Here is a 72089-nt window from a genome sequence, read left to right on the forward strand (position 1 = left end):
ATAAACCATTCTGATAAAATAATGGAAGATATTAGTTTTAAATAGTAAAATAATTATTCTAGAAAAGCATATCTACAAAAAATGGAAAGGGCATATAAACTATCACAAAGGTTGGATGTGGTTGGACAGATGAGAAGGAAGAGAGAACCTGTTTATCTAGAAACTAGGAGTCTTGCAAAAATGAACTAGAGAAAGAAACCTTCAACCATCGTCTTCTCCGTATCCCCAGGCTGAGCTTCAGTTGTGCAGCCCCTGCACTATCTTTCCATGGCTTTTACCCTTGAACCCAATCCTGCAAGCTCCATTTCCACACCTGCAGTGATAGTCCAGGATATGCAGCTAGGACACCAGTTTTGACAGTTGACAAAATACCACATGCCATCTTCTTCCCCGACTCTCCCAGTCCTTGCAATGGTCACTCAGCTCCAGTACTGACCCAATATGAGGCAGGTAAAATCTCACATATCATACACAATCAGTAAGAGGTTCACATGCCCAGGTTACATAACAATATGTAAGACCGAGGCAAATTTCCTCAAAACCTAGTAATCTTATAAAAATGTTTTCCACTGAGAATTACCTGGGTAAAACAAGACCACTGAATTTAAAAGAATAATCAATATCTCATCAGTAAATTTAGAAAGTTTAAAGAAGGCATGAACCAATAGCTCAAAAAAACTTAAAGATCCAATTGTTTTTCTTTTAAATTTTATATATATATATATATATATATATATATATATATATATATATATATATTTTTTTTTTTTGGTTTTTCGAGACAGGGTTTCTCTGTGTAGCTTTGTGCCTTTTCCTGGAACTCACTTGGTAACCCAGGCTGGCCTCGAACTCACAGAGATCTGCCTGGCTCTGCCTCCCAAGTGCTGGGATTAAAGGTGTGCACCACTACTGCCCGGCTAAATTTTATAATTTAATTTAATTTTACATATCAGCCATGGATTTCCTTGTTCTCCCCCCTCCCACTGCCCCCTTGCCTTCCCCCCAGCCCACCCCACATTCCCATCTCCTCCAGGGCAAAGACTCCCCTGGGGATTGAGTTCAACCTGGTAGATTCAGTCCAGGCAGGTCCAGTCCCCTCCTCCCAGGCTGAGCCAAGTGTCCCTGTATAAGCCCCAGGTTCCAAACAGCCAGCTCATACACTGAGGACAAGTCCTGGTCCCACTCTCTGGATGCCTCTCAAACAGATCAAGCTAATCAACTGTCACACTTACCCAGAGGGCCTGATCCAGTTGGGGGCCATTTGTTTCCATTTGTTTGGCTATTTGTCCCTGTGCTTTTTCCAATCTTGGTCTCAACAATTCTCACTCATACAAACCCTCCTCTTTCTCGCCAATTGGACTCCTGGAGCTCCACCCGGGGGCTGGCCTTGGATCTGTGCATCCGGTTCCCTCAGTCATTGGATGAGGTTTCTAGCACGATAATTAGGGTGTTTGGCCATCCTATCACCAGAGTAGGTCAGTTTGAGCTTTCTCTCGACCATTGCCAGCAGTCTACTGTAGAGGTATCTTTGTGGATTTCTGTGGACCTCTCTAGCACTTTGCTTCTTCCTATTCTCATGTGGTCTTCATTTATCATGGTCTCTTATTCCTTGTTCTCCCTCTCTGTTCTTGATCCAGCTGGGATCTCCCGCTCCCCTAATCTCTCTTTCCCTCGACCCTTGCCCTTCATTACTCCCACTCACGTCCAGGTTGTTCATGTAGCTCTCATACATTTCTCTGTCATTGGGCGATCCCTGTGTTTTTCTTGGGGTCCTGTTTTCTAGGTAGCCTCCCTGGAGTTGTGAGTAGCAGTCTAGTCATCTTTGTTTTATATCTAGTATCCTCCTATGAGTGAGTACATACCATGTTTGTCTTTTTGAGTCTAGTGAGAAAGAGGAGGGATTGTATGAGTGAGAACTGTTGAGACCATGATTGGAAAAGCACAGGGGCAAATAGCCAAACTATTGGAAACACATGAACTATGAACCAATAGCTAAGGAGTTCCCAACTAGATCAGGCCCTCTGGATAAGTGAGACAGTTGATTAACTTGAACGGTTTGGAGGCCCCCAGGCAATGGGACCAGGACCTGTCCTTAGTGCATAAGCTGGCTGTTTAGAACCTGGGGCCTATGCAGGGACACTTTGCTCAGCCTAATCAAAGGGAGGAGGGGACCGGACCTGCCTGGATTGAATCTACCAGGTTGAACTCAATCCCCAGGGGAGTCCTTGTCCTGAAGGAGATGGAAATGGGGGATGAGCTGGGGGGAGGGCAGGGGGCTGGAGGAGGGAGGACAGGGGAATCTGTGGCTGATATGTAAAATTAAATTAAATTATAAAATAAATTAAAAAAACTTAAAGATACTAGCAATAAATTTCCTAATGATGTCAAGAAAAATGCAAATATATAGCACAGTGAGAAAAACTAAGAGAATGAAGGATTTGAAAAAAATGTGTTAAGTAAAAAAAATCGATGAAGAGAAGTCAAAGTGAAAAGAAAATTGATACATGTAATAATTGAACATTAAAAACTCAGGTAACATGCAGAATGGATCAAATACACTTGAAGACAAAGTGTTGGAATTAGACCACAGTAGTAAAGAAACACGAAAAAAATGGTCTTATAATATATGAAAGGAATATGCAAGAACTGTGGGACACCATAAAAGATCAAATCTTTGAATTTTAGGCACTGTTGTAGAAGAAGAATCCCAGTTCCAAGGCAAGGACCACATTTTTAACAGGATTAGAGACAAAAACTTTCCCAAATTAAAAAAAAAAAAAAAAAAGACATACCCACACTTATGCGATGAACGCAAATTACATATGATGAGAAAAGAAACTCCCGTTGGTGTATCACAGCTAAACTACTATATGCACAGAAAAAAATAATAATAAGGTGTTGAAAGCTGCAAAAAAAGTCACAGTCACATATAAAGGAAAATCTGTCTAAATAAAAGCCGAAAAGAGATTTTATAAGTCAGAAGAGATGGTAGCCATGTATACAAAGTTCTGAAAGAATATGAATGTCTATCTAGACTGTTTTGCCCAGGAAAACTATGTGTCATAGTTTAAGGAGAGAGAAAAGCTCTCTATGATGAAAATAGTCCAAAAGAATTCATGCACACAAAACCCGCCCTACAGGGAACACTGGAAAGGGTTTTCAATTACAAGGTTCAAAGTATGAATTACATGCTAGTGTATAAATTATACAACTTAATATGAACAAATAGAATGCCTGACAAAATGTACTCACTCAGAGAAAAAGTAGGAAAAATGTCATTTAGAGCTACTTTAAGTTTAAATTGAAAGCGGAACTTTCAGAGAAATTTACTCCATCATCGGCAGCAACTCCAGGGACATGCATAGTAAACTGTCAAAATGCTCAAGTTTTAGTTTTCTAATTATATTTTAATAACTGTGCGAAAGAAAACTTATTGTGTTTGCAATATAATGCATTTTTAAATATTGCCCAAATCTTGTCATTTGCCAGTGCATGCCAGCTGTGTGCTTGCATAGATCAAAAGGATGTTTTTTCAAGTTTAAAGCTCACAGAGTCCTCTATACTCTGTAAGGGGAGATACATATTGCAGTGACAAGTTTCATTCTGTCAGGCATTTACTTTGCTAAATTATGTTAATATTTCTGAAACTTTCTTGTGGTCAAAGATATAATTTCCCATCAGAAAGGTTAAACAAATTAGAAGAATCCATTAACAGTAGAAAATTCAAAATTAATAGAGTTTCAAATTTCCTCTACATTGTTTATCATTTAATCCTGGCATTCTAGAACTTAGTGTAACAATTTTTTCCTTGGTTTTGTTTTGGAGGCAGCATTCTTCTATGTAGGCCTGGCTGTCCTGGAACTTATTATATAAACTAGTTTGGCCTCCAAGTCACAATGATCTGTCTGTCTCTGCTGCAGTGTACTCAGAGCAGAGGCACGTGCCATCACATCCAACTTAATCAGGTTTTAAATCAACAAAAAAGTATGTTTTATTAAAATAGTAATGATTGAAAGTTGTTTCTATGTGATCTAAACAATCCACCTATTTTTCTTATTGTTGAGCAAATAACATTTTGTAGAGCTCATTTAGCCTTTTTACTATTAGGTATATAGGATTTGAATATTGTGCATATACATTTTCCCTGTTAGATTTTTTTTCTGTTTTCATTTTTTTTAGTTTATAATGTGGTTACATCATTGTTCCATTCTACTTGTTCCTTTCAAAGCTTTCCACATGAGTCTTTGCTTAATTGTTTCATATATATGTGTGTGTGAGTGTGTGTGTGTCTGTGTGTGTGTGTGTGTGTGTGTGTGTGTGTGTACATCTATACTTTCCTAGATACATGACTACAACCTGCTCAATCTCTGTAATGTTATTCTGTAATGTTACTGGATTACTCAGCAACCTCAGTGGTTTTTTTCCCAGTTTCAAAATTTCTTCAATGTGGTAAATATAAACTAAAGTTTGCCTAGTAAATAAAAATGTTTTGTGTTTTATTTGAAAATATCCACCAATGACGCATCTCTTTTGCCTTATTTGTGTGGTCATAGAAACAGAGGTACTGAGGGTACTTCTTTATACAGGCTTAAAATTTATTGAGTATATGAGTACCATACTTAGAAAAGTCCAAGACTACATTGAGAATCTGTGCTGGAATACAGCTCTTACATATTTTTACCTTTATCAGGGTGGACTAAGTGAGTGAGGCAAATATTGTAAGCATTTATTAAAACAAAAACACAGTTAATGCATATTTTAATATCTCGGTTCCTGTTCTCATTCATATTACCATATGAATAATACATACACCAAGTAGTTGCATGTCAATAAATCTATACCACATGCTGTTCACTTATAAAACTTTAGATTTACACATCACTGGCTCTGGCTTTTAATATGTAATAAAGATATCTTGGTGAGCAAGACATTTTGTTTCTTAACTTTATAGTTTCATAAAAAAATTTTCATGCAATATTTTTTATTTCTTTGATTTTTGAGATTATAATTTAGTTACAACCTTTCTTCTTCCCTTTTCTTCCCATATAAGCCTGTCACAATCCTGCAAACTCAGGGCTTCCTTTTTTACTAGCTGTCATTACATGCATATATGTATATTTATACACATATATAACCTGGTTAGTCCAAATAATGGTACTTGTATGTATGTGTATGAATGTGGCAAATCATTAATTGGGGTGTTTTTCTTTGAGGACAACCAGCTCCCAGCTCATACAATATATTCCAACCACAGTTTCCCGTCCAACATGTTCTCTCAAATACTCTTCAATTCCCCACCATTCAAGCTTTGTATACATAAATACATATATAAAACAAACAGGCCAATGGCAAAACAAACAGCTTTTGGATGCATTAGGAATGTATCAAGTTATGTTAACAGATATGTTTTCTATTGTGTTGGTGTAACATAGAAGTTTATTCATTTTATGATATTGGAGAATGTGACATTTTCTCATCATTTTATTAGTACTCAACATATTTCTCCTGGGGCTAACTGGGAAGAGAATTTCAAAACTGCATTTTTAAGCCACATTCTGATCAGGAATTTAACAACCTGAGTTTCAGGAAATAATTCAGGAGTTCACTATATTCTTATGTTATCCACCTGTCAAACCTACAAATAATATTTTGAAGTTTTATTATAATCACTTCTAAGTTTAATAGTTAAAGACCTTAATTTTGCTTTTAGCCAACCCACTACAAAAATAAGACCAATGACTTTTCTAAGAATTGTCACTAAACACATTAACATCAGTGATGATATATTGATAACAAGTTTCATATTTGTATGTTTATTGACTTATACAGCATTTTTCTGAACAAGGAAAGAATATATTCAGAATAATGTAAAAAGATATTCATTTGAAAATGTATGAAAATGGTGTATAAAAGGATAATGTTGTTACCAAAAACTAACCCTTTCAGAATATATTGATATATATGAAAACCATACATATTGAAAAAAAATTGTCTAGTTTCAAAGCTTACTTTTAGCAGGAACGGTTGCTTTAATAATACCAGAAATGATAATTATTCAATATTCAACAATAAGTACTTACTTTCAGTCTACTTGACACACTTAAGGAACTATATCATACATAAAAAGGATTGTTAAAAGAATATTTTCAACAAAGTATGAAAAAGTTTTACTTGTAAAAGTCTCTGAAATTTCAATGGAACAATAAAGCTGCCAGCGAAAGTAAATAAAAAATTTACAGAGCAAGTACAGTTTGGGGAATGGAAGTGAAGAAATTACATACAGAATTCCAGACAGAAGACAACGCTTAAGAGACATGGAGGAGAATCAGCTAACTACAAGTTTGGGACTATTTGGAACTTATGGAGCATAGGGCACTTCATCATTGAGAGAATCTGGGGGAAGAAATCACGTTTTGAAGAGAAAATTAAAATAAAGTCAGAGTTAAGAATATTAACTTAGAAGGGATAACAAAAGCCTTTTTCATCTCATTCATAAAGGATTTAGGGCTATATGAGACATTGAAGAATTACATTATGTAGGTAAAACATGTTTCAGTGCCAAAATATCCAGAAATTAAATAACTTTAGCAGAATATTGCTTTAATAGCTATGTAGAAAAGGAATATGGCACACTCCACTATTATTTTCCTATTTTAACCTATTTTAACCATTGCCATCTCACGTCTGTGTACCTGTGAGTAAGAAGAGCCTATTTCATTTTAATTATTGTCGTATTCCATAGTTTACTTTTGGACCACTGTGTGTCTCAGATTTCTATGCTTTGATACATGATGTAGTATATTTCTTAGAACATATAAATGTTCCTGAGGGGGATATTTTATTTTAGTAAACATATAGCTAGAGAGTTTCTCTCCAGCACCTGCCCAGCCCCAGCAGTCCTGTAGCCCACTTATAAAATAAACACACAGACTCTTATATCATTTAAACTGTTTGACCTAATGTCTCAGGCTTCAAGCTATCTAGTGCTTACATCTTAAATTAACCCATTTCTATAAATCTATACCTTGCCACATGGCTCGTGGCTTACCAGAATCTTACATGTTGGTACTCATAGCAGAAGTCTGGCAGTGGTAGCACATGTCCTTAATCCTGATCACATGACAGGCAGAAGATCTCTGTGTGTTCAAGGATACAGCCAGCATGGAGACACATGCCTTTAATCTCAATACCAATCATAGAGACCTGGAGATCTGTATAGACAGGTAGTGATGAGGAGGTCATGTGGTTGGGTTTACAACCAATGAGAAGGCAGAACAGAAAGTCAATAAAAAGACAGACACACAGTAAGTGGGTTTCTTTCTCCGGGGAAGGACAGCAGCAGCATTTGGTAAGAAGGTGGTCTTGGTCTCAGCTCTTAGCTACTGCTCTCTGACCTCTGGGGCTTTTAACTCTGCATTTGGCTCTGTGTTTCTTATTTAATAAAACAGTTCAGAATTACATCTACGTAAACATTCATTGCTGGCACAAACTTAGAAGCACTGTGTTTTATTTCTCATATAGCATGTACTCATCAAATCAATTAGAATTTTTATCTCATCATTCCCACGCTGACATCTCTTTCTCTCCCTCTCTTTTTTTTTATGAACATATTTAATTAACTCAAAAAAATGTTTGCCTCCTGCTTATGCTTTGCCTATCCTGCTGGGCTAGCAAGCCAATTCTATGACACAAAGAAGGACAGTTCCACCAGAAATAATGAGATGGGTCCAAAATAGAACAGAAATTCAGTCATTTTAAGAGATCTTGCTAAATTGCATTTCTCATAATTGAGTCCTATGATTAATTGTCCAAAAGCACATTCACAGTATTGACTTAAGTGACACATCTTACTTTTTCACAGAAAAAAAAAACAAAAACCTCTCCTTATAGTGGAAGCTAGAATTACTGTGGATAAATCTATCTATACTAAAACATAGGAGTTATACACTTAGTATAACTATAAATAAGAGTTATCTATTACCCAAAATTTTAACATTTTTATTTTTTCTGAGCAGTTATTTAAATGTAGCATATATCTGCAGTGTTTACATTCACTTAAGGATGTACAAAGTTTGAACATGAATGAAATATAATAATAAACATATTAAAAGATACTTAATATCTCATGCCGTTTAATAATTATAAACCAACATATTAGGTTGTTATGTACACATTATAATATGTACAATTCAAGGTACTGATGACACTATCTACTGATTAGAATCTGGAACAACAAAACAACTTTTTCATTGCTGGAAGAATTTAAGAAAATTCTGAACATTTCTTAAAAAACAAACACATTCCCTCATATGACCTAGTGGTTATGTTCCTTGGTATCTATCCAATTGTGTTAGAACTATGTGTCCGTACATAAGCATACATTATAATAGCTACTGTTTTTCTTAATTATTGAGACTTGAAGGCAGGCAATAACATCTTTATCAGGAAAATGGATAAGCCAATAATGATACATCCAAAAAATAGAATACTACTAGTAAGAAAAACATTAAGTACTAATTTGCTTTCAGGAGACATGGAAATTGTTTAAAAATGCATATTGATATGTGAAAGAAGCCAATTTAAAACAGTTGCAGGATGCATGAGTCAAATTTATGACAGTCTTAAAAGGACAATCGACATAGTAAAATTATCAGTAGCTGTTGCCTAATTTATAATAATATATCCATAATATATATGCATATATATAGTATATACTAATATATATCCATCCTTAATAACATATACTATTATATTCATTATATATATATATTTTTCAATTTTTTAAAAAATAAATTTAATTTTTTAATTAAATTTTTAAAATTCAAATGGTGAAACTGTATAAAAGTCTAAAATTCTGTTTAGGTATAAGTCTCTTATTATATTAGTTTAAGATAAGAAATAGACCTGTCTCGAAAAACCAAAAAAAAAAAAAGATAAGAAGTAGAGCTGCTAAAAAGAAGAAATGCAGTTCTAATTTTATTGTTTAGCTTCATATATCTACTTTCTTATGGAAGGTATCCTTTATTACAAAGCACCATAGGTATGCAAAGTCTAGAAGGTAAGTCTCAGTCAATCAGGTGCACAAACCTAGACCTCAGAATTTAGATTATTTAGTAAAAAAAAATATTGAAATTGGTTGATATCAGTAATAATAACAAAGTACAATGATAAAAGAAGCTCTGATGCTTTTCTTGTTATACTTTCTGGTGGAAACTTCTTAAGTTTCATTTTTGTTTAGTTTCCTAGCTTAAACTTCTAATCTTAAGTCCATGATTTTATGCTCCAATGTCCATCCAACATACTCAACTTTTATTTAAATAGCTAAGGCTATTTCTGCTGTGTGAAATGAAGAATGCTAATGCACTTTGTTTTTATTACATATGCTCATCACAATTTTAATGATTTTTTTTATTCTCTTAGAAGAAAAAGAAGACCCAGAACATAAAATTGTAAGAGAAACAATTCTGGCCAACTCTTTTTAATTCAATAGTAAACAGATTTGTCACTAAGACTTATCTTTTGAACTTGTAGCCCATTCTAGTTTAAAGTCTTCTTTGTTATAGGCTAATGTTTATGTCCTATCTACTAAGTCCATTTGCCAAAGATCTAACTTTAAATGTAATGCTATTGAGGAAGAAATAAAGGTAAGATAAAGTCATGAAGCAAAGGTCTCATTAGGGAACTTTATAAGAAGAGACAAAAAAGCATTTTTTCCTGTTTATGTTGAATTGTCTATGAGAACATACACTGAGGAGAAAGTTTTATGAAAGCTGGGATGAGTGCTCTCATCAAATCCCAATTCCACTTGTATTAGTCAGGGTTCTCTAGAGGAATAGGACTGATAGAATGACTGTGTAGTGTGTCTTACTACTGTGGCCCAGCTAGTCCACCAAAGGCTGTCTACAAATGATAGGTCCAAGAATTCAGTAGTTGTTCAGTCCATGAGACTCAATGTCTGAACTGTTGTTCAGTATATGCCAGAGTAACTTAGAAATGTGCTCTAAAATTTATGAAGGAATGGACTTCCTACTGAGTGCAAGCTAACAGGAAAAGAGAGGGCAATTTTCTTTATCCATGTCTTTTATATAGCCAGGCAGCAAAAGGTGTGGCCCAGATTAAAGGGTGATCTTCCCATTTCAAAAGACTTGGCGTATAGGTGGACTTTCACTCTTCAAAGGTCCTGATTAGAAGTGGGTCTTCTTACTGCAAATAATTTAATTAAGAAAAAAAATCTCTCAAAGGTGTATCCAGCCATTTGGGATTTATCTAATTCCAGATACAGTCAAATTGACAACCAAAAAACCATCACAATTCCACCTTTTGTTAACCTGACACATGATCATATAGCCTTCTATCATGCTTAATTTCCAAATGTAAAGAATAACCAGGTCATAATTATTCCTCACATTAACTATAACTATCCCATGTATAATAGCAAATCTATTACATATTTAGCTAGGTCACAATTATACCTAACAAGATATAACTATCCCTCATACAGCCACAAATTCATTGTAAATTTAGACTAAGTAGCACTGTCCCTTGAGGAACATTCTTTTAGTATCTCAAACTTAAATATCACAATCTCTGATATTCTCTTAATTAATATTGCATTACATTAAAAAGAAATTGTTGACAGAAAACACAAATATCTCTACAAACACATTCTTTTTTTTTTTTTTTTTGGTTTTTCGAGACAGGGTTTCTCTGTGTAGCTTTGCGCCTTTCCTGGAACTCACTTGGTAGCACAGGCTGGCCTCGAACTCACAGAGATCCGCCTGGCTCTGCCTCCCGAGTGCTGGGATTAAAGGTGTACGCCACCACGGCCCGGCCAAACACATTCTTAACAACATGAAACAGAAACAATGAAGTCAGTTGTAATCCTCATTTGTTTTCGCAACTGGTCACATAGCCTTGGAGACTTTAGTTAGTATTTACAGCTATCTTCCTCTACTACTCTTTTCTGTGTTTCCTTTACACTTAAAAACCACATCAGCAGGTCTTGGCACTTTTCTTGGAAGAATGACCCATACATTCTTTCCTGAAGGGTCTGTGACCTTTGTCATCTTATCTGAATTTGGTTGTTATAGTTTCCCGTTGAGTTTTATCACAGGATATGACAGCATGATGAGACACCCTAAAGGATCTCCTGTACTCCAGACATAATCTTTCTTACCTCAGTTATGGAGAAGGAAATTGATTTCCTCTTTATAATATGGATCAATCATCCCTCTTAGCATTGTTATTCCTTTATAAGCCTGTTGGTGTAAGAGCACCAGAAGTCTAAAGTGATCAGAGTGAAGTCTGAGCTTCTAGTTCAGTGGAATGTTTGTTGTGATACCTGACAGAATTCCTCCCTCCTTTGGCAATAAAACTTCTAGACCAGAAGAACATAAAGTCATGGGAACAGAAGCAGTTTTTTTCCTAGAGGGACATTGTGGGTGATAGTGATTGCAACCATTTTGGTTTCCACTTCTTTATTCCCGGACTTGTGGATATTGGCTATGGGAGAAACCATATCACATATTGGACACTCATTCAAAGCACACACTACCTTCTGGAAAACTCTGCCACAGTCCTCCAGGCTGCTGCTGCATAATTGGAATTGATAGTGTGTGTTCAAAAGGGCATTCCATTTTCCTTTCAGGCCAGTTGCTTCAGGATGGTGTGGAGCATGATAAGTCTATTAGTAGATTCCATATTTTTGGACCTACTATCATATCTCTCTGGTTGTGAAGTGAATTCATTGTCAAATAAATGCTGAGTGGAAGGCCATGATGGTGGATAAGACATTCTCTAAGTCCATGGATGGTAGTTCTGGCAGAAGAATGAAATTACATTAAGAATAGGCATAAACCCTCATATCAAGGTTGGACAAGGCAATCTAATAGGAGGAAAATGGTCCCATGAGCAGACAAAATAATCAGAGACACACCCGAGGCCTTCTCTTAGGAGTCTTACATCAAGCTACACTACCAAACATATATGCAGAGAACCTAGCAAAGTCCTATGCAAGATCTGTGATGCCACTGTCTTCAGTCTCTGTGATCCCCTCTGAGTCCTTCATAGTTGACTCTGTGGACCATGTTTTTGTGGTATCCTTGACTTCTTTGCCTTCTACCATCCTTCCTCTCTGTCTTCCCCAGGATTCTCTAATTCCTGTCTAATCTTTGGGTGTGAATCTCCACAAGTACTCCAATAAGTTTTTGAATGAAACCTCTCTGATGACAGTTGTGCTAGGCACCAATACATGAGTATAGCAGAATATCATTAAGAATCTTTTCACTGACTTTTTTGGTTATATCCTAGGTCTCTGAGTCATCCAGTTTTTGGTTCCTGGCCATCCAGACAGTGGTTGGAATGCACTCCCTTTTGTGGAGTGGGCCTCAGGTTGAACCAGTAATTGTTTGGCTATTCCCACAAGTTCTATCCTAACACTACCCAGCATATCTTGAAGTCAGGATAAGTTGGAGCTAGAAGATTTTGTGGCTGGGTTGGTGTCCCAGTTCCACCATCGGAAGTCTTGCCTTTTTACAAAAGATCATTAGTTCAGGCTCCATATCCCCTGTTACCAGTAGTCTTCTCAAGGTTCACCTTCATATATTCCAGGGAGTTTCCACTGAACTAGGTTTCCTCTTCACCCCCAAATGGTAGCCTAATTCTAAGCATCTCTCTTAATACTTTATTTACGTGCATCTGTAGCCAATCAGTTTTGTCACACGTTCATGGCTGTCTTTCACTGTATTCTGAAATGCTAAAAGTTGCTTATTTTTATAAGAGAGCCCCTCCTTTAACTTTGGCAATTTATCCAGAGATGTTAGGAACAACTAACCAGCATCATCATTTTCCAACAAATAGTCAAAACTTTTATATACAGAGTCACCTATAACATTATCTCTCACAATTGGTGAATGAGGACAACTGCTACTACCTGGGACGAAGGGTTTACTACTGCTTGTTCAGAGAAGAATTGACAAGACCATCATGTTATAAGAAAATATCAGCAAAGGTCAGTTTGGAAAAGTTTGGCAAGACAAATGGTGGGAAGAAATTGCTGTGAAGATATTCTCTTCCAGGGAAAAACATTAATGGTTTCGAGAGACAGACATTTATCAGACTGTGACTCCTCCAAACCACAGAGGAGGTAACAAAAAACAAAACAAAACAAAACAAAACAAAAATCTGCAGGGAACCAGGACCACGCCTGACAGTGACTTTGAAATCTTCAAAACGATGACAGGACTCCACAATGATGATTCCACAATGACTATGGTAAAGCCATTAAGCTGATTAACACCACCAAAAGATCAACTTTGGACTACAAACTGCTCAGGACAATTGTGAGATGGCCAGCTGAGATGACCCAGCCTGACAGGCTACTTGAACAAGGACTTGACACAAGCCCTGTACTTTCTCATTATGCAGAGACTAGACAAATGATACAGGACTTGACAATTAACCCAAAAATTTTCTTTTCAGGATTCCTTAAAGATGTCTTTGCCCCTAGAAATTGGGAAGTAATTTTAAGAAAATGACGCCCATATTCCCAAGAGGTAGGATGGGAGGTTTTTGGTTGTTTAATGAGTTTTTGATATTGTCATTGTTTATGATGGTTGGCTACATGTTGTTAATTGTTAATGGTCAGGAAAAATGCTGAACAAGGAGATTAGATTCAGAGTGTTTGTTTAAAAAAAAAGATAAAGAAATAATAGGATAAATGGGTAGATCACTGAATCTACACTAAAAAGAAAAAGGGAAAGATATAAAAATGACAAAAGGTAGATTACTGAATCTGTTATGAAAAGAAAAATAGAGAATATGGATGTAAGATAAAAAAAATTGAGTCTACTTTTAAAAAGGAACTACTTGTTTTAAATAGGATAAATAATGAAAATTTTTTGTCTGAGTTTATCAAATGTTACTGGACTGGACATTGTTATATATATATATATATATATATATATATATATATATATATATATATATATATATATATAGGAATTTCTTGTCTGAATCTGTCAAATGTTAACGGACTAGACATCGTTAATGTAATCTTGACTGTATATTATATTTACTTATTGGATATAATTTTTCTTGTATTAGTTATAAGCTTTTTTTAATTTTAGACAAAAAGAGAGGAAATGTGGTGGTATTGTGTTCTCCAAAATATATGTACCCCAATAAACTTATCTGGGGTCAGAGAACAGAAAAGCCACTAGATACTTAGGATAGGCAGTGGTAGCACAAGTCTTTAATCCTAGCATTCCAGAGGCAGAAATCCATCTGTTCAAGGATACAGCCAAGCATGGTGACTCACGCCTTTAATCCCAGAAAGAGAGCCTTTAATCCCAGGGAATGGTGGTAGAAAGCAGAAAGGTATATAAGGTGTGAGGACCAGAAACTAGAACCATTTGGCTGGTTAAGCATTTGGCTGGTTAAGCTTTTAGGTTTTGAGCAGCACAGTTTAGCTGAGAGCAATACGGATATGAGGACACAGAGGCTTCCAGTCTGAGGAAACAAGATCAGCTGAGAAGTTGGGCAGGTGAGGTTAGCTGTGGCTTGTTCTGTCTCTCTCTGCTCTTCCAGTGTTCACCCCAATACTTGGCTCTGGGTTTGCTTTTATTAATAAGACTCTTTAAGATTCCTGCTACAGACAACCAAATCCATTTGTCTGCTTAAATTTGTAAAATAGTTCACACCTTAAGTTTTCAGAACTCTCTAATGTAGATGAATTTCTAAACAGTCTTATTAATAGAAAACATAGAGTCAGGTATAGGGGTGAAAACCTGAGAGAGATAAGAGGGATAGGAACAGCCACATGCTAACCTCACCTCACCAACTCTGCAGCTTTCAAAAGCAAGATACTTCCTGTCTACCCACACTTATATGCCTTTCTGTTCTGCCATCTGATTTGCTCTCTCTGTCCACCTACATCATTTCCTCTTTCTGCCCAACTCTGTCACTTCCTGTCTGTCTTTACAGACCTCCAGACCTCCGTGGTTAACTAGTGTTGGAATTTAAGATATGTGCCACCACACCTGACTCTGTTCCCATTGTGGCCTTGAACTCACATAGATCCAGATAGATCCCTCCCTCCCAAGTGATAGGATTAAAGGCTTGTGTTAACATTGCATGTCTTTCGTGTTTACTTACATTGGCTGGTTTTTTCTTCTGGTCTCCAGGCAAACTTTACTTATTAGAGCACAAATAAAATATCACCACACTCTAAGGTCCCAGGACAATGTTTTAGTAACTGGAAAAGCTTCAGGTCTTGGCAACTTAGAAAAGGAGATATTTAAGAATTCATGTTTGTACTTCTGTTGCTTTAGATACTTCTGGTACCAAAGAGTGTATTAGTCAGCATTCTCTAGAGGAACACAGCTTATAGAATGTAAACATATATGATGTAAAAGTGGGGATTCATTAGAATGGCTTATAAGCAGTGTCCAGCTAGTCCAACCATAGCTGTCTACAAATGGAAGGTGCAAGAATTTCAGTAGCTATTCAATCCACAAAGCTGGTGTCTTGGGTGTTCTTCAGTATATGCCAGAATGCTGAAGAAATAGGCTCTAATGTCAGTGAAGAAATTGATTTATAATGAAAGATTAAGAGAAATCAGGGAAACAGAGAGTGAGATTTCTTCTTCTGTGTCCTTTACATTGGCTACTAGCAGAAGGTATGGCCCAGATTAAAAATGGATCCTCCCTCTGGAAAAAAATCTGGATTAAAGCTGTATCTTCTCACCTTAAAGATCTAAAGTAGAAGTTAATCTTCTGACTTCCAATTATTTAATTAATAAAAAAATCCTCCACAAATATGCTTTGGTCTTTGGTTTTAGTTAATTGCAAATGCAGTCAAGTTGACAATGAAGAATCTATCTTACCCCTGATACCCTCTCTCCATAATGCCCTTGCCCCTTAGGATAATAAACTTGAGTCTTTTGGTAGTTTGTTATGTCAACCCAAGCAGATTAATGTAACTTAAATTAAGAAAACAACATTAATAAATATGTACATGTTTTATGGAGTCAATAAAGATCATCACCTAACATATCATTCATCAAAGAAAATCAAAAGTTTTCTCATCATAAAAAGAGAGTCAGGGAAACAGGGATCTATAAAGAGTACTACTCATTAACCTTTTTATATTATATACAAGTCTGAAACCTTTACCATTTTGCAGTAAACATATCTTTATTGCATAACTGTCAATGTCTTCACTGATATAAAATGTCTCTGGATCCTTGATGTAATTAAAGTGTTAGGTACAAGGGTGGAAGAGACAAACCAGACAGGCATTCCTGTGTGTACATGATATTAATGCTTATATATGAATACAATTTAGTAAAAGAAATTTATGTTTAGAGAATACCATGTCCCATGCAGAAAATAAAGGAGTCAGAAATGGACAAACTCTGGCTTTATGGTATATATCCTGCTAGCATGCACAATATAGTTTTCCACTTAAAAGTTCATATTATAGTGATGAACATTGAAAATTCTCAAAAATAAGAAAAACAAAGTCAAATACTTTATGCTAATATACAGACATTTCTGCTTTTTTACTAGTAAAATATCTTCATGTAAATTCACATTTCAAAGACAGTGATTGGGACTTGTGAGATGGTTCCATGAGGAAAGCACTTTCCTCCATTGTCTGAGTATGCTTTACTGTGTAAAACATAAATGGAAAAGAAAGCAAGCTAGTGCATGAATTCAGTACAAAATGTTTGAAAAACGTAAATAAAAACAAACAGAATGTTGGATACCTAGATGGGAAGAGAGACAAAGTGACCAATGTAATTTAAATGTTATAAACTAGGAAGTATTCAGATGAAGAGATAAAGACATCCTATATATAGTAGTAAAGTTAACAATATTGCACTATGTATTAAAAGTTTGCTAAAGGAATAGGCTATTGTTACTATAACCCCATCAAATTTCATGACCCATATGGAGTAACAATGAGAAGTGTAAAATTTACTTATATGTTGTAATTATATGATTATGTATATTTGCTCCCAAAAATGTCATGTTGTATTATAAAATAAATTTTAAAAAATTTATAGAGAAAAAGGTATCTATTATCTCTTAGAAAAAAAGGACATAATTGAAACTTTAATTTTTTTCTATTTTTTAATAAAAATCATTTAATTATTATGAGATTATAAGTGAAAATATCACAGAGCTAAGTTAAGATAGTGGTCTTCTTAACCAATGACTTCTCCACTATGAGATAGATGCCATGAGAGTGAGCATACCTCTGACATTGCCAGGAGTGCCAGGACTCAGAAGCATGATAGCCCAGAGCCCTAGGAAGACCCAAACACAATTGATAAAGATAATGTTAACATATTGATACCGGATGATATTCTACCATACTCATATGTTAGTGACTACCACAGTTGTCATCAGAGAGTCTTCATCCTGTAACTGATGTATTGCAGTCTTTAGAGTACCAGCTCCAAAACTGCATCCAAGGTTTGCAAAAAAAAAGGTTCATGATGTTAACGAGAACTAATTTCAGGAGTAAGGAAAGAACATACATGTTCTGATGGTAACTTTCTTTATTACTCCATTTTGAAAATAATTTCTCTGCTCTTTGTTTTCACAAAGTTATATATCTCCCACAGAAAGCTTTATACAATATAAAGTTACATTTTGAGGGTAGCATTATATTTCTTGAGTAAACAGTAAGAAGCAGAGTCATTCTGAAAACACACATGAAATCTCAGGGTTTCTCTCAGACTTCAAATGTTGTGCTAACAACTGGGCAGCCAGTGCTTCTGGGAGTGAGTAACCATGGCAATACTCAGCTGTCAGCCAATCTCCCTGGTGAGCAGGCTGTAAACAGAAGATGGGAGCCACATAGCACCAAGTTTTTCAGCACCTCCCAACAGAAAGTGATGTTGAAGGTGTGCCAAACCTAAAAATATATTCTCCCATCCTTCATGCAAACCCAGATTACAAGGAAGGAAATTTGTAACTCTTTATTTAAGGGTACTGTTAGATTATCCTTGGAACCCCTGGCTAATTGTGAAAGCTTTTTGTACAGGTTTAGCTGGAAGTAAAGATGTTTCTCTCTGGACTTGGTTAATTGATGAATTGCTATTCAGTCAACTGTATAAATTCAGGACCTGAACAATAAACAGTTAGTTTTCTGAATCTTGAATCTTGTAGCATAAAACTGAGATCAAGAGTTCATTGCAGAGTCAATTGCTGACAGAATTTGTACAGGGAATTGTTTTTAATGTTATCAGCCAGACTTTTGCAAGCAAAGAACTGGCAGTAAGCTGCTTTATGCCTGACCTTGGTTTGACAATTAGACACCTGATATTTGTCCTTGTGCGAGTAATTTGCAGGGGCAACTCTTCTACTTTGAATTTTCTCTGAGGTTTTTAAGTCAGCTAATTGTATGTAATCATCTTGAAGCTGTGGAATAAAGGCCTGGCTATGGAAGTATATTTTATTCACCCAAATTACACAGTGTAAGAAGAAATAATCTCTCTGTCAATCTACAGACATAATTATGCCCAATAAGTGAAAAACACACAAGGGCTTTAGAAAGAATTCCATAGCTGTTTTAAGGAAGAATTGTGGTAGCACACAAGAAAATTACAGACAGAAGCAAAACAGCATTCAGACTCCATGGCCCCATAAGCCCTGCTTGATGAGGTTCCTCCATCAGAAAGTTATTCATACAATGAGTTGACCTTATGAATATCAGTTGTCACCTGCTGTATATTCTTATGGCCTCTGGCACTAAGGGAAGCAGGAATAGAGAACCAAAGCTAGGGTGAGCTCAGGGAATCCTACTGAAGAGGCGACGAAAAAGTGTAAGAGCTTTAGAGGTCACAATCATCACAAGAAAACCCACAGAAACAACCAAGTCTAATAGAAGCTCACAGACTCTGAACCAACAACTAGGGACCCTGCAAGGGACCAATCAAGGCCCTTTACATATATGTGACAATTGGATAGCTTAATCTACTTGTGGGACTCCTACCAGTGGGAGCAGGGGCTGCCCCTACATCTCTGGCTGACTTTTGGGAACCTAATACTCATACTGGTTTGCTTGCCCTAGCCTCAATCCAAGTGGAGGTATTTAGTCATATTGCAACTTGACATGCCATGCTTTGTTGATAGCCATGGGAGTCCTGCCCCTTTCTGAACAGAAACAGAAATAGAGTGGATTGAGGTGGAGGTTGTGGGAAGAGTGTTAAAGGAGAGAAGAAAGGGAAACAGTTGTCAGGATGTGAAATAAGTAAATAAGTTTAATTAAAAAAATATATATAGCCACTGAAATAGCCACTGAAACACAGATGCTCAGTCTCAAAATACTTTAATGAACTTCTGTTCAATTAGAATGTCTATTCTCAAGCTGTGAGAATTCCTTAGGATGTTGAACTCCACTGTTAATTACATTTTATACATGTATCTGCCATACATACATATATATATATATATATATATGTATGTATATATATATGACAGAGTTGAAACCCAAAAAACATCTCAATTTATACTCATGATTCATGTGTCCTTATGCCTGTGTTCTATTTTAATGCCTATTTTTGTGTTAAATGACTGTTTTAAGGTTTTTATTGTCGTCAAGTGAGACTATGACTGTGGCAACTCTTATAAATGAACACATTTAATTGGAGTGGATCATTTACAATTTCAGAGGTTCAGTATAGCTGAAGTTTTCTCTAGTCCTGCCCAGCCCCATAGATCCTGCTGCCACTTATAAACAGTTATATAAAGAAATAGTTTTAAAAAATAAAGTCTGGCTATTTGTGCCTGTGCTTTTTCCAACCTTGGTCTCAACAATTCTCGCTCATACAATCCCTCCTCTTTCTCGCCAATTGGACTCCCAGAGCTCCACCTGGGGCCTGGCCATGGATCTCTGCATCAGGTTCCCTCAGTCATTTGATGAGGTTTCTAGCATGAAAATTGGGGTGTTTGGCCATCCTATCACCAGAGTAGGTCATTTTGGGCTGTCTTTCGACCATTGCCAATAGTTTATTGTGGAGGTATCCTTGTGAAATTTGTGAACCTCTCTAGCACTTTGCTTCTTCCTATTATCATTTGGTCTCCATTTACCATGGTCTCTTATTCCTTGTTCTCCCTCTCTGTTCTTGATCCAGCTGGGATCTCCTGCTCCCCCAAGCTCTCTTTACCTCAACCCTTGCCCTTCATTACCCCTACTCACGTCCATGTTGTCTATGTAGATCTCATTATTTCTCTATCATTGGGTGATCTCTGTGTCTTTCCTGGGGTCCTGCTCTCTAGGTAGCCTCCCTGGAGTTGTGAGTAGCAGTCCAGTCATCCCTGCTTTACATCTAGTATCCTCCTATGAGTGAGTACATACCATGTTTGTCTTTCTGAGTCTGGGTTACCTCACTCAGGATGATTTTTTTCTAGATCCATCTATTTGCCTCCAAACCTCATGATGTCATTGTTTTTCTCTGCTGCATATGAACTATGAATCAATGGCTGAGGAGCCCCCGACTGGATCACGCCCTCTGGATAAGTGAAACAGTTGATTAGCTTGATCTGTTTGGGAGGCATCCAGGCAGTGGGATCGGGACCTGTCCTCAGTGCATGTGCTGGCTGTTTGGAACCTGGGGCTTATACAGTTACACTTGGCTCAGCCTAGGAAGAGGAGACTGTATCTGCCTGGACTGAATCTACCAAGTTGAACTCAATCCTCAGGGAAGTCTTTGCCATGGAGAAGATGGGAATGGGGGAGTGGGCTGGGGGAAAGGTGGGGGGGGGAGGACAAGGGAATCTGTGGCTGATATGTGAAATTAAATTATAAAATAAAATTTTTTAAAAGTCTATAAAGTGAAAGTAAAGGTAAAAAATAAGCCATGTAAAGGTGGATATTACACAGAGAATCTGGGTTGTGTTGTCTTTGGGCAGCAAGCTGGCATCTCTCTGCCTCTCCTGTGGCAGAGAGCATTATCTATTGCTTGAATTTCTGCCTGCCTCTAAGCTGCCTTGCCATAGGCCAATGTAGCTTTATCTATCAACCAATCAGGACAACACATATTCACAGCATACAGAATATCCCACAGCAATTCAGTCTATTATCATCATAACAGGGTAAATGGCTGCATGCAGGCAGATGTGATGCTGGACTAGTAGCTAAGAGTCCTTGCAGGCAACAGGTATCCTGAGCATAGGAAACCTCAAAGTCCACCCCCACAGTGACACAATGACCAAGGTCATACTCACTCCAACAAAAACACACCTCCTAATAGTACCACTCCCTATGAGATTATGGAGGCCAATTGCATTCAAACTACCACAATGACACATACCAAGAAGGTACAATCTTACTGTATTCTGAATTGCAATTTAATTTTACAGAAGTAATTGATTGGATATGTTATGAATGGATTTAATAAAGATACTTTTTAAATTATTCAATAATTTTTAATCCAATTTTAAATACTGTATTACTACTATTTAATAATAATCTAGGTATTTCTGTGTTAACATTAATCATAGGTCATAATTTTTAAAGAGTTGATTTCTTATTCTTTATAATATTGCAAACTTTTTAGGCAGTAAAAAGTAGGATGAATGAAAAAGTAAACACATTTTTTTCCCTCAAATTACATTTGGTTCTATCCTAGGTCATCCAGCCTCTGAGTTCTGGCATTCCAGGTGGTATCAAGGGTGACCTCACTCTGTGCACAGGGCTGGACCAGTCATGGGCCAGTCCCCCAATATCTGTATCACCCTTACACCAGCACATCCAGTAGGCCAGACAGACTGTATGTTGAAGGTTATGTGGGCTGGGCCTGGGTTTGTTTCCCAATCCCTCCACTGGTAGTCTTGTCTGGTCACAGGAGGTTGCCGATTCAGACTACATATCCCCTTTTGCTAGGAGTCTTAGCAGGGGTCATCCCTGTAGAAACAAATGCAACCATAGAAAAAAATAAAAATAATGATGCTTAAAGATATTCTGCCATACTCATGGATTGGTACCCAGCCCAATAGTCATCAGAAAGACTTCATCCAGCAACTGGTGAAAACAGATGCAGAGTTCCACAGCCAAACATTATGTTGAGCTCAAATAATTGTACTGAAGAGAAGAAGGAAGGATTGTAGGAGCCAGAGGAGTCAAGGATATCATAAGAAACCCACATAATCAATGAACCTAAGCTCATAGGAGCTCACAGAGACTGAACTGGCAACCAGGGATACTACATGGGACATACTCTGCATATATGTGAGAGTTATATAACTTAGTCTTCTTGTGAGACTTCAAACATTAAGTGCATGGGCTGTCTCTGACTCTTTTGCTGGTTTTGAAACCATATTCTAGGCAGGTTGTCCTGCCTAGACTTAATGCAAGGCAAGGTGTTTAGTATTAAAACAACTTGGCTGGCCATGTTTGCTTTGTTGATATGAATGGGAGGCCTGTCCTATGGCCTTCATTGAATGGAAATGAAACACAAGCAGATGGTAGGGTGGGTGGAGAGGGGATGTGTGGGGACGGGCTAGCAGGAAAAGAAAGAGGGGAAAGTCAGGTAGGGATGTAAAATAAATAAGTTAATTAATTAATTAGAAAATAGAAATAAAGGAAATGTGTAAATAGAATTTTTAATAGTATAGTACTATGAAGATTCAAAGAACACCATAATACTGTTAACAAAATTCATTCAATAGCTATTATTAATTTTTTGAATCTTTATCAAAATTCAAAAAAGCTTGGAAATGAATCATTTGTTATTTTTGCATTTTGGCTTATTTAGCATTATTTTCAATTTCTTTTTGCCAAGTGTTCTTTTTGACTGACTTCTCCTGGAATATTCTTGAACTTAAATTATAATTTTAACTGTTCTCATTTATTTGCCTTGCTTTTTTTTCCTTCTATAACTCTCAAGGACATACAGTATCTTGGAAAGAAAAATATTGTGCTTCTTTAACTTTTAGACTTTCAACACAAGACTTTTTTTTATTTAGCTTAACATTTTCCTCTACAGTTTTTATACAGATGATAGGTTATTTTTATGTCAGTTATTAAGCAAATAATGTCTAGTAAGCAATTTCCTAATGGTTCATGGGGAAATTTTCTCTGGTAAGAGATTTTGGTAAAGTACTAAAAATGTTAAATCAAGATTTTTAACATGTATTTGAAACAGGTTGGCACAAAAACTATAATTATGATTATTTTATTGCATAAAGATCTATAATTTCTGTTTATTCTTGTCAAAAAATTGAAGTAATACTAATTCTGGACAAAACCTTTAAAGACTAAATTTAAAATATTTAGTTGGCTTGTCTAATTTTTTTTTGAATAGAACAAGTTGAATGCTTGCTGTACTGTTGAGTTTTAGTCAGTCCCTAGTTCTGCTTTACATTTATCTCAATTATCTTTCCAGATTGACAAGCAAACTTCATAAACTTTAGCAATGGTAAAGTGATTCATATAATTTTCATACATATATATAATATACATATTTATTTAATAGTAATCAAAATAATAAGGATACATCAGTAAATATAAAATTTTGATGAATATGTCATGCTTAACTATTTTTATCTTCTTTGTATCTGAATAAAATTGGTATTGTAACACTTCTTTGACAAACATTGTTTGATATATGAGAATTAGTAAAAACATACACATAAACAAAAACCCTTTCCTAAACTTTCACTTTCAAGAACATCATTTACTTCAAAGAAAAGTCTGGTCCATTTATTAACATTAACACTTATAATACATGTAAGACCTCTTTAAGAAAAATTTTCCCCTAATTAAAATTTTCTTGATTCAACAACAGAAAGCTGGTGATGAAAATTGCAACTTGCTCACATATGTTGCAAAGAGAACAGAGGTTGAGGTTAAAACACCAACATACAAGGCACTATAGAATATAAATAAAGGAGGTTGGATTTGGGTATGAGATAAAGAAGCTAGAAAGATGATAAGAGAGAAGGTAGTGAGACAGTAAATACAAGACAGCTGGCCCTCAAAATACTTGGGGGAATATGTAAGACACTATTGTCTTTAGTTACATTTGTATTTCTAATACAACTAATTGAAATAGACTAGGTTGTCAATGATGTCTTCTTCATCCAGTGACTGATGGAAGCAGATGCAGAGATCCACAGCCAAAGCAACAGGCTGAGCTCCGAGAGTCTAGTCAATGAGAGGGAAGAGGGTTAATATGAGCAAGGCAGGGTCATGATCATGATGGAGAAAACTACAGAGACAACTGAATGAAGCTCTTTGGAACTCACAGATTTCACAGCTGTGGAGCCTGCAAGGGACCAGACTAGACCCCCTGCATATAGGAGACAGTTGTGTAGCTGGGTCTGATTGAGGGGCCCCTGGCAGTGTGATCAGTATCTATCCCTGGTGCATGAGCTGACTTTCTGAATTCCATTACTGTGGTGATATTTTATTTGTATGTTAATAAATAAAGCTTGCCTGGAGATCAGGGGGAAAAGGCCAGCCATTTTTAGTAAACATAAAGTCAGGCAGCACACGCCCTTAATCTCTTAGTAGGCAGTATCTCTGTGTGTTCAAGGCCACACTAGGAAACAGAGCCAAGTTTTTTGACAATCACCTTTAATCCCAGTACCAACCATAGAGACCTGGAGGTCTGTACAGACAGACAGAAAGTGACAGAGCTGTATAGAAAGAGGAAATGAGATAGCTGGGCTAACACAGCCAATGAGAGGTTAGAACAGCAAGGCAATAAAGCCTGGGTAGACAGGAAGTAACTCGCATTTGGAAGCTTCAGAGTTGGTGAGGTAAGGTTGACTGGTAACTTTCCCTGTTTCCCTAATCTAAGGCTTTCACCCCTATATTTGGCTCCGTGTTTTTTATTTAATAAGACTATTTAGAAATTTGTCTACACATTTCCTATGATTGGACACCTTGCTCATCCTTGATGCAAGGGGAAGGTACATGAATGTACCAGGCTTTGCTGTACCCTCATGGAAGGACTTACCCTTTTAGAGGAGGGGATGGGTGGTGAGTCAGGGTGGGAAGGTGCAGGGGGGCGTGGTGGGGAGTGGGAGGAGGGATGAGAGAGGGATCAGTGCATGGTATATAAAATGAATATTTTTTTCTAAATAAAAAAAGAAGTTTTGACCAAAAGTATCACTTCAAACAACCCCAAAAACTAAATATGAAGTAACCAAGAAAGAAGGAAAAGCAATAGCAACTTAAAGGTTAAGATAGAGTTAACTCTCTACCATAGCTGATCATGTAAATGTGAGAACAAATAGAACATGGCCTAATTAACAACAAAGGCTTGCCTGACATTTTAGAGTTTAATAATGCTGATCAAATAATTAACTCTAGCAATGAAAGTCAGTGACTAACCCATCCAGAGTCAGTGAGAGGCATAGAGCAGGACTTCAACCACCCCTACCTAGGTGAACTTTTCTTAAACAGTACATCAAAATCTCTCCAGTCGAGCCAGTGTTATACAAATACAGTGTGTACAACATACGTTGAATTGGAACATGACAGTCTTGAGAACTGACCGATTTCTTGATTTCTTAGCTGTTATCTCAGTCTTCATTCACCCTCTGCCCTAGTCCTAAAAAAAACCCAAGCAAAGGAGTAGATTTTCCCTGTATGGGAAACAACCTACCACTAACCAGCAGTTTTCCTTACTTTTCTTCTATTTCTTACTCTTATGTAATAATTTTTAATAAAGTCTGCTTTTGCTTTGTGTACTCACACAAGTCTATACACAGCTAATTTTCTCCTGTCTAATGCAATGCATCAGAGTCACTGCCCCATGCCCATAGTCATGAATGTTGTGTATTTGGTCTGTGTGTAATTCACACCAGGGCTACAAAAAGTCTGCAAGCCCTCAGAATATCTTGAAGCAGACTAATATATCTCTACATACTATGTCTGTCATTCATGCTTCTACATGTTAACCAGATCCCAGTTGGTTGATAGACAACAACTGCACAATTTGCTGAATTACTTTCAAATGTATATTTACCCCAATTTTGTTTCTTTGCCAGCAATATGCACCATGATTAGTGATCACTCTTGTTCTACATGGTGATCCTAAACTGTTTTGTTTGAAATGTATTAATGATTAATTGCATAAATACATGGTTTCATAGGAGTTTACTTTTGAAGTGGAATTTTACAATGAATAAACACACTGACCAAAAAAATAGCTTTCTTAAGCATGTGAAACTTCTCAAGTCATTGAAACCCATATAATTTTTATGAAGAAATTTCTTACTGGAGTTTTCACCTGAATATTTTTTGCAATAAAATTACCTATGGATGTAGGTACCTGACTTTTTTAAAGCAAATGTCTGTCAAACTTATAGGAATGTGTTTCCTCAGAATTAATTCTAAATAAACTAATTCTGAGCCTTGGATTATGCCCTTCATGGCTCTCAAAGTGTTGGTGATTTTCCTGTTCTGAAGTTTAGGCAATGACTTAGAACTATTGACTACCAACCTAGGTCGTTTGTCTATAATCATGTCTCATATTTCATCATTCTTTCTGGCTCTGCCTCTTGAGCATTTGCCTTCAGCACTGCATCACAACAGTCATTTGTTGGGAAAATTCTTGCTCATCTTCCAGATATTTCTTTCTTCAAATGGCATTCCAGATCCTTCAAAATTCCTAACTTATTTCTCTTATGAGTTCTCAGGATCTGAGTGTAGCCCTATCATCTCAAATCGCAGGTTGCATTTTCACATTCCACTCATCTCTGTGTTTTATATCTTGGTTCATCAATTCCATGAACTCAATGACAACTAACTTTTACAATTCCGTTCTCAATAACTAAGAGTGGTCCTTGCAGAATGCATTCCAGACTTGCCATGAATAGTTGCTCATATAATGAAGAGATATATGCCTGCCTCTTAAAGTATTAAAAACTTTGGAACATTAAACATTTAGGTATAATGAGATTAAAATGTTTAAATGTGAAAAACATAAATTATCTTGTCAAGCCTTGAACAGTTCACTTGCTATGTGCTCCATTAACAATTGTACAACTGTTCTTTTAAGTGACCACTAAATGTAAATCTGTATAAAAATAAACAAACATTTACATATATTAAATCTGGGTAAAAGCAAAATGACATAAAAATTAAAATCTTTTGAAATTTTTGTTATGATTTTGAGAAATTTTAGCACTTTTAAATAAAGAAAATTTTAACTTGTAAAAATTTATGATATTTTACTAGCTAGTGTTTAATATGACTTCTTCTTTTGCAAAATTTATCTAAGATGTCTTAGTATTTCACAGCACCTAATACAAAATTTAACATATTGTGTGTCCTTGTTTCTATCCTTTATGTTTCCAAAATATCTTTCTGGTCATCAAAATGACTGTAAGCAACTAGTGTAAATTAATAGCTTATAACCTAAATCAGATTCTTATTGTCTACTACTTTTATTATTCAGTACTTTGGCAAAGTTTTATGTAGCTCTAGAGTTCCTTGAATTGGTTATGTAGCTGGGTATGACCTGATCCTCCTACCTCTCCACCAAAATGTTGGTACTGTGGACATATGCTAATACACCCACTTTTTATCTGATCCTGTGAATCAAACCCAGGACTTAGTACATGTTAGGTAAATATTCTAGCACTGAGTTGTGTCCCCATTCTGTGTTCACTTTAAGTACACATTTTCTTTTATTTAGAAAGATAGAAACAACTTCAAATATTTTGCTCCTTTCTATTACCTTCTATCTTCTGGTAGACCTATAATGATTATTACAAAACTATCCCTTCAAGAAACATAACAAACTGACCATTTTTCTTATGAGCTCATATTCTGAATGTATAACTCCATAGAATTTATATTTTTCTCACCTTACCACTTTCTCTTTTATTTTTTGTATTATTTGTAGTAGTATTGTGTGTATGTGTGGGTGAGTGTACATGCTGTATTTGTGTCTGAAAAACAGTTTCTTAGAACTTAAAGTTAGAATCTTACAGTATTATTATTAAAATTTTATTTTCAGTTGTTTAAATGAAACTTATCAACAATATTAAGAAAAATATTTAAATAAACCGTACAGTAGAATTTTATAATTTTCTTCTGACTATGAAAGAGTGTTCTTTTAACCCCAGCTCTCAGGAGAAAATGTAAGACAAATCTCTGTGAGCTTGAGGCCAGCATTGTATAAAATAAGTTCCTGGACATCTGGACCTTTCCTCCAAAAGGAAAAAAAAAATGATGTGGGAAGAAAAGAATTATAGAAAAAAATTATAACTGTTCGTATGGTACATTAAGCTTTCTCTTCTTCAAATGATGTTGAAAATTAGGAATGAAGTTTTAGGAGGTTGGCATAAAAACAAAGATGTGCCGGGCGGTGATGGCGCACGCCTTTAATCCCAGCACTCGGAAGGCAGAGCCAGGCGGATCTCTGTGATTTCGAGGCCAGCCTGGGCTACCAAGTGAGTTCCAGGAGAGGCGCAAAGCTACACAGAGAAACCCTGTCTCAAAAAACCAAAAAAAAAAAATGTAAATAAATTAAAAACTTTTATTTTCAAAGCTTAAAAGAATGTTCATAATTATTATTAAGAAAGTAATTTTATCTTTATAACTAAAAATGTTTATAATTATTATTGATTAAGAAGAGTAATTTAAGAATTCCAGAGACTTATGTATCTTAGGCAGGCTTTTAACTCATTATGCTATGAAACAGGGACTTATGTATCCTAGGCAAGCTTTTAACTCATTATGCTATGAAATATCATCTAGAAATTCTGTTTTTCCTGATTTACTGTTGGTGCTGAGATTACAGCCATGGTTACCATGGATAGTATTATGATTGAACTACGGTCCTTCTGCAGGCTAGATAAATATTCTACAAATATCTGCTGTATCTCTAACCTAAGTATGTCATATTTTTAATATTTCTACTCCACAAATTTCAAATTCTGTCTTTTATTCTGTAATTATTAAATAATGGTAGTACATAATCCACAAAAACAGGCTCCTTAATGTCAAATAACATTATGAAATTAATTTTGCTTTAATTTAATTATTTTTTATTCATTTCTTACTTATATTTGTGCAAGGGGATTTGTGTTACTCAGGTTGGGCATAAACTATACTCAAGCGGTCTACTTCAGTTTTCCCTGATGCTGGAAATATAACTGTTTTCCTTGAAGTCAAAATTAATTTTAAGATTATAATACATCTTAATTTATAGAGAAGAATATCTTCACAAAATTTAGGAAAGATTATAAATAAACACTCCTAGTAAAATCAGCAAAAACAAAAGAGAATGCACACATAGCTCTTGACATGCATGGGCTTTAACAAGAAATGAAAAAAGAAAGAAAATGAAGGAAAAATTGCTCACGTTTCGAAGGAGCAGATTTATAGTGAGTACAGTCTGTAATACTTCTCTCTGGTAATTTAAGACTTCGAAGACGTGGATTGGCTAAATCAGGTTTGGGACTTGAATCAGTTTGCACAGGTGTTATGGAGAGCTTGACTCTGCCTTCTGCCTGTTTCATACTTCAATCTCTCCCCCATTCTCTGTGATTTGTAGATGTATTCACTAGGACGGGGCTCTACTACTTTGCATTTGGATTGTTTGTAGTTTTCTGGAGCGGTTTCTCTCTGTTGCAAACAGGAGGGTTTTTGTTTGTTTGTTTGTTTGTTTGTTTGTTTGTTTTATGAGGGTGAGGACTATACTTACCTGTGGTTATAAGGATACATGTTTACACATTGTTCTTAGGAATTATGCTGGGTTAGTTAATTAGAGGCTGTAGGTTCTCCTCCCATAACCATGGCTTCATAAGTCATGGATAGTTGCCTAGGTTTCCAGTACCAGGCACTATTTCCCTTTGGTTGAGTGAGTCTAAAATACAATTTAGAAAACAGTTGGTTAACACCAACATATATGTGCTATTATTGCATGCCTGTGGCTATTGTACCAGACTGGTCATTGATGTGTTTCACAGCTGGGTGGGGCTGGTGACTGCCTCCTCCTTTTAAAGCTTGCATGGTAACTGCTTTTACCTTGGAAGCTAGCCCTCAGGAAGGGAATATGTATACAGATACCAGTCTTGAGTCCCAGCTATGCTCACAGACAGGTAAACTGAAATCTTGTAGGCAGAATTCTCCTGACAGTCAAATAAATTAGTAAGTAGTATAGATATCACAATTGAGGAACCCATGGTTGAAGATTTGTTAAGTGAGTAGTATAGTTGGGTGTGGGAATCCAAGTGCTCATCAAAATTCTTTCCTGATTTCTTTTGTCAAGTTAAATATCCTAAGATGAAATTTCTTCATTTATAGAATTCATACAATTTATTTTGTTTTACTTAGAATTATACGATACAATGTAGAAATTAACAAAACAATGTCTGACAATAGGCTGCCATTCTTATTAGCTGTAATTGCCATTATTGTTTAAGAACTTTGTAAGATTTCATGTATACTATTTAAAAATATTTTTTTCTATTATTACCTGTTACTCTCTTTTATTTAAATACATTTCCTTCAGTGTGTGTCTGTGTGTCTGTGTGTCACCATTGTATGTATGTGGAGGTTAGAGGACAACTTTGTGGATTTACTGCTGTCCTACCAAACTGTTTCTGGGGATCAAGCTCAGGTCATCAGGTTTTGTGGTAGGTGCCTTAACTTGCTCAGAAATTGGCTGGTCGTACTTTTGTTGTTGCTATTTTGTTAAGAAATAAACCTAGGATCTCTTAAATACTAAAAAAGTCCTTTTTGTTAAATTGTGAGATACATTCACAGCCCATAAGCTATTTCTTCCATGAATTTTAAGCCCATTTTATTTAAACACTAAAAAACCAGATTATTCCAACAATTGTATTCTAATAAAGGAACCAAAGCTATGTTTGTCACAAATGTTTCTCACTGAAATTCCATAGGTAAGGGTAGTAAATATTTAATAGCATAGAATCAGAATGACAAATCTTCATGTAAACATTAGAAAAAATTGAAATTGAGCAATTATTAGTCTCCTTTCCTTAGATTTCCACAATTGCTCACATAAAATGAAAATTTAGCAATGTGGCAATTATTTTCGCCAAGGTAATTTGCACATATAAATGACTGAGTAAGATGATAACAGCAATATAAGTCAATTAGACTACAAAGGAGAAACTTAGTGTTTTAATTATGTTCTTTGCTTTCCTATTTAATATGTGTCTTCTTTCCTTCAACATAATTTTTGATTTTCAAATAATAAATTGAAAGAGAAGTTGAGCTGGTGCCTAGCTAGGATCCCCCCCCCCCCCTTACTGATTTCATGGCACTAGAAAACACTCTGCATGCTACGAAAGGAGAAATGTAAACACAAACCTAGCTACAAAAGCTGCAGTTTACAATGGTGACCTGCCCGCAAAATCTGCAAGTGCAATAGTGGCTTAAACATTGTGGGACTAGCCATCAGTATATGATTGAATTTAAGGCCCCCTCCATGAGATGGATCCCATACCAATGCCTCTTGGGTGGCCAAGAACCTGAGACTAGATAGGCCAGAGACCTAGGTGAAAACCAAGTAGTACTGTTCTGTTAGTGCAATGTAACCATGAAATGAGGCCTCATGACGTACTGCTATAGTCATAGATCACTGTCTTGCTCAGCCATCATCAGAGACACTTCTTCCTGTAGTCATAGGACCAAATACAGAGACCCACAGCTGGAAAATGTTCAGAGGATAAGAGACCTTGGAGTACACAGTCCTAGAAGGGAACTCTTCGTTAAATCCTTCCTATCAGAGCTTAGGGAACACTAAGGAAAATGAGGTAGAAACATTATAAGAGTCTGAGGGCACGAAGGGCCCCAAGAAAACAAGGTGCTTTAAAAACACGGCAGGTCCGAGGCACATATAAACTTTGATACTGAGGCAGCACTCAGGAGGCTGAGCTGGTCTCAGTATGGGGTCCAGTGCTGAGAGGGAAAGTCAGTGGAAGCTCTGATCCCTAAGCCAGAAGGTATCGCCAGTTTATAACCGTTAAAAAGGAAAACTTAGTTTTCTCCAACTGAGTATCTCTGGGCATAGAAATAACTCTTAAGGTCAGGCCCCCTGCCAACACAAAATAAACACTATAGCATTTTTGAGTGTTCTTTGCCTCATAAGGTTTAGTCAGGTTCTCTTTTTTTTTTTTTAACCTTTCAGTTCTTGTGAAGATGTATTTACATATTTTGGCTACTGGTTTGTGGTTTTTATTGTTGTTGGGTTTGTGTGTGTGTGTGTGTGTGTGTGTGTGTGGTGTGTGTGTGTGTGTCGGTGGGAAAGTGTGGGAAAGTGTGTCACTGTATCTATATGTGTTTCTTGAGCTTCTCCTTTGGCTGTTTTTCTTCTGTTTTTTTTTTTTTTCTTTCTGTTTTTGTTTGTTTGTTTATCTTATCTGTTGGAAGGCCTAGCTGGTCAGAGGTTGCAGTCTGTCATGGGCTGGCAGCTTTTTCCAAACTTAGATTACATAGAGACTTCCTCCTCAGTGAAAGTTCCTGTTCTCTATTATGCCCTTATCTGGAGAATGTACCTAGGCCAAGAAGACTGACCTTATCTGAAAGTTGTCTGGAAGCCTGGATGCCTGATTTATCTTTATCATGACCCTTGGTGTAGTTCCCTGCTAGAAGCCTTCCCTTCTGCACATATGGCAACTAAGACCTGTACTAAGAGCTTTGATATAGGACCCTACTGCCACTAACCCAGACTTATGATAGGAACATGTCACTTAATGCAGATTAGAACTTGTCTGACTTTCCAACCCTATATATCCCCTGTACGATGGAATAAAACTGAGCTGATTCACCAAAGTCATTTCCTGGAAGGCTGCCTCATCACATTCACAGTCATCCAAACCTTGTTCCCATTTCTGCTCCCTCCACCCTCATGGACCACTACACCAATGATCCCAAGGAAGAAGGAGGGCAACACTTATTTTATTATTATTATTTTTAGGTGCCTGTTTGTATGCTAACATGAAGATAAAGAAAGAGGGTGATTCAAGTGTGCGGGTTTTGGTCAGGTAGATTTAGGAGGAGTTAGGGAAAGAAATGGAAGAGATCTACATGAACAGCCTGGACATGAGTGGGGGTAATGAAGGGCGAGGGTCAAGGGAAAGAGAGCTTGGGGGAGTGGGAGATCCCAGCTGGATCAACAACAGAGAGGGAGAACAAGGAATAGGAGACCATGGCAAATGAAGACCACATGAGAATAGGAAGAAGCAAAGTGCTAGAGAGGCCCACAGAAATCACCAAAGATACTCCCACAACAGACTGCTGGCAATGTTCTAGAGACAGCCCGAACTGACCTACTCTGGTGATGGGATGGCCAAACATCCTAATTGTCACGCTAGAAACCCCATCTAATGACTGAGGGATCTGGATGCAGAGATCCATGGCTAGGTCCCGGGTGGAGCTCTGCGAGTCCAATTAGTGAGAAAGAGGAGGGTTTACATGAGCGAGAATTGTTGAGACCAAGGTTGGATAAAGCACAGGGACAAATAGCCAAACGAATGGAAACACATGAACTATGAACCAATGGCTGAGGGGTCACCAACTGGATCAGGCCCTCTGAATGGGTGAGACAATTGGCTTGATCTGTTTGGGAGGCATCCAGGCAGTGGGACCAGGTCCTGTGCTCATTGCATGAGTTGGCTGTTTGAAACCTGGGGCCTATGCAGGGTTGCTTGGCTCGGCCTGGGAGGAGGGGACTGGATCTGCCTGGACTGAGTCTACCAGGTTGATCTCAGTCCGCAGGGGAGGCTTTGCCCTGTAGGAGGTGGGAATGGGGGGGGGGGGGGCTGGGGGGAAGGTGAGGGGGACAGGAGGGGGGAGAACAAGGGAATCCATGGCTGATATGTAGAACTGAATTGTATTGCAAATAAAAAAAAAAGAAAATAATAGAGGTAGATTCTTTAATTCTATGAGAAGGACAACTTACATGGAGCCTAAGTAATAAGCCGTGATCACCATGGTCCTAGCAGTCCTTGTCCATGCAGTCTTAGAAAGAAGACAGTGAAAGGGAGTGAAGCAGAGAAGGAATAACAGGAAAATGTCAAGTTTATTAGAAAATACTGGCTTGAGAAAGATACATTTTGGCTACAAACTGGTTACAGATAAAATGGTAGAATAAAGTCAGTTTTCATATTTTTTAAAAAAAGAATATATTGCCTGAAAAAAACATATTATATACTAAAAGAAAAAAAAAATAAATTTTTGTGATGGTACAAGTCTATTATAAACCTGGTTACTTGGAAGGATGAAGCAGAAAGTCCACAAATATGAGGCCTGCCTGGGCTTCAGAAGGAGTTCATAATAAAGTTGTAGAATTTGTGATACTATGTTTCAGAAATAAAAGAATGCAAGTACAAAGGGGTTTGGGAACACAGCTCAGTGGTATAGCATTTACCAACTACCTGCAAGCCTCCTCAAGACTGAATTTGTTATTTGATACCTCCTTTGTTCAAAAAATGTAAGAGGTTAGGTAAGACATTAAACTTCAATAGGAAGGTCTTGCTGAATGAATACATTAGTTACAACAGAAAACTGGAAGTCGAGAAGAGGAAAGGAACCTGGGGGAACTTTTGTGATAACAATTAATAGTGTAATCGATATTGATGTTAGCCTCACCTCGACTGACTTGAGAGACTATTGTTTTTCTGAACAGATTTTAAGAAATAGAGATTACTTCTGTGGGAAGATTTTAAAAGATGAGCTAACATTGACATGAATAATTTAATAATTTCTCCAACAGTGACAAAATTAAAGTCTATAAAAGAAACTACATAATAATTTAAAGATTCTGCATCAATGTGAAGTATATTTCACAATACAACTATTGTGACCAAATTAGGTAAAACTGGGTATAAAATACTGGTTTTGAGCATTCTCCATAGAAACCTGTGCCCTCTTGTCAACCATATGAATATATAGAATATTTGAATGTGATCTTATTTTTAAAAAATCTCTAAAATACAATTTTCAAATGTCAGGAGGAAATCAACCAGGATATTCTAGAAGTGTCTTAAGACCAGTGCTTATTCTAGGATCAGACAGGAAGAGCTACAGAAAAGGAGAAGTATAGTAATGATTGTAGTTATCTATCTGCTTTGGAATATAAACACAACTGGAGAGTGGGGCCAGAGGCAGGGTCAGTATCCTGAACAGAGATTTTCCTCTATCTTTCATATTTTTTTTCTAAACTGATTGGAACACCAGAAACTTAGAGTTAATAACCTAGAATCAGCTCCTTAATACAAATATCACAGATGTTGTTACACCCTTAGTCCCTACTAGAGGTATAGTATCTATTATGTTAGTATTTATATAGGTAACGCTACTGAATACTGTTTCAATTAAGACATTCAAAATAAAATATATTTTTTCAATTTAAAAATAAATGAGTAAACTCAGAAATTAGTGTTAATGCATGAGTACAATTTATCAGCTGGGAGATGGAATCAGGTGGACTAGGACTTCAAAGTCATCCTCAGTTGCTCCCTTAGGGTTTTTGTTGCTCTGAAGAGAAACCATGACCACAGCAACTCTTTTTAAAGGAAAAACCTTTAATTGGGTGGCTTACACTTTCAGAGGTTTAGATCATTATATCGTCTTGATAGGACATGCCAATGTGCAGGCAGACATGGTACTGGAGCTGAGAACCCTATATCTTGACCATCAGGCAACTGGAAGTGAGCTGTGTCACTGGGTGTAACTTAAACATATATGAGACCTCAAAGCCCACCTACACAGGGACACACTTCCTCCAAGGCCATACCTACTCCAACAAAGCCACACCTCCTAATAGTGACATGCCCTATGAGTATATGAGGGCCAATTACATTCAGCTATTACAGTTACATAATATAAATATAATAAGGTATAATATAGCCCGACAAGCATGAGATTGTCTCAATACAATAAGATTAACCTAAACTTTTAAACATAGTGTCTTTATTAGTATAATACAGTCATTATTACTGTATTATTACACTTATGTGTAACCTACTTCAAGAAGTTTTTGTCATAAACAAGTAAACTTGATGCTCTTCATGTGTTTATAATTTATGTTTAGATATACATGTATGCTACTCATTACAATAATGCCTTATCACTTTTTAGTCATTTTTTTTTCTTTTTTAAGAGACACTGATCTAAATCCCATAGATACCTCAAAGATTAAAACAGATAAGAAAAAACATGAAAAATTGTTAAATAAATTTAAGAAATACTAATTGATTCAGAACATCAAAAAATTAGCTAGAAATTTTGCTGAAAACTATTTGTAGATTGAGCATATAACAGAAAAAATAGCTTGTGATAAAATAGTTTAATACTTATTTAATTGATTATATAGTATCAATTAGAGGAATTAGGCTTGCTTGTCCATATTGTGATAGATTTCAGGCTTTCAGATTATTCATTCAAAACTGTCCTTGAAAATAATACTAACCTATTGTGTAAAAGTAAATGCATTGTGCTATCAACAATATATTGGTGTACCTAGAAAAATGTTTATTCTGGTGATTTTAAACAAGGCTTTCAATTTGTGTAGAGAGTAGAAAATTTTCCCAGTGCTTGTAAGCATTACAAATTTACTGTTTTATTTTATCCAGCCCTAATGCTTTTCATTATCTCCTTAGTTGATAGAATCCATTTTCAAAACCAATAATCTCTTGAAATCTACTGAGCCACAAATTACTCATTAGGGGAAATTTTCAAAGATCATTACTTTTCCCATAGATTTTCACTCTTGGTCTCCTACATTCTCTCTTACAATTCTCCTTATAATAAGGGAAGGTAGTGACAGAATGGTTCCCGTGAAGTACAATCTAGGAGTCTGGATACCTTTAGGAACACCCTACTGCATTAAGAACCAACATCACATCATGTTTAATACTGTGTCTGCAGATTTAATAAATCCTCATTAAAGAAAGAATTAGATCTTAATTATATTCTTTTGATAATTTCTGAATTGCTTCATGATTTCATCATATTTTTGGAATATGTATATTTATATTTAATGACTTACCTTAAGAGGTTAGTAACAATTTTATCAGAGAATGATTTAAAACCATTAAGTTACATAATATTGTATATAAGAATATTGACATATAAAATAAAAAGTTTTTTTTTTTAGTTGTAGTAAGATGAATGCCTGATTTTGTAAAAAGAAAATTACTTTACTGATACATCCAATTCAGGGAAATATCTCTTCCTCCAAAACTTAATAACATTCTGTTTTATGAAGAACCCAGTAATGCTGCAAATCTAGAAAAAGTTATATACATATTCTAATATTTTGTGTATAAAATGATTAAACATGGAACAAAATTTGAAGAACTTGTCACATACATATTTACATATTTATCAAAATATTACATATCTTCTAATTTATGTTTTTGTTTACTTTTCAATTATATAAATAGAGTTTATAAACATAAAACTGTGAGATCTTGGTTTCACTTTTGTCTAACAAGCAATTATTAGTCCTCTTATTGTGAGCTAGGCGCTCAGCTTAATCTTTTTAAATTTTTGTTTATAAAATAACTTTGACCACAGTGCCTGGCAATTAGGTATTTTAAAGGATGTTTGACTTTCTCATGTTTTGAGCAGTCTCTACATTATGAGTTTAAAATTGTTGCATTGTCCACTACCAAAATGATGCCAGTAATAATTGCTTAACTTCCCTGGCTTTTAAATTAAACAATACACAAGCTGGTGACCCAGGCTCTGGCACATAGATGCATGGTACCAGTGAAAATTCAGGGGCTGCAGCAAAGAAAGGAAGGTGCATCAGTGTGTTTCATGAAATTGTAGAAAAAACAGGGAAGCAATGAACTCCATTACCAGAAACAGCTTGGGAAATGATTGTAGGAGGTGCTGAGGTTAGCTAGTATACACCAGCAACATGTTCTCATCATTAAAATAAGGTTGGGGGCACTTTCTTACTGCTTAGCATCTGGCTAGTGTTCAGCCTTGATAATGATTCTCTGAGCTGCCTAATAACTTCTTAATAAATTCCCTTTCTGCTTAACCCAGCAAGAGTTGTTTGAAATGCTTACAGATAAAAACACTCTGATGCAGAAAAGTGGTTACCAAATGTTAAAAAACATTTTTTACACAGTAAATTATTCATAAGTTTTACTCAGTAAACTGAATCTTACATTAGAGGGGCCCAAATTTGTGTCTGCCTGAATTCTTATGACTCTGTGATACAGATCACTTATCTCATTGATTTTTAAATACGGTGCTATCATTTGTCTTAGATTCTACCAAAGCAAAAAGATAGATAATTTTATCTATTCCAGTGAAGGATAAGGAAATTATCCAAACATCTTTGTACAATCACAGATAGAAAAGATAACACCATCAGAGCAATTCTGAGTTTTAATAAATTCATGTAAGAGACCGTGGATCAGTTATATAGATTATGACGGCTTTTAATCTGTAGCTTTAGTTTCTTTTAAAATATTAAAACACCATTTAACTCTACCCTTGAAATAACTGCATTTTAACTATTTCATGTCATGCTTTGTCACATTAATAACGCAGCCTGTTTGCATACTGCATTCCTACATAGTCTTGTTTCTAATTAATTCGGCCATATAATCCCATAAAACGAACACTAAAAAGACATAAAAAATAATTGACCTCCCTAAGGCAACTTTCTTGGCTGTGTGGGAGGATATAGATTCATTAAAGTACTTGTCATTACTTGTGTTCATTAAAGGAAGAAACGATCTATTTTGTCATCAACAAACCAAACAAACTTCCTAACCTCTCACCAGCTCCAAGCTAACATTTACTTTAATTGGTCTGACCCCTACTATCCTTCGGGCTTTTTTGAGAAAATAGGCATATTCAGTGTGGAGTAAAATTAAGTGGGCCTCGACTAAGCTTCTGAAGTGGCTCTGTTAAATATAAACTCACAATAAACAAAGTTCAAGTAAAAATGAATTATAAGCGACTGCTACGTTACTAGTTACTAGATGTCAGAACCAAATCCAAGCATTCTGAAAACTATGGGAAAATGCTTTCCACAATTATGGATATTAATTACAGAATTTTTCAATAGTAACAATATTTATGAACAATCACATTGTAGAGTGTTTTTAAAATACATAACAACAAATACCATAAACGTGGGCTAGAGATGTTGTCGTTATTATAGGAAAGTTGGTGTCTAAACCAAAGAAAGTCACTGCCATGGAAAGTGCGAGACAAAGGGAATAGGTGACACGATAACGTGCCTTAAATTGAATATAAGAATCCCACCCAGTGCCAGAAATGAAGGATTCACCTAGTTAAGGACAGTGACTTACATCCTTTCTTCAGTGAGGGAAACTGGCAAATATGGGTAACCAAAGAGGCAAATTTCAGGCTAGGAGGATGGAAAAGATAGTCTGCCTCTCTGACCATTTGCTTACAAGGAAAAAAAAAGCCATTATTTAAAACAAGAGTCAGGTGCTCTGAGAAATTTATCTGTTCTTACCAAGAAATTTTACTTCAAAGCTTACTCTAATTGAAATTTGGGGGCACTACTACCAAGTGTTATCCTTTTTAAGTAACTAAAACTTTAAAAAAAAGTCAAAAGAAAGACACTTTTGAAATTTTGTTCTTTATTCTTAGAAAGTTTCCAACAGGTATGTACTGAATTTTGCTAATTTGTATCCTTTACTAAACTTCCTCGTCTGATCTCTTTTTAAAATAAACTTTCCTTCTTCTCAATAAACTATGACTCTGACTCTGTCTCTGTCTCTGTCTCTGTCTCTGTCTCTGTGTCTGTCTCTCTCTCTCTCTCTCTCTCTCTCTCTCTCTCTCTCTCTCTCTCTCTCTCTCTCTGTGTGTGTGTGTGTGTGTGTGTGTTTCCCACTGAGTCTAGTTATGATTGTTTTCACTAGTCTGAGATGGAAGTTATTATCGGAGCAGAGGTAACTTTGCAGTGGCTACAGCATTGAAGAAAATGACCCTTCTTTCCCCAGTTCTCATTCACTGTCCAAATTCTCCCAGGGAGGAATGGGGTTTGTGCACTGTATAATGGTGATGGGAGTCAATCTGGTGGAGGAAGTCACAGCAGCAGTGTACTTATAAGGACGATGATCTTGTGTCATTCTGTTTCACAACATTGCTGCTCAAACTCAGAATCTTCCATTTTTTTTCCAGACCTTCATCTGCAATGTTCCTTAGTCTTGGAAGATGTAATATGGATGCCCTTAGTAGGATTAATGACTCCATAGTCACTCATTCTCTTCACTATAACCAGTCTTAAGCGTTAACCCCCAGTCACTACAATAAGTTTCTTTGATAAAGGAAAAGAGCAACATCATTCCACATGTATCAGCATAAACATTTAGAATGCAGTTTGGCACAATGAGTATTTGGATAAACCAAAGAAGTAAGTGAGAAGGACTGGCAAATACCATAACAAGCTCCTAATAACTCAGTTAAGAACTCGGCCTCAGTGCCTGCTTCATGAAACTGAGCAGGCTGTTACTGAGGAAGCCACTAACAAAGGACAATCAATCACCAGTGCCTCTGACAGTAAGGTACTGGGCAGAACTGCACACACTAGGCCTGAGACACAGCAGCTCAAGTTAATAACCAAATAAGGACAGAGCCTGGCTTGCCCAAAAATGAAAATGTGTAGCCTTAACCAGACCCTGCTAGCCCTAGCCAATTAGAAAGTGCTAATATGATTGCCACTCACATAAGCCAATCATATCTGAGATGACCTGACTGTCCCTGATACTCCCCTTAGCTATGCTTAAAAGAACCTGCAAGCTTCTCTGCTGGTAGCCATTTTTGCCTTTGTGTTGGATGGGCACCCCCAGCGTGCTGGTACCTTTACTCTCCAGATAATAAACACTCCTCCTGATTGTATGCGTGAATGGTGGTCTTTTGTGGGACTTCTCCAGGACCCTAACAGTAAGTTCCTACATATTACCTATGGCTTTCCCAGTAATGACCCCTTGACAAAATTTAGAAGACTAGGCAGGAGTTCCCCTTTGTGGGATGGGGTACAAATCAGAAAACAGCTGAACACCTCAATGAGAAAATTCAGGGAAGATAATGAAGTTTGAAAACTTAATTTTTTTTCTTTTCTTTCATGTGTATGTAGGTGATGTATGTAATCTTCCTGTGTGGAAATACAGGTGTGTGTGTGTGTGTGTGTGTGTGTGTGTGTGTGTGTGTGTGTGTGTGTCCGTGCATATGCTAGTGAGTGTGTTGTGTAACAGTCTCTTCAGAGACAATACCTTTAATCCTAGAGCAAAATTCTATAAAACATAGAATGTTAGGCTATTTTACACAAGATGCTTACTAGGAAGTAATACACATGATGCTCTAATGGGAAGCAAGTTATTCCATCCTTCAGAGAGACTCCCTATGAAAAAGAAGGAAACAAAAGAATAACTTCAGAAGATCCCAGAAACTCCTTGAAATAGTCTCAAGGAGTCTCCTTCAAAGGTGAAAGGTTTCATTTATGAGAAAACTGCAACATTATTCCAGGAAGGAGAGCCTCTTGACACATTAATCCCTTTAAATTATTCTCACTTTTAAACTCTAGGTACCAGAAGCAGTCTTATTAGTGAAGAAAGAGTAAAGAGTAGAAGAACAGGAGAGATAGACAGAGAAGAGGTGGCATACTTCTATTTCATTTTATAAAGTCTGATTAGCAAGTTGGTTACGTTGGCCTGGACACATTAACTAAATGGCAATTTTTGCTAAGTCTAGTACAGATCAGAGGAATTATTTTCTTTTATTAGAAGTTAGATTGTATGAGTTTGTATGAAATTGTAGTGGTTATATTTGTTATGCATTATATGATAACAACCAACAAAAAATAGTTTCATTAAGAAAATCAGAATAAAGATGAATTTGAACAGTAGAATTTTATTTAACTATGTATTTCATGATTCTATGGAGGTATCATTTAACTGCTGTTTGTGAAAACAAAATATTGAAGTAATTCACCTTTTGGTCAATCTTACAGGCTAATACAATTTATTGTTTGTTGTCAGTGAAAGTATTCATGTGCTTCATTTTACTTTTTTCCTCTAAGATTTTTTTTTCATTTTACATACCAATCCCAGTTCCCCTCCCTCCCCTTCTCCTGCCCTCCCCCCACCACAAACCTCTCCCAATCCCACCACTCCCAGTCATCCACTCCTCAGAGAGGGTAAGGTCTCCTTTGGGGAGTCAACAAAGTCTGGCATACTAGGTTGAGGCAGGACCAAATCCATCCCCATGTGTCAAGGCTGAGAAAAGTATCCCACCCTAGGGAATGTATTCCAAAAAGCCATTTCATGCTCCTCAAACAGATCTAGTCACAATACTGTCACCCACATTCAGAAGGCCTAGTTCGGTCCCATGCATATTCCCCAGCTGATAGGCCAGAGTCCATGAGCTTCCACCAGCTTGGGTTAGCTGTCTCTGTGGTTTCCTCATCATAATGTTGACCTCACTTGTTCCTGTGATCCCTTCTCCTTCTTTTCAACTGAAGTCTAGGAGCTCAGCCCAGTGCTTGGTCATGAATCACTGCATCTGCTTCCATCAGTTACTGGATATATGTTCTATGATGACAATTAGGATAGTCAGTAATTGTACTCACCAATTATAGGGGAACGTAAATTTAAGCACCCTCTCCATTATTGCTAGGAGTCTTAGCTTTGGTCATCTTTGTGGATTCTTGAGCATTTCCCCAGCACCAGGTTTCTCTGTAACCCCTAATGATTCTCTCTACCAAGATAACTCTGTCATTGCTTTCTCTCTCCATCCCTCCCTCCACTTGGCCATCTTAGTCCCTCCTGTTCCCATCTCCCATCCCTTTCCCTCTTCCCCCCTCCCAGTTTACCCAGGAGAACTTAACTATTTTCCCTTCCTGGGACCCTCCATGTGTGTCTCTATTAGGGTCATCTTTTTTTAACTAGCTTCTGTGGGGTTGTTTATTGTTGCCTATTATCCTTCACTTTGCATCTAATAACCATTTAAGAGTGAGTACATACTGTGTTTGTCTTTCTGTGTTTGGGTCACCTTACTCAGGATGATTCTTTCTAGTTCCATCTATTTGCCTACAAATTTAATGATGTCATTTTTTTTATCACTGAATAATACTCTATTGTGTAAATATACCACATTTTCCTTATCCATTCTTCTGTTGAGGGGCATCTAGGTTGTTTCCAGGCTCTGGCTATTAGGAATAATGTTACTATGAACATAGTGGAACAAGTGTCCTTGTGGTACGATTGAGCATCTTTTGAATATATGCACAATAGTGGTATTGCTGGGTCTTGAGGTAGGTTGATTCCCAATTTTCTTTTTTTTTTAAGATTTATTTATTTATGTCTATGAGTGCTCTACATGGGTGTCGTGCCTGCATCAGAGAAGAGAGCCTCAGAGAGAGGAGTGTGTCTGATCCCATTGTAGATGGTTGTGAGCCACCATGTGGTTGCTGGGAATTGAACTCAGGACTTCTGGAAGAGCAGCCAATGCTCTTAACCACTGAGCCATCTCTCTAGCGCCCGATTCCCAATTTTCTAATAAACCACCATACTGATTTCCAAAGTGGCTGTAAGAGTTTGCATTCCCACCAGCAGTAGAGGAATGTTCTTACTCTACATCTTCTCCAACATAGACTAATGTTAGGATTTTTCACCTTAGCCATTCTGACAGGTGTAAGATAGTGTCTCAGGGTCATTTTGATTTGCATTTCCCTGATGGCTAAGAATGTTGAGCAATACCTTAAATGTCCTGCAGCCATTTGAGAGTCTTCTTTTAAGAATTTTCTGTTTAGCTTTGTACCCCATTTTTAATTGGATTATTCGATATTTTGATGTCTAGTTTCTTGGGTTTTTATATATTTTGGAGATCAGCCCTGTGTCAGATGTGGGTTTGGTGAAGATCTTTTCACATTCTGTAAGCTGCAGTTTTGTCTTGTTGACTATGTCCTTTGCCTTACAAAGCTTCTCAGTTTCGGGAGGTCCCATTTATTAATTGTTGCTCTCAGTGTCTGTGCAACTGGTGTTATATTTAGGAAGTGGTTTCCTGTGCCAATGTGTTTGAGGCTATTTCCCACTTTCTCTTCTATCAGGTTCAGAGTAACTGATTTTATGTTGAGGTCTTTGATCCGTTTGGACTTGAGTCTTGTGCACAGAGGTAGATGTGGATCTATTTGAATTCTTCTACATGTCAACATTCAGTTATGCCAGCACCGTTTGTTGAAGTTGTTTTCCTTTTTCCATTGTATAATTTTAGCTTCTTTGTCAAAAATCAGGTGTTCATAAGTGTTTGTATTAATATAAGATTCTTCTATTCAATTCCTTTGAGCTATGTGTCTGTTTTTTTTTTTTTCCAATGCTAAGATGTTTTATTACTATACCTCTAGAGTAGAACTTGAACTCAGGGATGGTGATAGCACCAGAAATTACTTTATAGTACAGGACTGTTTTGGCTATTCAGGGTTTTTTTTTAATTTTTTTCATATGAGGTTGAGTATTTTTTTTTTCAAGTTCTATGAGGACTTTTTTGGGGATTTGGATGGGCATTGCATTGAATCTGTAGATTGATTTTGGTAAGACTGACATTTTTACTATGTTGATCCTACCTATCCAAGAGCATGGGAGTTCTTTCCATTTTCTGGTATCTTCTTAAATTTCTTTCTTTTAAGACTTAAAGTTTTTGTCATACATGTTTCCACTTGTTTGGTTAAAGTTGCCCCAAGATATGTTATGTTTTTTTGTGGCTATTGTGAAGGGTGATGCTTCTCTGATTTCTTTCTCAGCCCATTTATAATTTGTGTATAGGAGGGCTACTGATTTTTTGAGTTAATATTATATCTTGCCACATTAATGAAGGTGTTTATCAGCTGTATGAGTTCCTTGGTAGAATTTTTGGGGTCACTTATGTAGACTATCATATCTTCTGCAAATAGCAAAAGTTTGATTTCTTCCTTTCCAATTTGTATCCCCTTTATCTCCTTTTGTTGTTTTATTGCTCTAGCTAGAACTTAGAGTACTATATTGAATAGACAGAGACAGAGTGGGCAGCATTGTCTTGTTCCTGATTTTAGTGGAATGACTTTGAGTTTCTCTCCATTTAATTTGATGTTGATTGTTGGTTTTCTGTATATTGCCTTTATTATGTTTAGGTATATTCCTTGTGTCCCTGATCTCTCCAAGACCTTTATCAGGAAGGGTTGTTGGATTTTGTTGAAGGCTTTTTTGGAATCAAATGAGATGATCATATGTTTTGGTTTGTTTTTGTTTTTGTTTTTTTTCTTTAAGATTGTTTATGTGGTGGATTATATTTTTCACATTTTCATATGTTAAACTGTCCCTGCATCTCTGTGATGAAGGCTATTTGATCATGGTGGATGATTTTTTTTTTAATTTTTATTTTGCAATACAATTCAGTTCTACATATCAGCCACAGATTCCCCTGTTCTCCCCCCTCCGGCCCCCCTTACCTCCCCCCCCATTCCCACCTCCTCCAGAGCAAAGCCTCCCCTGCAGACTGAGATCAACCTGGTAGACTCAGTCTAGGCAGGTCCAGTCCCCTCCTCCCAGGCCGAGCCAAGCAACCCTGCCTAGGATCCAGGTTACAAACAGCCAACTCATGCAATGAGCACAGGACCTGGTCCCACTGCCTGGATGCCTTCCAAACAGACCCATTCAGAGGGTCTGATCCAGTTGGTGACCCCTAAGCCATTGGTTCATAGTTCATGTGTTTCCATTCGTTTGGCTATTTGTCCCTGTGCTTTAACCAACCTTGGTCTCAACAATTCTCGCTCATATAAACCCTCCTCATTCTCGCTAATTGGACTCCAAGAGATCCACCCGGGGCTTAGCCATGGATTTCTGTATCCAGATCCCTCAGTAGTTGGATGGGGTTTCTAGCACGACGATTAGGATGTTTGGCCATCCCATCACCAGAGTAGGTCAGTTCGGGCTGACTCTCGACCATTGCCAGCAGTCTGTTGTGGGGGTATCTTTGTGGATTTCTGTGGGCCTCTCTAGCACTTTGCTTCTTCCTATTCTCATGTGGTCTTCATTTGCCATGGTCTCCTATTCCTTGTTCTCCCTCTCTGTTGTTGATCCAGCTGGGATCTCCCGCTCCCCCAAGCTCTCTTTCCCTTGACCCTTGCCCTTCATTACCCCCACTCATGTCCAGGCTGTTCATGTAGATCTTTTCCATTTCTCCGTCATTGGGCGATCTCTGTGTCTTTCTTGGGGGTCCTGTTTTCCAGGTAGCCTCCCTGGTGATGTGAGTAGCAGTCCAGTCATCCTTGTTCCACATCTAGTATCCTCCTATGAGTGAGTACATACTATGTTTGTCTTTCTGAGAAGTGTTCTTGGATTCGATTTCCCAGTATTTTATTGAATAGTTTTGCACTAATGTTCATCAAAGAGATTGGTCTGTAATTCTCTTTCAGTTGTGTTTTTGTGTGGTTTGGGTATCAGTGTAACTGTAACCTCATAAAAAGTTTGGCAGTGTCCCTTCTGTTTCTATTGTGTGAAACAATTTGAAGGGTATAGGTATTAACTCTTTTTTAAATTCTGTTAGAATTCTGCACTGAAACCATCTGGCCCTGGACTTATTTTGGTTAGGAGACTTTTAATGACTATTTCTATTTCCTTATGGGTTATGGGTCTATTTAAATTATTTATATGGTCTTGATTTATTTTTAGTATGCGATACCTATCCAGAAAATTTTCCATTTCTTTTATATTTTCCAATTTTGCGGAGTACAGCTTTTTGAAGTGTGACCTAATGATTCTCTGGATTTCCTCATTGTCTGTTGTTATGTCCCCCTTTCATTTCTGACTTTGTTAATTTGGATGTTCTCTGTCTGCCTTTCGGTTAGTTTGGAGAAGGGCTTGTCTATCTTGTTGATTTTCTCAAAGAACCAACTCTTTGTTTCATTGATTCTTCATATTGTTCTCTTTGTTTCTATTTTACTTATTTTAGCCCTCAATTTGATTATTTCCTGTTGTATACTCCTCCTAGGTGTGTTTGCTTACTTTTCTTCTAGAACTTTCAGATGTGTTGTTATGTCACTAGTGTGAGGTTTCTTCACGTTCTTTATGTAGGCCCTTAGTGCTATGAACTTTCCTCTTACCACTGCTTTTATAATGTCCCATAAATTTGGATATACTGTGCATTCATTTTCATTGAATTCTAGGAAGTCTTTAATTTCTTCATTTTTTTGCATGACCCACCAGTGATTCAGTTGTGTATTGCTCAATTTCCATGAGTTTGTACTCTTTATGCCACTAGTGCTGTTGTTGAGTTCTAACTTTAAGCCATGGTTATCTGATAAGATATAGGGGGGTATTCTAATTTTTTGTATCTGTTGAGGTTTGCTTTGTTGCTGAGTATGTGGTCAATTTTATAGAAGGTTCCTTGAGGTTCTGAGAAGGAGGTGCATTCTTTTGTATTTGGGTGAAATGTTCTATAGATATCTGTTAAGTCCATTTGAGTCATAACATCTGTTAGTTCCCTTATTTATCTGTTAAGTTTCCACCTGGCAGACCTATCCAACGGTGAGAGTGGGGTGTTGAAGTCACCCACTTGTAGTGTGTGGGGTTTACTGTGTGATTTAAGCTTTAGTAATTTTTTTTTTGCAAATATGGTTGCTCTTGTATTTGCAGCATGGATGTTCAGAATTGCAAATTCATCTTGATTTATTCTATGATGAATATGAAATGTTCTTTTCCATCTCTTTCTAGATTGATTATTTGTTTGAAGTCTATTTTGTTAGATATTAGGATACCTACACTAGCTTGTTCTTAGGACAATTTGATTGGGGAATCTTTACCCAACCCTTTGCTCTGAGGTGATGTCTGTCTTTGAAGTTGAGGTATGTTTCTTGTATGCAGCAGGAAGATGGACCTTTTTTTGTATCCATTCTGTTAGTGTGTGTCTTTTTATAGGTGAATTGAGTCCTTTTTATATTAAGGGACATTGATGACCAGTGATTGTTATTTCCTGTTTTTGTTGTTGTTGTCTTGTTTTTTTGGGGGGGGGTTGTTAGTGGTGGTGTTTGTATGTTTCCCTTCTTTGGGGTTTGTTGGTGTGAGGCTATCTATTGCCTGTGTTTTTGTGGATGCAGCTGCTAACTTCCTTGGGTTGAAGTTTAGCTACTTGTACTTTCTGTAGGGCTGGATTTGTAGATAGGTATTGTTTAAATTTGGTTTTGTCATGGAATATCTTGTTTTCTCCGTCTATGATGATTGAAAGCTTTGCTGTATATATAGTCTGGGCTGGTACCAGTGGTCTCTTAGTATCTGCAGAACATCTGTCTAGGACCTCTTGGCTTTCAGAGTCTCCATTAAGAAGTCGGGTGTAATTCTGATAGGTCTGCCTTTATATGTTACTTGGCCTTTTTCCTTTGCAGCTCTTAATATTCTTTCTTTGTTTTGTATGTTTAATGTTTTTGTTATTATATGGTAAGGGAACTTTTTTTTTCTTGGTCCAATATTGCACAAATCCTAATGGTCTTAATAAAAACCCAGAACAAGCCACAGTCACTTCTTACCTTGCCAACTCCATGACTCCTCTGACTGAATGCCTCTGAGTCCTCAGCCAAAAGAGTCTCTAGTTTCTGTTTCCTCACGCCTGATATCCCTTTCTCTGCCCAGCGATTTCATTTCCTATCTCAACTTTCCTAGTGCTGGGATTAATGGCATGTGTGCTTCCCAAATACTGAGGTTAAAGGTGTGTGCAACCACTGCCTGACTTCTGTATTTAATCTAGTGTCTGGCACTGTCCCCTGATCTTCAGGCAAATTTTATTAGAGTATAACAAAATAACACCACAGTCCAGTCTATTTGGTGTTCTGGAAGCTTGATGTACTTTCATAAGCATGTCCTTCTTAAGGTTGAGAATGTTTTCTTCTATAATTTTGTTGAATATATTTTCATGCCTTTGAGCTGGAATTTCTCCTTCTTCTCTCCCTATTATTCTTAGGTTTGGTCTTTCATGGTGTCCCAGATTTCCTGGATGTTCTGTGTTAAGATCTTATTGGATTAAACATTTTCTTTGACATATGAATCTATTTCATCTATGATATCTTCAAAGTCTGAGATTCTCTCTTCAATCTCTTGTATTCTGTTGGTTATGCTTGCATCTGTAGTTCCTAATCATTTATCCAGATTTTCCATTCCCAGAATTCCCTTGGTTTGTGTTTTCTTTATTGACTCTTCTTCAATTTTCAAATCTTGAAGTGTTTCCTTCCTGTGTTTGATTGTGGTTTTTTTGTTTTGTTTGTTTGTTTGTTTTTCTTTCTTGGCTTTTTTGGCTTTCTTTAAGGGATTTATTGATTTCTTCAAATTTTTTTGTTTGTCTTTTTCTCCACTTCCTAAAAGGAATTTTTCATTTCCTCTTTAAGGGCCTCTATCATTCTCATAAAGTTATTTTTAAGGTCGTTATCTTCTGCTCCTTCTACATTGGGGTGTTTAGATCTTGCTATTGTAGAACCACTAGTTTCCAGTGGTGTCATGTTGCTCTTTATGTTGTTGAATGTATTGTTACACTGCCATCTACCCATTTCTTCCTCCAATCATTGCAGATGGGTCCTGTGCCTTAGGGGGTCCAACTTCCTCCAGGTACAATTGGGGCCTTTGGCTCCAGTGATTGCTGATTAATCAGGGGATGTTTGGGGTTGTGGGGAGGCTGCTGCTGGATCTCTAGAGTTTCAGTGGGTAGGAGAGAGACACAAGATGTACCCCTGGGGGCTAGGGCTTAGTGAGCAGATCTGTCCTGTGGTGATATTTTATCTGTGTCCCCCAATAAAGTTTATCTGAGGATCAGAGGAAAAAGCCAGCCACTATAGTAAACATAGAAGTCAGGCAGTGGTAGTGCATGCCTTTATACCTGTCAGTAGGGAGGCACAGATCTCTCTGGATCTCTGAGTTCAAGGCCACACTGGGAACAGAGCCAGGCATGGTGGTTAAATTCTAATACTAGTTAACCATAAAGGTCTGTAGGTCTGTACAGACAGATGGAAAGTGACAGAGCTGGGCAGGAAGAGGAAGTGATGTAGCTGGGTGGAGAGGAAATGAGATGGCAGACAAGAAAGGCATATAGGTGTGGGTATACAGGAAGCAGGTCTCTTTGGTGGAGGATCTCCAAGTGAGTGAGAATGTGGCTGACTTCTTCCTACTTTTCTGATCTCTCAGCTTTTACCCTAATACCTGGCTCTGGGTACATGTGGGACCCTGGTGGTCCCTGATGCATCAGGGGATGGTTCAGGGCACGAGGAGAATGCTTCTGGGTCTCTGCAGCTTCTATGGATGAGGACGAGGCACAGGATGTGTCCCTGAAGGCTAGGGTCTAGAGAACAGAGCTGTCTAGCCAGGAGCTCAGATACCTCCTCCCCTAGGTGCAGGCACTTCCTGTGGTAGCTCCTCCTCCAGGTGCAGGCTGTTCCTGCCCATGTGTTTTATTTTAAACAGTATATACATAGTAATAATATTACAATTGTTCATTCAATAAGAAAATGTTCATTAATTAATTATAATAACTATGGAACTATCAGTTGCCACTTAAATGATTGAATTCCTAACAGTACACAGCACACTTTAGATTTGCTAACATTTACTTGTACAAGATTGTTTGTTGCCCCTCCAGAGTTATTTTAATATTTAACTATTTCTGTCCATGTTGTAACTTATATTTCCCTTTTGACAACTAACTCTAAGGGGATACATTTTTCTTTTGCTGCACACAGGAACCAACCAGAGTTTTCCCTCAATCTTCTCCTCCCATCTTCCCCTGACAGTTCTCTCCCACAAATCCACTCCCCCTCAGTTTCTGTTCAGAAAATGACAGGCCTCCCATGAATATCAACAAAACATGGCATATCAATTTGTTGTGAGACTAAGCACCTCACCTTGTATCTTGGGCAAGGCAAGCCCAGTATGAGCAAGAGGGTCACAAAAGCCATCAAAAGAGTCAGAGACAGTACCTGGACCCACTCTTAAGAGTCGCATAAGAATACCAAGCTGCACAACTGTCACATATATGCAGAGGCAATAAAAAAGAACACTATCAAGAAGCAATCATAGAGTTAGTTGAAGAGAAGGTAACTTTATATAGCTTAATATTTTAAGAAAAAGATACGACACACTGAAAAAAAACATGATATGTATTAAGAAGTATAAAAGATACTAGATCTAAAAGACATTTTGTATGTGCATTTGTACAAAATTGTATAGTTTGTGTGTGTGTGTGTGTGTGTGTGTATGTGTGTACTTGTATGCATGCAGAGGCTGGGTACAATATCTGGGTCTTTTCTTTAGAAATGGTCTACCAGCAGGGTATGGTGGTGCATGCCTTTAATCCCAGCACTTGAGAGGTAGAGGCATTCCAGCCTGTTCTACAAAGTGAACTCCAGGAGAGTCAAGGCTATTACTAAGAGAAACCCTGTTTCAAAAAACTAAACCAAACCAAACCAAACAACAACCACAAAAAAAGAGAGAGGGAGAGAGAAGAGAAAAAGAAGAAGTTGTCTATCTCTTTATCACCTTTACCACTTTTAAGAGAGAAGCACTCATTGTCCTGAAGCCTGCTGAGTAAGCTGTTGACTAGTCAGTGAGATTAGGAAACTTGTCTTTGCATCCCCAGCATATGAATGTTTTTATGTAGGTTCTGGGAACTGAAATCATGTCATCCAGACCAAAAGATGCTTAATTGGTAGTTTTGGAATAGGTGAGAAGCGAAGGTAACAGAAAGTTAGGCTCAGAGTTGGGGATAGGAGTAACTGTGAGTAGGATTCCTAAGTTTTATTAAGAACCAAGATAGTTCAGACTGAAATAAAAGGAGACATAGCCATTTCGCAATTCCGAAGCATTATTCTGAAGCAGTCTGCTTGAAGCTTTTTAATCACAATCACCTGCCTTCCAGGAAATACTATATTAATTACTTTACATTCTCAGCTTATTGAAAGGGACAGCCTCAGCTTCCTATTGCCAGTTACCCAATCATTTCCTCCAGGTTTTTTCTTGACCCCTTCATCACCTAAATAGGCAAATTCTATCCTATTTACTTCCAACCCCTCTTCTACACACATGGGACATTATTATGCATATTTGCCAATTAACACTTTCTTTCATTACACCAGCATCACTAATCCAATTCCTTGTGTACTTGCTATCATGTGATTTAAGCCTGCTGGAATCCCTCCTTCTTATTTGATAGGACAGGAAAACACATCATTTACTTAAAGTTTTCTTTATCCCCTTATTTTGCTTTAAAACAAAATATTTTCAAAGAATTGTTTTTATTTATGATTTCAGTATTTTGCTTTCATTACATTGCAAATATTTTTCAATTATTTTATCTCTGTTTTGATCATAAGCCTCACATGAGTTCACTCAAAAAAAAAAACCAAAAATGGTATTTTAGGCAAATGTAATAACTAATTCATATATATTTCTGTTCATCACTGTTTTTTTTCTTTTCTTTTTTGGAAACCCTGACTCATGTTTCCCAGGTTTTCTTGGTTCATAACCAGAAAGTGACCTTTAGTTTAAATTCCTCCTGCTGCCGAAGTGTGTAACCAAACCAAGTTCTATCTAGTCCTGTGGAATGAACAAAAAAAGTCCATGTTATCCAAGCAATCAGTCAGTGGACCACATCTCGAGGTCTGTTAATACCCTTTAATTTAATAATAGTTAGAAAAAAATGATGTTAGGTCAGTAGAAAGCTGGGGAAGATCTGGAAGGAATCAGGGGAAGGAAAGAAAACTATTAATTTTGCTATATCAAACAAATAAAATAAAAATCTATGCATTAATGAGCCCTGGCATTTTTATTGAAAGTTGCCAAGAATATTAGTTCGAAATCAAGGCTGTTCACTCATAGCAATTAATTCAATTAATTATTTAGGGTTAAAGATGTAACATTTCAGCTTCTTCTGGCATCATAAGGATTATTTGAAGAATAATAACAAAGAAAGTCCACTACTTGCCCTAAAACTATAGTAAAGCTATGACTCAGAATATAGTACTGCTTGCCTTAAGACTGTAGTAAAGAGATGATTTAGAATATAGTTTTAAATACCTAAACACTTAAAGTAGAAGTGTTAGATTCACAACATGCCCCCATGGTTGGGCATGCTTGGCAGACCTAGACACTTCTGCCTAGCCAGTTATGGGTCAAAACATCTCGCATGACCAGGACCTCGTGGCTTTGCATGGTTGCGTAACGCGTGCAACACAACCACGTGATCTATGTGTATGCGTGGAGTAGCCACATGAACCTATGTATGCATGCGCAACCCAGCCTTTATAAGCCGGCACCATATTCCCGGCTTCCTTCTTTATGTATGTGTCCTTTCAACAGGCCTGAGCACACCGGTCTCTTTCTCTTATCTTAATAAAACTCTTCTTAGTGGATTCTGTCATGTTTAGTGACATTTCCTTGCAGGATAAGAGCGCTGCCAAATAACTAACAACAAGAACAGCTTCTAATATGCTCATTAATCTAAGAAGGTTAATTTTTAATGTTTAAATATAATTTACTTCTTTTTTTTTTTTCTTTTGAAAGAGCATCTTGTGATGAACCCAGAGCTGTCTGGCTTGCTAGATTGACTAGACAGTGAGCTTCAGGTGTGTCTCTGTCTCTAGTCCCCATTGGTAAAAATCCAGAAGTGTGCCACCATGCCAGACCTTTATGTTACTGCTTGGAACTCTGTGCTTGCAGAACAACAACTCTCCTCAATCCCCTAAAGAGTTTTGTGATAAACAAAGAAAACTGAGGTGTAAAAGTATAGGATATAAACTGAATAAATATTTTTGACCCTGTAATTGCTCTAGATCCCTATAATAAATATCTTTCAAGGACAATTCTATTTGATAAAACAATACACACAAATAGTAAAATGCTATTCTTTAAATATTTAAATATTGAATAATTTCACGGCACCAAATGTGTGTATTGTAATCGTTTCTTGTTGTGACAAAGTACATGGTTAGAAGCATCTTATGAGAGAAAGGTTTCATTTTTGTTTTTGGACCTTTGTTTGTTTGTCTATTACATTTAAAGGAGGTAGAGTAGATTATGGTGATATTTTATTTGTATTGAAATGTGTTTTTTTTTTTTTTTGTATGTTAATAAAGTTGCCTGGAGATCAGAAGTCACCGCGAGCCATAAGCGGGAGTGGTGCTACCACGCGTGGTGGTAGCACGCGTCCTTAATCCAATCACATGGCAGGCAGAGTCTCTGTGGTCAAGGACACATCCAAAGCAAGGTGACCTGAACTTTTAATCCCAGTACCAACCATAGAGACCTGGAGGTCTGTATAGACAGACAGTGACAAGGAAATCATGTGGTTGGGTTTAGAGCCAATGAGAAGGCAGAACAGAAAGTCAATAAAAAGACAGGACACAGGAAGAAGGTCTGTCTCACTGGGGGGCAGCGAGGTGGTCAGATAAGGTAATAGTGGCTCTTGCTCTGATCTTTTGGCTTTAACTCTGTATTTGGCTCTGTGTTTCTTATTTTATAAGACCATTTAGAATTTCATCTACAGTAGATTGTGGTAGAGAAGGCATGGTGGCAAGATTACAAAAAAGTTTGTTCTATGCTATTTGCATTCAGGAATAAGATAAAAATAAAACCTGGTGTCTCAGCTAGCTTTCTTCACTTTGTTCTGTCCATGACTCTAACCCCTGGGACAGTGTCATTCATATTTACAGTGAATCTTCCTATTTCAGTTAACCTATGTAGAAACTCCCACACAGATATGAAGGAAGAGTGTCTCCTGAGTGATTCTAGATCCTGTCAATTGACAATCAGTATAAACTACAATGGACATCAACGTATCTAACTTGTTAGGAAGTTTACACAACAGTAGGACAACACTAGATCAACATAAGGAAGATGATTTTAGGTAGCATATGGCCATTACCTTCCAAATGACCAGTTTTGATATGCCATGCCACTGAACTTGTAATTGACTGAGAGGGACAGGAAACAGGAAAAGATGAAGTGAAAGAGAAAATGAAGGCTTAGAATATGCAGGATTTGTTAAGCCATTCTAAGACTTAATTTTACCCCAATCAAAGGGTGAAACACTCAGTTCATGTCAGAGTATTGACATGTTCCAAATTATAATTGTGACTACATGGCCACTGTGATAATTACGTGTCAGAGTTACAAAAGAAGCATGAATCTAAGGAAGCCAGTGGGAAAAGCAGGCTGAGATAAGTGAGGTAAGAATGATGGTGACTGCGTCGAAGGGGAAGATACTGGTAGACTGAGATAAAAAAAAAAGTAGGTTTTCACACAGGTAAATGCATATCTTTAAGATAATACATTGTATTTTGTTTAAGTCATTTATTTAATTGTTTGAATCTCTGAAGATTAAATGCAGGATATAATAACTTTAACTTCATTTAATGACCAATATAATAACTCTTAGTTTAATGTCTAACCTTAATTTTCAAATTTCAATTCAGAAATAATTTTCAGCATTCAGAGAACTGAAAGTACTATAAAAATTGCCAGATATATTCACCCAAACAAAACAAAGGTTAGAAATTTACCTATGTGTTATTTCTTTATTTTCCTTTCTTCAGTATCTACATGGACTTATATAAATGTACATTTTTTTTCTGTGTAACTTTGGAGCAAATGCTGACATAATGACCCTGTTTCTAAAATATTTCTGTTTATCCAAAAGTCAACTCATTATCTTAAGTAGCTTAAATCAGATATTCAAAAACATGAAATTAGCTTTGAAATAGACTGCTTTTTCTTTAGGTATCTTTTGAACCCAGAATCAACAGGACTTCTTGCAAAATAAATATAGTTATATTTAATAGAGGAAATTCAAGAGTGATCCACCCAATACTTTCTGATTTAAACACAGAGAAATAAAATTTGCATAGCAATGAAATTTTGAACAAATGGAATCTTAAGAAAGATGCAAAATGTACAGGTGGAAGAAGTCTTCAATTGTCGGGAGATGTCTTTCTGTATGCTGTGAATATATGTTGTTCCCATTGGTTAAAAAATAAGCTGATTTGGCCTATGACAAGGCAGCTTAGATGCAGGTGGGAAATCCAAGGAGAAAGACAAGAAAGAGAAAGGCAGAGTTTAGAGAGACACCAGCCATAGCCAGGAGAAGCAAGATGTGAAAGTACCAGTAAGACATGGCCACATGGCAACTTATAGATAAATAGAAAAGGGTTAAGTTATAAGAGCTAGCTAGCAAGAGGCCTGCCATAGACTATCAGTTTGTAAATAATATAAGCCTCTGTGCGTTTACTTGGGTCCAAGCAGGTATGGATGGGGGCTGGGCAGGACCGGAGAAACCTTCCAGCTACATTCAGTGGTGGTACAAAAAACCTTGGCAGAAATGGTAAGCATAAGAAGTCTCTGAAATTTCAAGAGACAATTCCAAGCAGACAGAATGATATATATATATAGATACTTCTAGAGAAATGTCCTTGCAGAGGAGAGATGATCTTTCTGCATATTATGAGTCAAACTGTGAATTAACATGTAAAGTAACTCACAGCTGAAGGATAGATGATTTACTTGATTCATGACATACTGTCTTTCTCAATAAAAGATTTCAAATAAATTTTGAGGTCTAAGCTCAGATTTAAAATAAAAAAAGATGGCTAACCATTTGGAAGGGTTATAAGCAGATAGATAAAGAATCACAGATGTGAAATATTACTATGACTCTTCATAGCTTCATGCAAAGGGAGTAGAAGGTCAGACCAGGTAATCAAACATGAAGTTTTTTGAAAAAACAAAAAACAAACAAACAAAAAAACTTCCCCAGGTATAGATGGCATTAGAGAAGAGAGAAAACGTTAGAGGAAATTGAATACATGTGGCTATAATGAAAAAAAGAAGTTAAAGCACTCAAAAGTTGTAATAATAAACAAAACTAAAATAGTGATACATATACATATACATACATATATACATACCAGGGGGATGTATTCAGAGAAGTATGGAACTCCCAAAGTTGAACAAACAGTTCAGGTTGATAATATTTAAAGGAAAAAAATGGCTATTGAAATAGAAAAGCATAGAGCCAGGCGGTGGTGGCACACACCTTTAATCCCAGCACTAGGGAGGCAGAGCCAGGCAAATCTCTGTGAGTTCGAGGCCAGCCTAGCCTACAGCACAAGATCCAGGACAAGAACCAAAACTACACGGAGAAACCCTCTCTCGTAAACAACAACAACAACAAAAAAAAAAACAAACAAAAAAAAAAAAAGAAAGAAAAGCATAGAATACCAGGCAAGGCAAGTTCAAAAAAGAACCCATGATGTAGTCCTACAATTGAATGACTTTACCTCCTGATGATTTTCTGCCTTATCCTAACCATACAGGGATCATCTTCCTCATATCTGAAGAGACTTTTCTTCATGATTGAAAAAAAAAAATCTTTACTTTCTATTTGCTTCATTCCCAAGATAAGTTTATTTGTATTCTTTATATCCACTGTGAATAAATAAGTAGAATCAAGTTTCAGGGCACTTGCATCTCATCTCACCTAGCAAGTGTTTCTTTCAGCAAGATTGTAAAAGCTCCTGTCCCTTATCTCTGTGAATTTGAATGAATTACATTTACATGATAAGCTGTAGTTCTCTGATAAGTCAACAAAGCTCACATATCCAAATCTTCTCAATTCTTTTTCAGTAACTGAATCTCACAACTGCCAAGAAAAATAAACATCAGATGGCACCACTAGACTTCTAACTTTATGTATCATTGAAAGGGTTTTTTAATTTGGGGTATGCTGCTTTGAAATAGACCATTTCATCATGTTTTCTTTTCACTGGTAATCTTAGGCTAGCATCTTTATCTGCCATGAATAAAAGTGCTTTTTCTTGCTAGCACATCATTAAGGTCTTGCAAGAGTATAATAAATTACACCTCTTCTGTGCAGTTTTTCCAACCACTATTTCTTGTCAAAATGTTTAAACCTGAGAAAAACTGGGATAACTACTTGACACAGGAGCACAGAAATATTTTATACTGTCAAGGTTACTCACACATCTAAACTACAAATTATCATACTGCTTTAGGTACACTTAAAGAAGTGAGGAATGATAAAATCTTAAAATTCTGTGTAAATCCAGAATTGATGTGCAATTTTTGGCTGGGCAGTTTGTGAATGCACTTGTCAAAGTTAGGGTAGCTTTGCAACTTATCAACATTACAGTGTTGATATCCAATATTGTTAAATTACTAAAGCATGATGATGTGACTTAGCACCTTAAAGATCCCTTAAAATGCTTATTTTTTTTTTGGGGGGGGTTGTTTGCTTTTTGTTTGTTTCTTTGTTTGTTGTGCTTTGGTTTTGACTAGGGTTTTCATATTAATTGAGAACATTTTATTTTATTATGCCTTTTCCTCTGTACTTTAAGAAGGACAACAATGAAAACAATAACAGGGCCAGGCGGTGGTGGCGCACACCTTTAATCCCAGCACTCGGGAGGCAGAGCCATGCAGATCTCTGTGAGTTCAAGGCCAGCCTGGTGTACTGTAGAAGAATTTCTAAACAGTCTTATTAAATAAGAAACACAGAGCCAAATACAGGGATAATAGCTGAAGAGATCAGAGAAATAGTGAAGAGCCCCTGACTAACCTTAGCTTACCACCTCGCTGTAGCTTCCCAAGAGAGATCTTCTTCCTGTCTAACCTGCGCTTTTATTGCCTTCCTGTTCTGCCTTCTCATTGGCTCTAAGCCACATCACTTCCTCCTCACTGGCTGTCTGTACAGAACTGCAGGTCTCTATGATTGGTACTGGGATTAAAGGTGTGTGTCACCAGGCTTGGGTGTGTCCTTGAACACACAAAGACTTTGCCTGCTTGTGATCAGATTAAGGGCGTGTACTACCACCGCCTGGCTTCTGTTTATGGCTGACTATGACTTCTAATCTCCAGGCAAACTTTATTTATTAACATACAAATAAAATATCACATTTCAGCACAAATAAAATATCACCACAGTCTATAGAGAGAGATCCAGGACAGGTACCAAAGCTACACAGAAAAACCTTGTCTCAAAAAACCAAAAAGAAAAGATATCAGGAAAATATGTCTGAATTCATTAATTTTATGCATATTACTTTAAATATCTCTACTTCCTTAGTGTCAGATAACAGAAAAGATAATATTGAAATTTTAAGTTTTCATATTTTATTGTGCTTCAAATGATTTGCAGTTTCACCGTATCTTTTTACTTAGGAATAAATATGAATTAATATTAACTTTTCTTTGTCCTCTCTACACTGTTGTAGGTGATATCTCATGAGTTCTTATCATAATGTTGAATAATACTTATTTTTACTTGTGATAATTCTCCACTAACCTCAGTATAAATCATGTTTGAGATGCATCTTGTACTTGCTGGAATATTTAATGCATAAAGCATATGTGAAATATGGATGCCCTCCTCTAGAAAGAACATAAAGTTCCTATTAAATGTTATCCAGCCTTATTGAAAATTTTTCTATCTGAGCTGAGTGACATCTTTGTATTTCAGCATACAATATGTAATTGTTAAAATTGTCAACTTTTCTATCATAACTAATATTTAAATGTAGAAAGATAAAAATTTTCTTTCCAATCCATATTTTACCTAATGAAATTTATATTACATTTTGATACTGATGATTATTTTGTATTCATGATCCAAACATTTTTTTCTTCATGTTACTTTTCCAAGCTTTGTTATGATACAGATACTCAACATGAATATTCTAATACGTTTAAGTATGCCCAGTCTTTCTCTAAAAGGGACCTACAGCAGGAAAGAATGGGTACAATAGACCTAGCATCCCACTTTGGAAACAACTGCAGAATTCTGTTAATTTGTTCTAATTTTCACTGCTTCTAAATACCACAACGATTTTATTTCAGTAATGAAACTAACCCTAGCAAAGAGGAAAGACTGAGCCATCTTATACAGTGTCTCTAGGTTCAGGCTTGCTGACTTTCACACAAGTATGAGAAAGTTTTAAATGGTTCTTTGTAGCAGAATTTCTAAGCGGTCTTATTAAATAAAAAACACTGAGCCAAATATAGGGGTGAAAGCCTTAGAGATTAGGGAAATAGTGAGAGCCACCAGCTAACCTTAATTCACCATGCCCTAGCTTCCAAAGAGAGCTACTTCCTGTCTACAAACACCTTTATTGCTTTGCTGTCCTGACCTCTCATTGGCTATCTTAGCCTACCTACCTCACTTCCTCTTTCTACACAGTTTTGTCACTTTCTGTCTGTCTGTACAGACCTCCAGGTCTCTATGGTTGGTACTGGGATTAAAGGCGTGTGTCACCATGCTGGCTCTGTTCCCTAGTGTGAACTTGAACACACAGAGACCCTGCCTGCCAAGTGATCAAATTAAGTGGTGTGCTACCACTGCCTGACTTTTGTGTTAATAGGTTGTTATTTCCTCTGATCTCCAGGCAAACTTCATTGACATGCAAATAAAATATTACCACATTTTAGCACAAATAAAATATCCCACAGTTCTTTCTGGGTTTTTTTTGTTGTTGTTGTTTTATTTTATTCATGTAATATAATGTCCATGGTAAGTTTGTACTTACTTCAAATATTTTAACTATTGTACATAAGCCAGTTATTCCAGGTTCCCAACATCAAATGCGATATAGTCTCAACTTTGATATTATCCCAGTTTTACAATTGGGCACCAAAAATATATGTCATTTCCGGCTCTTTGCATTCATGATTACTTATACTTAGTCAGATGATTTTATTTGGAATGGTCCTCTGAATAATATTCAATTGTTTCACTTTTAGAAGATATTTTATATCTTGAGATAAATCCATTAATTATATTACTGAAATTGAGTATTGAGAACAAGAATGATTAATTTTGGAATTTACTTGTATATATAAAGTTTTGGTAAAACATACAACCTTGTTTTTAGTTTTGAAAATGTCAAAATTATAAAGAAAATGCAAGGTGTATTGATAAGAGGGGGAGGTGACAGATTAAGAACAGGAAACTATTCAGGATATTGAAATCTTTTTGTATGCGATGGGATCAGCAGACACATGGCACACAAGAGATTAGTGAAAGCCACAAGCTTTCAATGCACAAATAGTAAATTTTTATTCCAAATAAGTGTTTAGCCAGGCATAGAGTTCCACACTTGTAATTCCAACACTCAGCAGAAGCAGGAAGATCATGTTGGACTCATGTCAAGTTTAAGTACATCGTAGTAAAACTCTGACTCAACAAAACCGCAGAAACAATTCATTTTTAAAAGTAAGTCAATCCCTAAGATTGGTGAGGAGCCAAATAACCCTCAATGCAGAATGTGGCATGAGTTTCTCACTAGGAAAAAATATATATTATAGTCTGACTGAATGGAATTTGGAAAAAGTTAATGACCTAAGTAACTTTGGAAAAGAGTGGAATCTGTAAGACTGAAACTGTAAGGAATATTATATCACATGCAACAGTAATGCAGTGTCTTTTTGTGGGAGCTACCTCTAAAGCCAGTATACATGTAGAGTATATTTTTAAAATTCTGTAAATTTTAAAAAGATGGAGAGAACTTTGTTTCTCACTAATATTGGTGTTAACACATAAATAATGGGTTAAATAAACATTGATCCAAGCAGGGCGGCGGTGGCACATTCCTTTAATCCCAGCACTTGGGAGGTAGAGCCAGGAGGATCTCTGTGAGTTGGAGGCCAGCCTAGTCTACAGAGCAAGATCCAGGATAGGAATCAAAACTACACGGAAAAACCCTGTCTCCAAATATCAAAAAAAAAAAAAATTATTTATAGCACACAGGATTAAAGATTAACATATAATACTGATTGATATGAATTCTTGGTATGATATTGATATGTGTGATTAGTATGAATTAATGCTTATAATTTATGAAAATAATTACATATATAAATATTTATTGATATGGATATATTGCTATATATATTTCCTTCTTGAAAAGCTAATAGACTCTAGAAACAAAAATGCCTAGCAGAAATGAATATGCCCAGCATGTATAAATAATACCACTCTCAAACAGACACAGCTGCACAACTGTCTCCCTGTATGTAGAGTCTAGTCTGGTCCTATGCGGGTTCCACAGCTGTCGGTCTAAGTTCATGAGTTCCTTTGAACTTGGTTTAGTTGTCTCTGTAGATTTCTTCATCATGATCTTAACCCAACCCCCCCCCCCCACTCATGTAATCCCCCTTCCCTCTCTTTGACTGGACTCCTGAAGCTCAGACTGGTACATGGTTGTAGATCTCTGTATCTGCTTCCATCAGTTACTGGATGAAGGTTCTATGAAGACAGTTAGGGTATTTATCAATCTGATTACTAGGGTAAGCCACTTCCCTTCTCCACTATTGCTAGTCTAGTCTGGGGTCGAACTCATGGATTCCTAGGAATTTCCCTAGCACCAAGTTTCTCTTACCCCATAATGTCTCCCTCTATCAAGGTATCTCTTTCATTGCTGTTCCACTCCATGCCTCCCCCAGCTCGACCACCCAGTTCCCTCATGTTAAAATACTTCTTTATGTGCTCTATTTTAATAACGTTAATAATTTATTTTAATAAATTTGCTGTTAGATGGTCGCATACACCTTTAGTCCTAGCACTTGCAGGGCAGAGGCATTAGATCTCTGTGAATTCAAGGCAAGAGTGTTCTACAAATTGAGTTCCAGAACAGCCAGGACTGTTAAACAGAGAAATCTTGTCATGAAAAACCAAAGAAAAAATAAATTACTTTATTTCAAAATTATTGACATTATGCGTATGAGGGTCTTTTGCCTCTCTGTTTACTTGTGTGACTTTGAGTTCAGTTCTTCACATTGGCCAGAGTAGAGGATCAAATCCCCTGGACCTGGAGTAATAAACTGTCATAAGCTACAACGTGGATGCTGGGAATTGAACCTGGTGGTACTAGGGAAGACCGGCAAGAGTTGTTATTCACTGATTTACCTCTCCACCCCCAAATTAATGACTATTACAGATAGCTTTGAAAATATATCAAAGTACTTGATAATTTTTAGAATAGTAATCCATCATGAGGAATATGGAATAAAGCTAGGTACAAAGGGAAACCCATGTCAATCATTCAAGTGAAGGTATTTTCATCCTGTACATGATATATTTTTAGAGAATGAAGTTTTAAAGTTTATGAGTGTTTTGCCTGCAGATATGTATATACTGCCTCAGGTATATGTTTCTACCACATGAGAGAGTCTTCTAGGGGAGCAGCCAGGGCTATTAAAGCCATGTGTTCATCCCCTGTGTGTGATAATGGATACATCATTCTCACCAAGCTTGTACTTTTAAATTTTGTGTTATTTTGTGGTCTGTAACTTCTGTTTCTTAGATAGATGAGTAAGTGAATTAAAAATGAAGAGAGAAAGATTATTTGAGACATCCAATAATAAAGTACAATGGAAGAAAATATTTTTATTAAAATTTATTAGTGCAAATTACAGCTTAGAAAACAATTCACAAAATGAGTATGGTAGATTTTAATATGCTTTTCAAAGGCAGACTCCAAGCTTCTTAGAAACAAGAAGAGAACTGGAAGAATCCTTGATAATTACTTTTATTTCTATTAAATCCAGTATAGTTTCCCTTTTTTGGTTTTAGTCAATTGTTGGTCTAATTCCATTTATGTAATAATTTATAATTATCAAGCAATCAGAACTTCAATCCAGATGTTTCTGGGGATATCATTCAGATAATAGTGCTTACAATGCTTCCACCTATTAGATCAGAATAAATTCCTAAACTTCTGTGATATAAAGCTTGCTCCTCAGTACTTTGAATTAGAATTTTTCCTCTATGCTTCAGGACAATGATTAGGATTTCTGAGTCTTTGAAGTTGAAACCTCAAAGTGAAGAACAGGAAAATTTCAATTCTTTGAGGCACACAAACATTTAGGAAAATAAGAGAAAATTGACAATGTTCCATCATCCTTTGAAAATGAATGTTCAATAATAATATGATTGAAATTATTTATTTTAACATATCTTAATTTATACTCTACTCACAAAAAAAATTAAAAAGAAATTCTAGAATATTTGCTACTATTTTAAAAGCATCTCCCCAAATTTTTTCAAAGAAAGTAAATTATGAAATTCATGTGATAAGGATATTTGGAGTTGGGACTTCTTGGTATGAGTTCAGATAGATATTATGAGCATGGGCTTCTTATATGACAGAAGTCTCTTCATAAGTAAAGGATGAGAGACTTGACCTTATATCCTTTTTCCTGGAATTCACTTTGTAGACCAGGCTAGCCTCAAACTCACAGAGATCTGCCTGCCTCTGCCTCCAGAGTGCTGGTATTAAAGGCGTGCGCCACCACCGCCCGGCTTGACCTTATATTCTTACTTTGCCTTTCCACATGGCACACTTCATGTGTAGATCCAGCCAGAAGGCCCTCTTCAAACACTAGCAACAGGCTATTAGAATTTCAAGCTCCAGAGTTGTCAAACTTTCATTTAATTGTAAGGCATCCATCAGTCTCACATATTCAATTTTAACATCAGAATTGAATGTAGCTATCTGCCCATGCAGACAATGGTGCCTCTTTTCTGATCTCGGAGTCTATGGGCAGTAGCAGAACAGGTAACAATGACTGGAGTTAAAAAAAAAAATACGGCTAGGAAAATTTTGATCACCATTACTTTTAAAAAGTAATTTCATAATCTATTATACAGAAAAAAATTCTAAGGTTCCTGAATAAGTAGTGAAAAGTACATTTAGAAAGGCAAGACTTTGTCAATTTTTTTCCCCTTTTGATGATGCATACTAAACCCAAGAACTCCTGCATGATTGTTAAGGATTTTACCACCTACAAACTCCAGATCTATATGGCTCATACCAATTTTTAATTAGATAACAGCTTAAAGTAAAATAATCTGTACTTCACATTGAATAAATTTTACTTACATGTCCCAGAAGTTTACAGAAATGTCTGAAGATTGCGCTTTGTGGCCTTTAATTATTCATAAATATTACAGTGTTACCTGACAGTTAAAAGGTAGCTGGCAGTAAAAACGCAGGAAGGTTCAAGATATTCTTAGAGTTGTCCTTCCAGAAAGATGTTTATTAACACTTCAGAAAGGTATTCTGTGGGAATGTCAGTAAGAAGCTTTAGTTCTAGTGGACAAAACAAAATATTCACTCTCAGATGTTTCTCAGAGATGGAGGGGTCTTGCATTGTGAGGAAGCAGTATTGCTTAAATGTACCTAAGGTATGTGACTGAGGCATGTATGATACAGGATGTGTGACAGGTCTTATATCACAATATTAGTATATGTTACATGTATATTTAAACATTAAATGCAATTGAATTGAATAGCTAAGACTGTTCATTCTTTTTTCTCATTCTCCCTTACTGTCCTTTCTAGTTTCTTTTATTTATATATTTGTTATCATTTATCATTTATTTATATTACATCCTGACTGCAGTTTCCCCTCCATCCTCTTTTCTCTCCTCCCAGTCCCCGCCCATCTCCCCTCTCCCCCAGATGCGCTCCTTCTTTCTCCTCAGAAAAGGGAAGACCTCCCAGGACATCAATCCAACATGGCATATCAATTTATAATGTCCTTGCTGTTTTTCAAAGCCGTTTTTCTCAAAATGAGAATGTAATTAGCCTTTTATAATATTTTGAATTCAATTGAACCCTTTAAAAGTATCTATGAATTTAAAATGTAGCTGTTTTGTGTCCACAGATTTTGCAAAACTTGTGATTCATTGGCCATATGAATTTTTCACTTGTATATACTAATATACAATTTATAATTAAATATTACTAGAATAATCTAATTGAAACATATCTACTGCAAAGGATAAAATGAATGCAAACTTGCAAAAGATTAAACCATTATTTTACAAATTTTAGATAGTAGATAGCTCTAACTAAATGAAAAAGACTGATTTTCTCTGTTGTAAGAAACTTTTTAAGTTCTTCCCAACACATATAAGGGGAGCAGAAACAACAGGACAGTTTATGAAAGGATGCTTATAAGGTGGCAAAACAACAGAATGTTCTAAGGCCATATTTTATACTGCATCCTGCAGGGAAGTTCAAGACAGAAACTAAACAACTCCAAATTGCTTCAGGAATTCTCTGAAACTGACTGACCAGATTCAATAGATCCACCTTTCCCCAATGGAATATAAATAGTAAAGACTTCTGAAAGTCACTTAAAGACAAGACCAGTTGAAAAGAAGATTCTCAGAGAAGCAGGATAAGTGTGACAGCTTGCAAGGGTCAGAGAACAGTCAAAGAGCCAAAAGAAGAGGAGACCAAGAAAACTGCCTTGAAGAAACAAAGAGCAGCTGAGATGCCTGGAAGATGCTTGGACAGACATTGCCATCTGGAATGCACACTTTCTCACCTGTTGAGATGTCTGTAGGCTGTTCACTTTGATTCAGCTTTCCCACTTGTGTGAGTTGTTACCCGCACTGGCGTGAGCTCTGTTGATACAGCAGACTTTTGAGACCTCTTAGTAACCCCTTACCTATATCCCTTTAAGTTACTCTCAAAAAACTCATTCCTTTTCCAAGTTGGACTTTGGTGTTGTCTATTCTTTGGTATGTCCTTGTTTTACTACTTACAGTAAGCAAATGTTTGTACATGGATCCCTGGGAATAGAGCAACAGAGTTCTGGTTGAGAAAAATTTATGAAAAAGTCTGACTTAGTATCAAATTAAAAAGAATGTCAAAAAATATGAGTGCTATGGCATATGAAATATTGTTTCTCTGCCTTGTCTTTTTTTATTATTTGACTTCTACATATTTTCATGAAAAAATAAAACAAAACAGCAGCCAACCATTAGCAGTGCCTAAAGTCTAGACCCATCCCCCAAATTACACTTCTACCTTAATTTACAAACTTTGGTAAAGTACTTTAGCAATAAGACTTGTGGACTGGTGAGATATACTCTCTTCCTGTTGACCTGCATTTTCTTGTCTTTGCTGTATTAAGAAGATTTTGTTTTTTTAAACAATAGATCCTGATAATGGTTGCCACTCCCTCTTTCCCAGTTTCTCTCCACCCCACCTCCCATCTGAAACGACCCCTTTCTGTGTTTCCTTAGAAAACAAGCATTCATTTAAGGGATAACAATACAATAAAATATAATATAATAATAGAGAGCAAAAACAAACAAACTGGGTTAGGAAAACAAACAAATAAACAAAAAGAAAAGAATAATCCCCCTCCCCCAAAAAAAGGACACAAGAAACAGATCTAGACCAAAAGACACACTTAATTACACATTCAGAAATCTCATAAAGACACAAAACTGGAAACCATAAAATATACATGAAAACCATAGGCTTAAAAAATAGGCAAATAAATAAATAAAATTAGAGTAAAAGTAAAAACAAAAATAGCTCTGATAGGATACCAAGGCAAGGAAGCTCCACAGACACCTTTGAATTTGTTTTCTGTTGATCTGCTGAGCATGTAACCTACCCTTAACAGTGGTATGTTTCTTGTAGCGACTCCCTTGGAAAAACTAAATTTTCATTTCCAAGTGGTTATCCATTGAAGATTTCTTCTGGGTTAGGGATTATGGCATGTGTCCACTTCTTATTTCAGCTCTAGGACCCTCATCTGGGGGCAGACCCGTGAAGGTTCTGTGCATGCCGCCCTAGTCTCTTTCAGTTGATGGGTTATGATGCCGCTGTGTTTAGAAGGCCTTGTTTTCTTGGTGTCCTATATCCTCTCTGGCTCTTACATTCTTTCTGCCTTTCTGAGCCTTGAAGTGAGAAGTTTGCTGGAGACATCCATTTTGGGACTGAGCGTTACAAGTTTTCTCACTCTCTGTATAACATCTTCCTGTGTGTCTCTGTATATGTTCCCATCTACAGCAGGAGGAAGCTTCTCTGATGATAACTGAGCAAGGAAAATGATCTATGAGTAAAGCAGGATGTCATTACGAATCATTTTCCTGAAACATTCCTTTTGTAGAACAGTGGTAGTTGTTTTTCCTCTAGGTGCCTGGGCATCATCTAGTCTAGGTATGCTTGTTTTGTTGATATTCCTGGGAGACCTGCCCTTGCCTAAATAGAAACAGAGGCCAAGTGGATTGGGGGTGGGAATGATTGTGAGGAAAGGAGGGAAAGGAAACTGCAGCCCGGATGTAAGATAAATAATAAATAATTTCATATAAAAATATAAAAGATTAACTTCTATTAAATTTTTGCCACACAAATAAATAAATCACAACATAAAAAAAATAATAGAATGGAAAGCAGAGCAGACGTTTGCACAAAGCAAAGTGGCAAACATGAAAATGAATAAAAAAAATTGGGGAAAGGTGAGTACTGTCATTTAACGCCTCTGAAATTAGGGACATAGTCTTGAAAGTAAAAGTGGATGCAGAGAAAAGCAAGGCAAATAACAGCCAATTGAAGCAGTTTGTTGGCAGCCATGCGCAAGGGAGAGATAGTGTCTCCTACCTAATCATTCTAATCACTTTATTTCTTTTTCCTCTCCCCCCTTTTAAAAATCTTTTCTCCTGTATATGCATAAAACGTTATGATAAAAGAAACACAGGTATGCAATGATTGCGGAATTTATGTGTGAACATTAGATTTACTGTGAATTGTTTCAGAACAAATGAGCTGTAACTTTCTTGAATTGAGTAAATGAATAGGGGAAAAAATGTAGTCTTAAGGTTTGTCTACTAAAATATCATACAGCTGCAAAATATGTTTCAAGCTATCTGATGCAGGAAACTGGCAACTTGTCCATTAGTTATTAGCTTGTGAACTCATCCAATAACTGGTGTATTATCCCGTAGCTCTGCTTTCTTGTCAAAAATAGTAGTCTGTAGTTGGAAGACAATTAGAGAAAACATGTTGATATTTTTTTATGCTAGGAAACTTTTAGAAGTACACTTAAACTTTGACTTCTCCAAAAAAGCTGCATTTTCAATAAGCATAAGCTCTTTAATAATTTTATTGATTATAATATTTGCAGTTCATTTTCCAATTCAAAGACTAAACATTGTATATGCATATTAAATAATCAGAAGACAAGTTCATGGTAAGCATAATGTCCCATTCAGTTGCTATATATATAGCTCTAATTCCTTTTTTAAACTGCCAAGTGCTGCCATATATTTCTTTTCTCCTATGGACCATGCTGATGCATTTTTTTAAAGTGATGTTCTACTAAACAGCCAAATCCCAAGGGATGAAGACTTTCCTTTTGGCATGATTTTACCTCAAATGAAACTGGAAGTTGATTTTAATGGCTTATGTCAAGAGCAACATCTCAGAAGGAATATAAATGATAGCAGTGATGGTTTTATTAGGTTGGCGGCCAGCTAAATAACTTGATATTTTTGTTTCTTATCCTATTATTAGTGTATGTGTGGGGCTATGATTTGAACCTTGAGAACTATTCATGTAAAGTAAGCACTTGAGCATTGACCAATATCAGAACATATAGTTTGATTTATAGAACAACCCTGAGATACAATTCACTTACTGATAAATCCACTATTTACTGTTCAATTTAATATTATTTTTCTGTCCTACACATTTATATAAATTATTGTAGGTTTTGTGACATATTTCTGTTAATACCCTGTTCTCAGTATTCACCATGTTGGAATTTTCTTAATAGTCCTTTCTTATTTCTGAACAAATAATATCACATTTCATGGATGCATCATATCTTGTTTGCCATACATTCATTCATTCATTCTCTGGTGAACATTGCAGTAATTACTCCTTTGAAAAATGTTGCTCTGTTACTCAAACTCATCCTTTTGTATAGGTCCACACTTTTTATTTCTTTAGGTTATATGTCTAAGTGTAGAATGCTGGATCATATGGCAACTCTGACCGTTTCAGAAACTGTCCAACTTTTTCCAAATGGGTTGTGTGAATTCATTTTAAGAAGATTTATTTCTTTGTTCCGACTCATATTTGCCTTTATTGGGCTACTGGTTTCTAGTCATTCAATTGTTATAAAATGGTAACTTTGACTTTGACTTGAGTTTGTCATTCACTTAGAAGAGATTGAGCCCATAATAATCAAAGTAAAAGAGGCTATCAGTTCATCAGTTTGAGAGGGAGTGAGGGTCACAAGGCAAAAAATTGGAGGGGCAGACTTAAGAAGGGTTGGAATAAGAAACGGGAAGTAAGATAGTGGTGTAGTTATTTTTAATTAAAAAGGACATTGAGCATCTTCCAAGTAGGCATTAATAATTTCTTTAACTTATTCAAATAATAATGTTGAACTTTGTTCAAATAATTTGTATTCAGAAACTTTTCAAATCTTAAGTTGCACATTTTGATCATATTGCTAAGTTTTAAGAGTTATTCATTTGTATTAATGTTTATTTTGTGAAATATATGATTTGTAAAAATGTTCCATTATTAATGACATTTTCAAATTTTAGTTATGTGCTTTGATTATCTTTTCCTTCAATTTTAATGAAATCTGAAATGTATGTCTATATTTTTTTCTCATGTACAATTCTATTAAAAAATCTAAGTAATACATATTTTTCTATATGTTTTCTTTTGAGTCCTGTAAAATTAGCTTTCAAATTGAACTCTTTGATGCATTATATATTAAGCATGTGTGGTGAAAGTTAAGAACCTAGATTTGTTCCTTTGGATTTGGTCTATTTATTTGTCCCAACTGCATTCATTAAAAACAGTACTTTCCCAATTGAATGGTCTTAATATCTTAACTAAAACTCAATTGACCAGAGACACAGATTTTTTTTAGATTCACAATTCTAATCCATTGATCATTATACCTCCCTTTTCAAAGAAAATAAGCTTTCTTATCATTTCTTTGCAGTATGTTCTAACATTTAAAAATATGTGTCTTCCTTCTATTGCCTATGCTCTATGATTATTTTAATGGTTATGAGTAACTTTTTTCATGCAAATTTTTTCTTTAATTAACTCTCTGGTTTCTAAAGGTAAGTCAGCTGGTATTCTCATGAGAGTTATGTTAAAATTACGAATTATTTCAGGCAGTTTTGTTTAATAAATTAAGTATTTTACTACATGCTAGTGGATATTTTCCATTAATGTACATTGTATTTTGTTGTTGTTGTTCAGAATGTATATGCTTTTCATTTATTTTATTAAATTGGTCTGAAAGTGTTTGCTTTCTGGTGCGATTGGAAATGATATAGTCCTCTGAATTTTATATCTAGAATAATAATTACAGGTATTCAGAAATAAATTTATTTTTATCTATTGATTTTTATATACTACCATACATACCTTGTATGCAAAATTCAACAAATTTTTAATGGATTTCTTAGATATTTCTATGTTAAAGAAGGTGTTTTTAACCTTCAAATTATGATCACTTTACTTGTCTATTCCAATTTACAAGTTGTGATTTAGTTCCTTTTATTGACCATTCCATCATAAATTTTGAACAGGAGTTAAGGTTTCAACACCTTTATCTTCTTCCTGATGTTATAGGAAAAGATTCTGCATTTTCAATATGAATAATGAAGTTAGTCATGATGATTTTAGATGTCCTTTATTATCATGCAAAATTTATTTTTTTTTCTTTTTATAGGATTTTGGGTGTTTTGTTTGTTTGAAGTTACATAGGTTCTGTCATTTTTTGCAACCCATTGATATTAGAATCAAATTTTCAAATTTTGATTGCATGGTACATTAGGAAACCTTCTGTCACATAGACAAAATACCTGAGAAAATTAATTTAAAATAGGGGGGATATTTGTTGCTTCTTTCCCTCTTTGTGTTTGCTTTTCTCTTCAGCTATTGTTTTGGGTCCTGGGTATTTTGTTATAGTAATGACAAATTAATGATATTAATAAGAATTATTAACCTTATTTTTCCAGTGGTATATTTGTTTCCGAGTATGATACTGCTCTTATGTAACATGCTGAATATATTCCCTCATTTTCTATTTTGTGGATTTCTAAAAAGTTACATTTTTGGCTTAGTAGATGAATTTCCAAACAGTCTTATTAAATAAAAAACACCGAGCCAAATACAGGGGTGCAAGCCATAGAGATCAGAGCAATAAGTGCCAACTAACCGTAGCTCACCACGTCACTGTTGCTTTCCAAGAGAGCTTCTTCCCGTCTAACCCTCACCTTTATTGCCT

The sequence above is a fragment of the Peromyscus eremicus genome, chromosome 9 (assembly GCF_949786415.1).
Source record: "Peromyscus eremicus chromosome 9, PerEre_H2_v1, whole genome shotgun sequence".
Classification (NCBI taxonomy): domain Eukaryota; kingdom Metazoa; phylum Chordata; class Mammalia; order Rodentia; family Cricetidae; genus Peromyscus; species Peromyscus eremicus.